General features: G+C 33.8%; 1 pseudogene; it reads left to right on the forward strand.

Moving 5' to 3' along the window:
• Window positions 1-29061: 29061 nt before the first annotated feature.
• On the forward strand, window positions 29062-30239 carry LOC143407577 (periphilin-1 pseudogene; annotated as a pseudogene).
• The last annotated feature ends 41850 nt before the right edge of the window (window positions 30240-72089 follow it).

The raw sequence follows: 72089 nt of genomic DNA on the forward strand, positions 1-72089 counted from the left end.
CTCTAGAAAAACTAGGGATAACAGGAACATACCTCAATATTGTAAAAGCAATCTATGCCAAGCCTCAGGCTAGCATCATTCTAAATGGAGAAAAACTGAAGGCATTCCCTCTAAAATCCGGAACAAGACAGGGATGCTCTCTCTCACCATTTCTGTTCAACATAGTTCTCGAAACACTGGTCAGAGCAATTAGACAGACGAAAAAAATTAAAGGCATAAAAACAGGAAAAAAAAACCTCAAATTATCACTATTTGCAGATGACATGATTCTATACCTAGCAGACCCAAAAGGGTCTACAAAGAAACTATTAGAGCTAATAAATGAATTCAGCAAAGTGGCAGGATATAAAATCAACAGGCATAAATCAGACATTCCTGTATATCAGTGACAAATCCTCTGAAATGGAAATGAGGACAACCACTCCATTCACAATATCCTCAAAAAAATAAAATACTTGGGAATCAACCTAACAAAAGAGCTGAAAGACTTATACAATGAAAAGTACAGAACCCTAAAGAGAGAAATAGAAGAAGATTTAGAAGATGGAAAAATATACCCTGTTCATGGATAGGCAGAACTAACATCATCAAAATGGCGATATTACCAAAAGTTCTCTATAGGTTTAATGCAATGCCAATCAAAATCCTAACGGCATTTCTTGTAGAAATAGAGAAAGCAATCATGAAATTCATATGGAAAAATAAAAGACCCAGAATAGCAAAAACAATGCTAAGCAGGAAGTGTGAATCAGGCGGTATAGCTATACCAGACTTCAAACTATACTACAGAGCAATAGTAACAAAAACAGCATGGTACTGGTACCAAAACAGGTGGGTGGACCAATGGTACAGAATAGAGGACACAGAAACCAATCCACAAAACTACAACTATCTTATATTCGATAAAGGGGCTAAAAGCATGCAATGGAAGAAGGATAGCATCTTCAACAAATGATGTTGGGAAAACTGGAAATCCATATGCAACAAAATGAAACTGAATCCCTTTCTCTCACCATGCACAAAAGTTAACTCAAAGTGGATCAAGGAACTTGATATCAAATCAGAGACATGGCGTCTGATAGAAGAAAAAGTTGGCTATGATCTACACACTGTGGGGTCGGGCTCCAAATTCCTCAATAGGACACCCATAGCACAACAGTTAATAACTAGAATCAACAAATGGGACTTACTGAAACTAAAAAGTTTTTTATCAGCAAAAGAAACAATAAGAGAGGTAAATAGGGAGCCTACATCCTGGGAACAAATCTTTACTCCTCACACTTCAGACAGAGCCTTAATATCCAGAGTATACAAAGAACTCAAAAAATTAGACAATAAGATAACAAATAACCCAATCAACAAATAGGCCAAGGACCTGAACAGACACTTCTCAGAGGAGGACATACAATCAATCAACAAGTACTTGAAAAAATGTTCACCATCTCTTACAGTCAGAGAAATGCAAATCAAAACCACCCTAAGATATCATCTCACTCCAGTAAGATTGGCAGCCATTATGAAGTCAAACAACAACAAGTGCTGGCGAGGATGTGGGGAAAGGGTACACTTGTACATCACTTTTGGGACTGCAAATTGGTGCGGCCAATTTGGAAAGCAGTATGGAGATTTCTTGGAAAGCTCGGAATGGAACCACCATTTGACCCAGCTATTCCCCTTCTCGGTCTATTCCCTAAAGACCTAAAAAGAGCATACTACAGGGACACTGCTACATCCATGTTCATAGCAGCACAATTCACAATAGCAAGACTGTGGAACCAACCTAGATGCCCTTCAATAGACGAATGGATAAAAAAAAATGTGGCATTTATACACAATGGAGTATTACTGTGCATTAAAGAATGACAAAATCATAGAATTTGCAGGGAAATGGATGGCATTAGAGCAGATTATGCTAAGTGAAGCTAGCCAATCCCTTAAAAAGAAATGCTAAATGTCTTCTTTGATATAAGGAGAGTAACTAAGAACAGAGTAGGGACGAAGAGCATGAGAAGAAGATGAACATTAAACAGGAATGATAGGTGGGAGGGGAAGGGAGAGAGAAGGGAAATTGCATGGAAATGGAAGGATACCCTCAGTGGTATACAAAATTACATACAAGAGAAAGTGAGGGGAAAGGGAAAAAAATACAAGGGGGAGAAATGAATTACAGTAGAGGGGGTAGAGAGAGAAGAGGGGACGGGAGGGGGGAGGAGGGATAGTAGAGGATAGGAAAGGCAGCAGAATACAACAGACACTAGTATGGCAATATGTAAATCAATGGATGTGTAACCGATGTGATTCTGCAATCTGTATACGGGGTAAAAATGGGAGACTATTATAGCTCCACAAACACTTCATCAACTATATAATCTTCTCTCAGTAAGTACACAACCAAAAAGCTCATTCTTTGCTCACTGGACATCTATTTGCTTTGTAATTAATAAAACAAGAAAGGATCCTTTTCTGAAAAAAATAAAAAATAAAAAAAAACAGCATACAAAGCAAGGCAACAGTATAGAGTGATTTTAAGAAACGTAAAGAAACTGAGTACACATTCAAGCTATTAATTCCAACTCTACTGTTCTTGGAGGAAAAAGAAAAAAAAAGAAAAAAGAAAAACTTGAACAAGAAGGACCTGATGCTGTTATGTGCCCTAACAGTTACTAGAACTCTGTCAAACCAAGAAATGACTGAGCAGAATTTGACCAAAGGATTTATATGAGAAATTAACATTTTAATTTTAGCACTAAGATGAGATTATCATAAAATACTAATAAACAAACATCCCATTCTCTGCCAAAGTAGAGACAATGTAACACAAAAGTGGGAGGGGACAATTTGGTTGAAAAAATTTGTTTGAACACAGACTTCCTTACCACATTTGGACCTGAGGCTTGCTGAGGCTATCACAATTATACTCATTTTGATACATTTTCTACTTCTTCCTCCTTTTGTTGTAAATATTCCAAGCGTGCTTTGTTCACTAATTGAAGAAAATAGAAATCATCAGGTATGAAAAGCCACACATTCTTGATTCTTCCCTCCACACTATATCTGTAAGTATGCCTTACAGATTGCTGTTCCTGCTAATGATTGTTCTTCCCATCTATGCTCTTGATAGATGCCTTAGAATTTTTTCAGGGACACTTGAATGAATTGCTCAGTGTCCACTATCCTAATTGTCATCAAATCTATCAAAATTTCTATTTAGGATTTATATTTCATCTTAGAATTGTAGAGCTTATTCATAAAACATACTGACAATATATTATGATCACCACATTTTAATGAATAATTCTTACTTCTTCCTGAAATCTACCAATGAATTTGTAGTATTATACTCCCAGATTTCTTAAATAAAGAGCTCAAATATCCAAAAAAAAAAAAAAAAAAAAAAGAATTAGCACTATCTATGTGCCTTCTAAGGCAGAAAATACTGAACTGCTTACCTCTCACACACTGAAAGAGTTGGGTCAGCAGTGTCTATATGAAGAATGCAAGATCTAATTCTTTTTCTTTTTGGCAGGGTGGGGTGGTACTAGGGATTGAACTCAGGGGCACTTGAGCACTGAGCCACATCCCCAGCCCTAGTTTGTATTTTATTTAGAGACAGGGTCTCACTGAGTTGCTTAATACCTTGCTTTTGGTAAGGCTGGCTTTGAACTTGTGATTCTCCTGTCTCAGCCTCCTGAGCTGCTGGCATTACAGGTGTGCACCAGTGTGCCCTGCTAAGATTAAGCTTTTAATAGCATACTTCTCTTTTCCTTCTCAGTTTGCATATTGTGTTGTCATGAGAGAGCAACAGGGCATATTCTACTGAATGTTATGTTTATACCCTAAAATCATTCAGATAAGGTTGCATCAGAAAGTGGTCTGTCTGCTAATTCCCTGGATAGACAGTTGCCCAGTGTGAGGAGTGAAGCCTCCCTGTTTTCAATCTTGTTGAACCAAGTGCTCCTATTTCTAATCCAAATAAATGTAACTGTAAGGGATTTTATGAGCTGTTAAGCTCTTCTTAAAAAAAGTGTTCACAATAAAGGCAGGAGTGATTTGTCAAAAGAGTTCAGAATTTAATGTATTTTGTGTATCTTCCTGTGTGTGTAAAACAGTTATAAACATTGGCTTCTGATTCTTCAAATTTATAGTTGAAGAAGCATAATTGTATACAATAGGAAATTCTGTAAAGTGGATAAAAATGAAAAAAACTAAAGCTTAATTTAATGCAGACATTTCCTTGATTGCTTCAAGTTCAATTTTATTTTGTTTGATTATGTTATCTGTTGGTTTTGGAGGTTGAGTTTTAATTGGTGATGAATCCAATCATCATTATCATTATTATTATTTTAATATTTCAGAAGAACTCAGACACAATTTGAGGAACATCAAAATTGACCTGAGTCCATATATTTATTTTTATAGCCTGATGTTTAAAATTGAACTTATTATGACATTCAATAAAAGTAGTGTTAATGCAGTAAAAATGATAATACTACATAAAAAGCATAAAGGCATTCTGACTTTTTATATTCAGTAAATGTCAGAAGAACTTAATAATAACTTGATGAATTCATATTCATGGCTCACGTGACTGCCATAAAACCATGTAAAGGACTATACCATTGTTAGAATAATTATTATTAAGGCTCTTGTGTTCAGACAAGGAATCTGAGGCATAAACCATTGGTAATTTTTTTCAAAGGGACAGATAAGAAAATGCTAAGCAGATAAATCTTGTAAGGTAAAACCTTCAGTAAATCCTAACCTTTTTAAAGTCAATTGCTTACGAAAGCACTTGTTTTTAGAAACAGTGTTTTTATCATCTGTGACCACTGCTTGTGGGTGCTGTTCTCCACTGTTCTTTCTTGCCATCTCATGGTGGAGATTCTATGGATTCATGACCTGAACATATACCTGGGATAATCATGGATATTTATTTCTTACATCTTTGTACTGGAATCGTTAGTTTAACATAACTAAAAATACCTATTCCTCTTAGTAGTGCCTAGTTTCAGAAGGCCAAGAAATCTAACATTACAAAAATGAAAAATCACTGAGAAAGTTTTCCTTATTTCTAAATCTAGAGACATGAAAAGAGAAGGGTTCGTTTTTTCTCTCTAGACATGGATGTACTTGTGTATTACACCTGGAAATTTGAAATCCATTATACAAATCTAGTTTTTAAGTCCAGCCTAAATGCAATGAGAATCAGAACTCAACTTTTACAAACTTCATATTGTGGGATATTAGTTTCCATTTGACCAAGCCATTTATACTGCACTGGTTTCACTGATAGATACTCAGCAATGCCAAATAAGGCTTACTTAGCTTTCTGTGTCATGGGATCTGTTTATATAATTACACAAAAATTACAGAAAATGAAAAAATTCAGCAGCTCAGTACATGATTTATTGTATATGTGTGAGCTTCAGTTTTCTTCCAGAAATATGATGCCAACTAGAAAAACTTAACTGGTGCAGAATGTGTTCAGATGCCTAACAGGTGGGCTCCATTTCTTCTTCAATAATCCTGCATATTCAACGAGTTAAATTGAGTTCAATCTCATCCCATGTTCTGGGAACCCCAATGGATTTCTTTTATGTACAGTTAGAAAACAATTTCTACATGAGAACTAAGCAAGGATAGAAAAAAAATATTGTCTGATGACAGCAACAACAACAAAAACCCATTGAACAATTTATAAAAGTTCATGAAAACTGATTTTACTACTGTTCAGATGTTACACCCATTATAGACATTCCTCCTTGTTTAGGAGTTTGACACAATTTCTGTGTTGGCAGATGTTTCATTTGGGATTTGTTCCAATCATGTCAGAGCTTGATTTAACTAAAATCTGTTGTAATGTGTGACTGGCAGTCAAATAGCAATTCCCCAGCAATGGGGCCATATATCTGAGCTGTTACAACTACCCATTGCCAATGCTCTCTGAGAATCTGCTTTTTGTTTTGGGGTTACTCCCTGGAGATCTTGCTTCATGAGCCAAAACAGTGGCAGCCAAAGCACAAGTCAATTCTGAAGAGGAATAATCTAGAAATTTACATAAATTTAATACATCTGGCAGATAATTATCTAGGTGGAGGGTCATTTTAAACAGGGAGACATAAACACGGTCTTAAAGCCTAGAGGAACAGGTGAATCCAGAGGGAAGAGTCTGTTTGATAGAAAGAAGGGAATGGGTCTTAGATCCAAATAGCTTTCGATGAAAAGCCCAGCTCTCTCATTTTCTCGCTCTTAACTTTGCCAATTTTATTTCACTATTCTGCATCTCAGGTTCTCCCATCTCTATCACTGAGAAAACAATATCTATCTCCAAAAGAAGCCATGTAGTAGAAAGGAGATTTAAGTCACTGCTATTTTTATGGTTATCTGTGAAGTTTCCAAAGGTAGGCAGAAGTAAAACAATTTGTTTCAATATCTCAGAAAATATGAAATATTAAAATCAAGGAAGAGGGTTTTGACTGCTGGCCCAAGAAAGTTGTCTGTAACTTCACAGCTCATTTATATGTCTGATAATACATGGGTACCAGAGGAAGTTAGTAAGTTATTATGGTATACTACTATTTATTTATTTATTTATTGGTACCAGATATTGGACCCAGGGATGCTTAACCACTGAGCTACATGCCTAGCCATTTTAAAATATTTTATATAGAGACATCATCTCTTTGAGTTGCTTAGAACCTTGCTAAATTGCTGAGGCTGGCTTTGAATTCAAGATCCTCCTGCCTCAACTTCCCGAGCCTCTGGGATTAGAGATGTGTAATCCCACCTCATGGCTCATAATTTTTATTCTAACAAGTAAAAAGGCCTATGTATATCTTTATTTTTGTAACTTGGTGATAGGGAGTCTGTCATTAAGAATTTAGTTGAAGCCAGGCATGGTGGCGCATACCTGTAATCCCAGTGACTTGGGAGGCTGAGGCAAGAAGATTGCATGTTCAAAGCCAGCCTCAGTGAATGGAAGGCAATAAGCAACTCAAGGAGAACTGTCTCTAAATAAAATACAAAATAGGGCTGGGGATGAGACTCAATGCAATGATAATGATATAAGGAGAAATAAACAAAGAGAACTGCCCTAGAACTTCAAGAGACAGTAAATCAACAATTAAGATATATGCATAATCCAATAACATATTATCTATCTACATAAGATATTTATCTTTGTCTACCTTTATATATACAAATGCATACGCTAAGATGACATTAAGACTGTAATTTGGCATAACTGTAATTAAAACTTTAATATAACTGTAATAAACTCTATATTTTTAGTGAACCTTGTTCTAATAATATGTAGTACAAGGCATAATTCAATATAAAATGCAATAGGTATTACGACTAAGAACACATTAACCTTGAGTCAGATATGTGAGGTGGAGAGAAAAGAAACTAACATATTTTGAATAAGTGCTGTAATCAAGGCACCCTGCTGGGTTCCTGAGAGATGCCCACACTTGACCTAGTTATTTCCTCAGTGACCCTATAAGATACTACCAGCATTTCATGTTACAGGAGATCAATGCTACAAACACAGACTGATGAATACAGAGTTGGGATTAGCACTCAGGTTGATCAAAACTTAAGAGCTTCCTGCTCCCTACGTAACTATTCATGCCTCACATGAAGGAAGCAGTTGGTTAAATTAGATGGGGATATTTTCTGGAATAGAGCCTAAATTTAACATGTTTTATGAGAGATTTAATTAAGAGACCATCCAGGGCTTGGTCTGAGTTGGTCTGCTGTAATGATAATCTGAGTTCAGAAATGAGAAATTAAGTTTGAGTGACAAAGACATGAAGATAAAAAGTGGAAAAGCACACTAATCAGATAATGATGTGTCTAAAGTAGACTTCCATGAATGTGTTTTTTTGTGATAGCATGCCCTAAATTTACTGGTAAAATATTCAAATCAGAGGAAATCAAAGCATACGGTTCTGATAACTGTAAAAATACCCCATCAGTAATATATTACAGAATTTGACACAATGTTATTCCTTTGTCAATCATTATCCACATATTTCAGAAAAGATCACATTGCCATTGGCTTGTTCAAGATTTCCAGTTCATTCTTACAATGTGTGGTTTCCATTTCTTTATTAGATTAGTAAGTAAATTATATTTAAAAAATTGGTGAGTTAAAAGTTATTTGCAAAGTTTTCTATAGCAAAATGTAATCATTTCCAAGTAAGGGGAACTTGGAAAGAAATAATGTCAGCTCAGTAATTTACATAACTTCTGCCTTACACTTTATCTTTGATCGACTCTGAGATGCTGAGAAAAGACAGAAAAGACAGCATGTGTGGAAAATAGGACCTCTGTAGAAAGCACCTTGATAAGGACTATTTTTTTTCAACATTTCTAATTTGAAAAGGAAATTGAAATTTTAGAAAGTCACAGAGTAATCTTATATATTTGCTTTTCATCTTTATAGCTATTGAAATTTAAGAATTGGAAGACAAATGGGCAAAACTCTCATAAAACTTACACCAGTTCAAAGAATGTTGCCTCCCATGTAGTCCTTGGAGTGTTTTTAAGGCTGTGGTGCAGCCTGCGGCCTAAATTCAACCAGCAAATATACTTTATTTGGTCAGAACAATTTTATTTTAATTTAATTATGTAAACTGGATTGAAATCCAAGTCCTTAAGAAAAAAAAATAGCTTATAATAAGCTTCTCTTATCTGAAAGGGATTAAAAAGAGAGTGTGATTATTTGAAAGAAGACAAGCCCAGCCAATATAGCTTAGTGCCAAAGAAGAGAAACACAAGATTGGAACATAACGATGTGACTTATTGAGTTTGAGGGTCAACATATGTTTTTCAAATTTGTGGCTTGCTAAAACAAACTAGTTTTCCAAACTAGTTAACCAGCTTCCCTCCATTACAGATCTGCATGTTCTTAGAATGTCAGAAAAAAAAATTGTTTCCAGCTTTAATTCGTATTTTCTCAGCCCAATTTTTCTTAAAATTTCTTTAAAAAGGTTCTATGGGAACAGAACTATCATAGAAACTCTGTACATATATCCAGGTTTGTCTTTAATATTAGGTAAGGATGATAACAGCTCCCCCCCACATGTCAAAATTCTAAAATCAGGAACCCATGAATTTGTTATTCTGCATAGCACATAGAGTGAAGATGAAAGTGATTATGGTAACACGACATTTAATTTAAAATGTGGAGACCCTTCTGGGTTATTCACATGGGTTCAATGAAATAAAAACAGCCATCAAATTTGAAGGGAGATAGATACCATAAGGAAAATGGAAGTGGCTAATGAAAATGTGGGAAGTGGGCCATGAGCCCACTTAGCCAAAGAAGTTAGCCAAAGAAGCCAAAAAGTGTCCAGGAAACAGATTCTTCCCTACAGCCTCCATAAAAGAAAATGGCCTTGAAAGGTCAGACTGCTGACTTAAAGAACTGTAAGATGATAAATTTTGTTTTGACATTAGCCACTAAATTCATGTTATTTTGGGGTTAAAGCGGCAATATAAATCCAATACAGATTTTCCTAATAGCAACAGAATGATGCTATAAGAAATACCTAAAAATGTGGCAGTGCTATTGAAATCTGGCACTGGAATGAGGCAGGAAAACTACCCTGATAGAAAAAGCCTATATTGACCTCATGTGTGTAGAAATATGGATATTAAAGGATATACTATTGAGAACTCAAAATAATAGAGAAAAATAAGAGACTCAGGAAACAAATTCTTCAAGCATATATAATCTTGAGGAAAGCCTAAATTGTCATGAACTTATTAATATTAAAAAGAGGTGCATTGAATGTACTACAGGTGAGGCTCAGAAGAAAATGAAGAACAAGTTATGAAGAAATTAGAGGAAATGTCACACTAGTTGTGTACTGGTAGAAAGCTTAGAATTGTGTGAAGCTGAATATGTAAGGGTGAAATTGGATGTTCAGCAGAGATTTCTAAGTCGAGTTATAATCTGGTTGCTTCTTGTAACTTAGAGCAAAATATGAGAAAATAATATGTTGATAAGACCTAATTAAGCTTAATGGAATCAGAAATTGTTGATTTAAGAAATTAGTAGATACTCAGATTGTAAAATTTATTAAAATTTGGAGGTTCACTTTCAGGAAGCATGTTCTGTGGAAAAAAACCCACAATATATGGTTACACAATCATTTGCTAATGCCACAGAAAAATAAAAAAGGTTAGAGCATTTAGTCACATAAAACTAACTGTGAAGAGAATAAGCACGTGACTCATGTATAAACTTAGCCATCTAAGAAGAATGTCAAAATTGAGATGGTGCTTTTCTGTGGAGAAGCTCCTTGTCCATTTGAGTCAAACTGAGGGACATACAAAGAAGATTCACAAATTTGTTGAGTTTTTTTTTTTTTTTTTAACATAGAAACAATGTGTCAGATTGGAGTTTATCCCACATTGTACAGGTGGACTCAATGTAATTACAAGATTCCTTTAAGTGGAAGAGGGAGGCAGATGGGAGACAACCAGATGGTAATGTGAGAAAAGCATGACCTGAAATTGTTGGCTTTAAATATGGAAAAAGAAGGATACATGAGCTAAGGTCTGTGGGTAGCTTCTAGAAATTAGAAAGGGCATAGAAACGGATTCTCAGCTAGAGCCTCTAGAAGGAATACAGCCCTTGATACCTTGACTCCCCAGAGATAGGTCTCTGGAGAAAACTATTAGACTCTGACCTATAATTCTCATTTTTATACAGTATCTCCCATAAAATAGGAGGGAATTTTTTCCAACTTACTGTATGGTATCAGTACTACTGTGATACCAAGCTAGACATCAATAACACGAAAGGAAACTTCAGGTAATTGTATCTCATGAAATTAAAAACAATAATCTTCAAAAAACATATCAGAAATACCAATTCAATTTTCTATAGAAATAATTACACTGAATAACAAAGTAATTTATTTCACCTATGTGTGACTGGCGCAATATTCAAAAACCAATCAATATAATTCACCATATCAACATAATAGAAGGAATATCAAATAACCCTATCAATTGAAGATGAAGGATCCATGTAAATTTTGTTGAAATCCAACATTCAACCATGACAAAAACTCTTACCAGTAGGCTAGAACTCCTCCCACTTGGGGATGATCACATACGAAAACAACCACCAACTGAAAAAACAAGCAATCTATAGCCAATATCATACTTGAGTACACATTTAAATGCTTTTGCTGGAAACAAATGAGAGTAGCCTTCCTCCCTAATGTTAATGCACAAAGTACTAAAATTCTACCCCATTCAATAAGGCCACAATAAAAGTTCTGCAAATTGTAAAGTAGGAAATAAAATTGCTTTTATTGCAGAAAACATGGGTATCTATGGAGGACATCTTAAAGAAATTATAAAAAAAACCCAAACACTTCTAAATAAACTAAGTAAGATCAGCAAGTCTACAAGATACACAATCAGCATGTAAGAATTGAATGCATTTCTATATATTAACAGTGAGCCTGCAGAACTTCTAGAAACCAAAGTTAAAAAAAAAATCAGAATACCATTTAAAAATACCTAAAAGTAAGTAAAATTATTGGGTATGTTTTTAAAATGCATTTACAGAAACTATATGCTGAAAATTACATATATGAATGAAAGAAATCAATGATGTAATTATCAGTTACTCTCTGACAGACAAGCACAACATCTCATAAATTAGAAAATATTACTGTGAAAATGTTAACATTCCACAAATTGATCTTTAAGTTTAAGCAATTCTTATCAAAACTTTCAATTGGATTTTATAGATACAGACAAATGTATTATAAAATTAATATTATAAGTTAGAGACTTAGAAAACAATAACAAAAACAAAGTGAAAAAATAATTCTCTTTAATGTTGAGACATATGTTAGACATCAAAAATCAAGACAGTGTAATATTTGTGGGGTAAAAAGAACACATGGATCAGCAGAACACAATACAGGAAACAGATGCAGTTTAATACAAATATTCCCAAGTAATATTTTGGAAAGGAACAAAAGAAAATCAAAGAAGGAAGTATTTACTCGCTGAGAGCCATTGCCGAGTAGGAATGATGCATGGCAATTTCTTTGTCAGCCTACCCCATGTTGCTTAAAGGAAGGACTCTCCCTAGTGGACCCAGGTCATTTGCAGTGACTTTGCATGAAAGGTGACCTTGCTCAAGGACCAGGGTGGATCCGGGTTTAGGGCGGATTGGGGTTTAGGGCGGTTCCAGGTTTAAGGTGATTCCTGCTGGGAATAGGGTGTATCCTGCTGCCTCAGGCGCCTTGAGTTCCCGCGTTCTCGCGGGATTCAGAGAGTATTTGGGATTCAGAGCCCGGTGAAGAGTGTGGATTTCCCCAGAACGTGCGTGTAGAGTGCCGGTGTGAGTTCGGGAATAAAGAATTGCTGTTTGAATCTACAAGGCTTTGAGTGACTCGTGATTTTGTGCCCAGCCAGACTGCGGCATTTACTTTTCAAAACATTGATGGTGAAGCAATTGAAAATCCTTGGGCAACCAGGCACAGTGGCACATTCCTGTAATCTGGCTAGTTTAGGAGGCTGAGACAGGGAATTGCGAATTCAAAGCCAACCTCAGTAACTGGGAGGCCCTAAGCAACTCAGTGAGATCCTTTCTCTATATAAACTGCAAAATAGGGCTGGGATGTGGCTATGTGGTCAAGTGCCCCTGAATTCAATTCCTGTTACCAAAAAAAAAAAAAAAAAAAAAAAAGAAAAAGAAAAAAAGAAAGAAAAAAGAAAAGAAAGAATCGAAAAAAAGAGAAAATATTTGGGCATAATTATCCATCTCAACCTAAGTCTTATATCTTATAAAAATTAAGTTAAAATGAATTTTATAGATTCATTTAAACAAAAGACTATGATAGTTCTTCTTTAAAATAGGAAATCTTTGAGATTGATTACCACACAAAACTTGACATCAAAAGCAACATCCAAAAATTAAATAATAAAAAAAGATATTGAATATCTCATGTAATTTATTGAGTACTCTGCTGGAAAAAAAAAAGAAAAAGAAAAGACCAGAATGGTTAAATGGGTATTATGAAGTCAAAAATTCCTAAGTTTAAATGACATAAGAAAACAAAAAGAAGAAAAACAAAATGGTAAGCACACAAAATAAGAAATAACAAAAACTAGAGCAGAAACAATGAAATTGAAGGCATAAAAATAAATAGACAATCAAAGAAACCCAAAGATAATTTGTTAAAAAAATTAATAAATTTGAAAAACTTTCAAACATGTTTAGAAAGAAAGAAAAACAAATTGCTAATACTGTTAATGAAAAAGAATCCATAATTCCATGATTCAATGAATTATGAAAGAAAAATAAATTAATATAATGAACAAATATGATAACTTAAATAAAATGGATTAATCCCTTAATAATATAAGTACTAACAACCACCAGCTGTCCTCATTTGCTTTGGCTTTTATAAATTTTAAGGGAAAACTTCTGTTGTATTTATTTGAGGTTTAACACCTGGATGATGTGCTTTGAGGATCAAGGTGTGTAAAGGGCATGAAGTCTACTGTTCCATACTAAAACATTAAATTAACAGCTATATTTTCTTGGGCATTTCCTAATTCCACATTCCATCCATCCTTCTAGCCTTTAGAGATTCCACAGGGAGACAGACCCTGCCACTTCCTAAATAAGTTGCAGATACGTCAAAGTGGCCACTTTCTATGTATCAAGTCACTTCTCAAAGTATTTTCTTCTTCAGTTTTTCATGGTCATTCTCTTTTTTGCATGGAGATTCTATTTCCATTGGTGCTTTTGTTTTTGTTTGTTTTTAAGCAATTTATTTTTATATTAAAATACATATTTTGGGGAGAATAGGAAACAATGTATTGTACACTTGGAATAAAAAATATTAATAATTTTGGATAGAAGTATGTAAATTATAACTTTAGCATTTGTTACTCCTCTAATCCCTCACCACAACCCTGAGCCATCCTGAATTTACATTTTCCTCAATTTGGACATCTAATATTGATGGAATTTTATAACACGTGGTCTGACCTTTTTCATTAAACTTGAAGATTTTTAGCTTGACGCTTTACAGCTTTGAGATTCATCCATGTTGGAGATGTATCAGTTTGTCATTCTTTTCCAATGAATGGATAAACCAAATTTGGTTTGTGAATTCTCCAGTTCACACATATTTGGAATATCTCTACTTTTTGAATATTGTTAATATTTTGGGTATATATACTTATGTAAAAATTTTATGTGAAGATATGTTCTCATTTCTGTTGTTTACATATCTACGCATAGGATTCTTTAGTCCTAATATAATTTTATGTTGGTTCATTTGATGAACCGATAGACTGTTTTACAATCTGGCCACAACATTTGCCATTCCCACAGTGTATAGAGGCTTTAACCTTATACTTACCAGGACTTAACAGTCTGCTTTGTTGGTGGTAGTAATGCTGTTTTAATTAATTTATTTATTTATTTTTGTTCATTTTGCTTTTACCTTTCAAGTAGTATATTTCTTAGTATTTTTGATTAGTATTTCCTGGATAAGTAGATGATGAGCACTTCTTTATGATCTTATTGACCAATTGACAAATCATATATCTTCCTTGGAGAAATGTTCAGATCCATTACCTGTGCCCCATTGGGTTATTTATCTTTGCATTATTGAGCTATAAGGGTTCTTTATATTTTCTAGATACAAATTTCATATCAGATGCATGGCTTGTCAATATTTTTTTTTATTCCATGAGTGATTTTTTTTTCTTTTGAATAACGTGTGTCTCTTCTGGGCTCCTTGTAATTACATACATATTTTAGAATTGCCTTGGCCATTTCTATGAAGAATTCAGCTGGGATTCTGATGGAGATTTCATTTAATGTATAGATCTATTAGAGAGGTGCTGCCATCTTAACATGATCATTTTCATGCACTATTTTCCATTTATTTACATCTTTTTAAGTTTTTCAACAAAACTTCATAGCTCAGAGAGTATAAATTTTGTACTTTGATGTTAATTATTTTCCTAAATATTTAATTTATTTATTTCCTAAATATTTAATTTATTTATTTATTTATTGTGGCATTGGTGATTGAACCTAGGGCTTTATGTATGCAAGGGAAGCACTCTACCAACTGAGCTATATCCCCAGCCCAGTATTTTATTCTTTTTGATGATTTAAACAGAAAAGTATTATTAACTTCATTTTTTAATTGTTCATTTAAATTGTGTAGGAATCAATTGAGTTTTTTTTTTTTTTTTTTTTTTTTTGTACTGGGGATTAAACTCAGGGCACTCAATCATTGAGTGACATTCACAGCCCTATTCTGTGTTTTCTTTAGAGTCAGGGTCCCACTGAGTTGCTTAGTGCTTGGTCATTGCTGAGGCTGGCTTTGAACTCGCTATCCTCCTATCTCAGCCTCCCAAGATGCTGGAATTATAGGTATGCGCTACCACACCTGGCAGGAATCAATTGATTTTTGCATATATATCTTAGATCCCGAAATTTTGCTTAGTTTCCTTATTACTTCTAGTAAATCTTTTGTGGACCTGTAGGATTTCTTATATATAAATAATGACCTCTGTACAATACATAAAATTTTGGTCCTTCCTTTTTAATTTGAACACCCCCCCTTTTTTTTTGAATGCATTACAATTCTTATTACACATATAGAGCATAATTTTTCATATCTCTGTATATAAAGTATGTTCATGCCAATTCATGCTTTTATAAATGTACTTTGTTTTTTTTGCATTATAATTCTTAATACACATATATACCACAATTTTTTCATATCTCTGTGTATAAAGTATGTTGACACCCAGTTCAAGTCTTCATACATATACTTTGTATAATGATGTCCATCACATTCCACCATCCTTGGATGCCTTTTATTTTGCTGTGTGTGTGTGTGTGTGTGTGTGTGTGTGTTCCTAATTGTTCTTTCTATTTCCCACTCTCATATTCACCCACAGAGATAGGAGAGAAATCCAAGGACATACTCTGGACAGATTGTAGATTTCTTTTCAGTGGAGGGAGTTTTTCTTCTTTAAAATCAACCAGGGAGATTTTGCATGCTGTTTACTACTAAAAGGCCTGATTTGGGAACCAAATGTTTTTCACTGTCTGAAAATAAATATCTTATTCCATGTAGTTATGTATTAGTTCTTGGAAGCTTAAGGTAGCTAGGGTTGGGAAATGTCATTTTGTAGGACTCTGGGATCTAGGCCCTATTAAACCATAGTCTATAAAACTCTCATTGAGGGTCTCGGTTACTGCTTGCTGCTCATTACACCAACTGAAATGAATGAATAGTATGTCTATTTGTAAAATAAATGATATGTTTTTTACTAATTAGTATGTGATTTTCATTTCTTTAAAGTAAGTATCTAAGTGTGATTTTTTTTTTGTTTTATAAGTTTACTGTCAAATTTCTGTAAAATTCAAAACTTAAGAAACCAATATTTCATCCAGACAAAATTGCTTTATGCTATTTTTAAAATTTTGTGAAGTTAGGTGTTAAGAGTAGTTTATTTACATTAATATTTTGAAGCAATAAATTAATTACTCTTAAGCAATTAAGAGTAGTCTATGTACAATAATATTTTGATGCAATAGAACATCAAAGACACATATATACTCCCCTAACTATTGATGGATTTACTTAAGTGAGATGTATTAAATTTTGGAGCACTTTTACTTACAAATGTGAACTCCTATATGTTAATCTAAACATGTCTCTATATAAAAATAGCTTGAATTCTTTTATAGAAAAAGAGAAACAGAGATTGATTTCTACTTATCGTAACCATTATATTTGTCCCTCCCATCTGTCACTGATCTCTGAAAATAGTATGAGCATTTCATCTTTATACTATATCATTCCCGAAACTGTAAGTTCTTGAAGAGCTCTATATTTACTTTAAGATTTGACTAAACTTTACTCTCTGTTTCTGAAATTGGTCATATTCCAACTCAATGTCCCTGGATCAATGCCAATCATTCCCTCTTTTAAATACCCATTCATTCAGTCATATACTATGCGTGAAGTAGTGTGTTTCTTCACTCATACTATAATGCAACTGTTGTATAATGTGATTAAATAAATGCATTTCAAATGTTATTAAACTTCAATGTAAATGTTTTAAACATGAAAAAATGTGTGTGTGTGTGTGTGTGTGTGTGTGTATATATATATATATATATATATATATATATATATATATATACTATTCATAATGAACAATAAAGTTATACTTGATATTTTGATAAGGCCATGTTATAAATGTTGCTTTTTCATGGAGTAGAAAGGTCTATATTGAAATTGTATTACAAAAATAAACCAGTCATGAGGGGCTCTATCCAGTCTTATCAACTCATGTTACCCCTTGTTATACCACTTTTTTTTTCTTCATTTTTTAAAGGAGTACTACACTGAGCCACATCTTTTTAGTTTTTATTTTGTGACAGCATCTCACCAAGTTGCAGGCTCACCTTGAATTTACGATCCTCTTGCCTCAGCATCCTGAGTGTCCAACATTACAGGTCAAGACCCCAGAACTGACTGGTCATGTCACTTCCGAGTGAACATGGCTAAGAATTTCGGGAAGCCTAAGCAAAATTTGGACTATTTAATGACAAATTCAATGATCACAAAGAAGGCATTATGTGTAGCGCCCCAGAGAAATACAAAGACAGTTATGTGAAAACTGGAATTTCACTGACTTTTCTAATAAGAAACAACTAAAGGCACACTCAGACACATCCATCATGACAAATTTAATGTCATCTTTTACAGGCTTTCTTTATCAAATCTTAATCTGATGATTGTTATGAAGTAATATGAGGAGGCTGGTGAAATGCAGTTTGGAGCCCCCTTTCTCAGGTGTGATATAAGAGCAATCTCCCAAAATGTCAGAAGTAGATAACTTAATGTTGACTCCAGTCCATAATTCTTCTACAATAAGGAACTCTGATTGACCCCTTTCAACTCAATGTCTTTCATAAACACAAAATCTAATTTAGGACTGAAATGCAATGTAGGGTGCAGAAGATACTTTGGAATGGGTTATAAAATTCTAGTCAAAAAAAGTTTGAAATAGCAGAGAAAAACATGAAGGTCAGACCCTGGATTATGATATAAAGTGAGGGAGGAGGTTTGATGTCATTAAGTCATAAAATTTCACATCTGCCAGACTTTATTTGTACATGTGGAGCAGAGATGATAATTTGTGTTAATTTTTTTCTCCTCTAAATTCTTCGTGGCTGGAATATCTAAGAATTGACACCTATTTAGGGAAAAATTGTTTCTCAGTAATCATTCATCATCACAGTTTTCTTTAATAAGAGATTTTTAGTATTTGACTAATTTGTTAAAGGGACAAAGTCAAGTCAAATCGAGTCAATTTATGACTGAGTTAATGTTTTCCGAATAGGCCCTAGTATTTGTGTAATAAAATTTGGAGAGAGAGCAAGTTTCTGGCTATAGTTTTTCTCACTCAATTTCAATAAAACAGCAAAAGGATCCCAATGAACTTCACATAAAAGAGGTAAGGGCTGAGATGTCAGACATTCTTAGAGCATATTTACATTGTTGACAGTTGGATCTCAATAGTATAACTCTTAAAATTTTTAAGATTTTCTTGTTTAAATAAAATCATGGGGAAAAAATTAAAAAGCCATTCTTCTGGCTATTCCAGTTTGTTATTTCGTTTATCTTTCTCCTCTTTTCTAATTTCTTTTCCTTATCTCCTTCAATTTTTATGGTGTTATGCTTTAAAAATAGTGCTATGAATTGATTTGAGCAAAATGGCCAAATAAGAAGCTCTGCGTACAGAAACCAACAATAAATAAAGAAAACTGTGAAATAGCAAAAGGAAGAAGAAAGAAAACACACAGAGAAACTGAAACAACTTTATTGGAGCTCTGAAAAATAATCGAGTTTTTCAGAAACCAAGCCAAAGCCCAATCAGCAATTCATCTTTGAAATGATAGGAAACTTGAATTTTTGAGGTAAAGACTACTTCCCTGTGAGGTGAAGTCTTGGTTTTAAGCAAAATGTAGACATCATCATTATTCCTGTCTTCTCAATGAGTAAATTGTGGCAGAGTCTTCTGATAGCTGGCCCAAGGTCATACAGCTAGTGAACAGCATCCAGGACACACCTCTGTTGTTGGCCTCTAAAACCTGTACTTTCCATCAGTGTGCTGTAGAACTCCTTTGTTACCTAATTGTAAGAATGATTAGAAACACAGCCTTTATTTAAGAAAGTGACTCGTTACAGACAATTGGAAAATAATCACAGTTCTCATAACCCTACCATCAACACATTTGCTATTCATCATTTTATAAACTCAACTTGTAAAATATTTAAATTTGCAATAAGATAATATTTCTTCCAGTAACGTCTTTGATTTAAATATAATTTTAGGAATCACTCTATACCATGTATTTAATTCTCTTAAATGACTGTTTTTTTTTATCATTTGAGTTCATTTGCCTTGCTTTTTTGATCTTAGATTTTCACAATCATTTATTTAATTAAACCATTTTGAAACGTGAAATATGTACCAAATAAAATGTTAAGGTATTAAAATGATTTTGGTTTGTTATTTCTGACAATAGAGAGTGAGAACTAATAAGTAAATGGTACCCTTACTGTACGCACTTTAATTGTAGCAACTCATTAAATAACAATGAAAACAGAGTGAGGTTATTTAATTTGCCATAATTAACAAGCTTAGTAAGCAGAGGTTAAGATTCAAGTGTAGAATGGCAAGGTCCAAAGCCTCCTTTCTTTTTCTAAGCTTTTATTGGTGCATAATAATCACACATAATAGTGAGATTCATTGTGACACATTTTTAGGTGAACATACTATATTAATCATTTTAGTCCACCACTACCTCCCTTGTCCCTTCCCTCCTCCTGCCACTGGCTCACTTCTTCTACCCTCCAAGTTTCCCTTCTATTATCAGAAATCCCTTTTTACCTCCAGCTTCCACACCTGGGATTGAAAACATAAGACCCGTACCTTTCAGAGTCTGGTTCATTTTGCTTAACATATATTTTCCTGAAAATGACATAATTTTGTTTATTATCAAAGCCTTCACTCTTAAACCTATGCATTACTGCTTGAATAATCAGATTGTTATTATTTTTTTTCAAATCCTCTGACAGTGAAGGATGAACTTGAGAAGAACGAGGGTGTAAGCTATGAGGTCAAGCCAGAATTCATGTATGGCTTTAGCCAAGTTAAGGGGGACAAGATATTAAGCAAAGAACATAGTCACAGTAATAAAGAGGCATATTTTGAAGGAAAAAAAAATAGAACTAGTTAGGGATTGGATGTAAGAGATGAAGAAGACAGAAAATTTAAGAACTCCAAGGTTTTTTATTCAAATGACTAAGTGGATGTTAGAAAACTTGAGTGAAATGAAGAGTATAGAAGACGTGCTCATATTCTTCTGACTCTGACTCTCTCTCTCTCTCTCTCTCTCTCTCTCTCTCTCTCTCTCTCACACACACACACACACACACACACACACAAATTAACAGTTGATCAACATCCACATTTTTAAGAAAATTGAGAAAAGCATACCAATTTCAAATCCATAAACTTTCTTTAGAAATCTTTGTGATATGGTTGGTTAAGGGTAATCATGTAAACCTTGGTCTGAAGTTGTTTAAAATATCTTACATTCTTTTAATCTGAATCTATTCATCCATAATTTGCTTGATTCATGTATTAGTCAAGTATCATCCTCCTAGACAAAACTCAAGCTTGTTGGCCTCAATCTCCACTTTTATCTTTGAGGAGAAGTATTCAGAGGTGTCAAAACAAAGCATCATAATAACAATTGGAACAAATTTTAGAAGTAAATAAAATTAACAAAGGAAAGTATTTTATGGTACGCTTTACAGATAGTAACATAAAGAATTTTGCCTAGAATTTGATCATTTTGACAAATGTGGACAAGTCATATCCCCTTGAAAACAGAAAATTTCGATAACCCCAGAAAAATTCCTTTTTCATCTTCATAGCAAAACACCTGCTATTCAAACAACTACCATTCTGATAAAAGTCATAATTGATCAATGTTGTGTGTTTCAGAACTTCATGCACTTAAACATTATGTATTTTGGGGGTCAGACTTCTTTCACTAAATATAATGTTTTTCTCAAGTTCTTCTGTATTTTGCATGTATAAGTCATCTGCTTTCATTTTTCTAGAAATAAATTTACCCAGTATAGAGATCATTGTGTTATTAACAAACAACTTTGAATATTTCCAATAAAGTTGTTATTAACATTCTTATGCAGGGAGTTTTGTGGACATATTTTTGTGATGTCCTATGACTATAATCCTGAGCATAATCAACAAGTCTGAAGGCAGATACTTCTTTAATTTTTGAGAAAAACTTGCAAATAATTTTCTATGGTAGTGGTGCTATTTTAGAGCTCTACAAGTAATATATGAGAATTTCGACTGTTTTATAACCTCATCAACATTTTATACTGACACATTTTGAAATTTATTTATTCTGTTATTCTATTATTATTATTTATTTATTTTGTGGTATTGGTGATTGGAGCCATGAGTGCTTTATCGCTGAACTACATCCTAAAGCCCTTTTTTATTTTTATTTTGATACAGGGTCTTGCTAAATTGCCAATGCTATTTTTTTTTATATTGAGATAGCTCTTACTAAATTTGGACCCTCCTGAAATGCTAGGATTACAGGCATGCACCACCATGCTAAGCAGAATTTTTATCTATTTTTATAGGTGTGTCATGGTTTCTCATCGTGGCTTTAACTTGTATTCACTTGGAATTATTTTAGAGATATTAGTCATCTAATCCACCAACATGCTATTTCTTTCCTTTTACTTAGATTCTCATTGATTATGTTAGCGAAGTTGTACAATGCTCAGTATTGTAGGATTGCACTATTTTGTCAAAATGTTCCAAAGTTTTCTTTGATAATTGGTTCTATTCCAAGTGTTATGCTTATTCATATTAATTTTTCAATTGCTTTATATCTAATAAAGATAAATATCTTGGATTTTGTATATCAATTTTTATCCTGTGGATTACTAATTTCATTCATTTGATTCATTACTTTACTTCCAGATAATTTAGGATGTTCTATATACAAAAATAATAATAATGGGGACAAATTTGACACTGATCTTTATTGTGTTATTTTTTATATATTTGTATAGACTAGAACTTACAGTAAAAGTGTAAAAACTGGTAAGAGGGGACATCCTTCTTTTTTAGATTTCTTTAATCAGAGAGAAATTGCAAAATTTTATCATTAGTTATGATTTGTGTATTGAAGTTTTACTAGATGCCCTTTATCTTTTTTTGAGGATTTTCTAATATTAATTGGCTGAGAGGTTTTTTTTTGTTTTTCATGTATAAATGCTGAACTGCATCAAGTTTTCAGAATGTGTTGAAAGAGCTGGCAGTATTTTTTTCTCTTTATTTTGACTAACCTTATTAAATATACTGATGTTTTAAAAATTAACCAAAATTTCTTTCTTTAAACATCAATTAGTTATGAGTTATATATTTTTAATATATTGATATGTTCATGATATATACTTGTGTCTTTAAAATCCACAATGAAGATGCACATTTCCTAGTTATTTTCAATTTTTTGTAGTGAGGTGAAATTCACAGGGTATAAAATTACCTATGTTACTATGTATAGTTAAGTGATATTATCACATAGTTCTGTAATATTCACAATTTATTATATTCATGATCTGTTACAATCATCAGCCCTCCTTATTTTCCTTTCCTCTTAAAACATCCCCTGCCCAGTAAGTAATAACTAACTATTCCCCCCTCCAACTATGCTTGGGTAATGTGTAATAGGATTTGCCTATTTTGAATTTATCATCTAAATATAATAATTAAAACAAAGATATGTATCCACACAATATTTGTATCTTAAAACTTTGTGTCTGGTTTCGTTTACTTAGCATAACATTTTGAGGTTCATTGAACATGCATCTGTACCTTCTAATGACTGAATAAATGGCACTGCATATATGTTCCTTAAACTGTTTATTCATTCATCTTTTGATGGCTGTTTAGGTTGTTTCCACTGGGACAATAATGAACAATGCTGTTTTAAATACCTATGTATAAGTATTGGTGTGAATGTCTTTTCCTTTCTCTTGGGGCCATAACTAGGAGTGGAAATGTTGGGCTATACAGGAATCCTATGGTAAACTCTCTGAGGAGCCACCAAAATGTTTTCCACAGTGGCTCCATTTTACTTTTATTTTCACCAGGAATATACAAGTGATCTTCTAAATTCTTATAAAAAACATTTTCTATTTTCCTTATTAAAACCATAATTATATATGACCATATTAATTTTGACTTTTGTATTTCCTATGAAAAAACTATGTAAGTTTTTGTGTTACTAAGCCATTTGCATTTGTTCTTTAAATAAATGCCTACTCAGTACTCTGCCTATTCAAATAATCTAGTGTTTTGTCTTTTTATTGTTAAATTATAAGATTTCCTCATATATTCTGGATATGACAACCTTAAACAAAGCTACATACTATGGTGCATTCCTTTTATCGTAATGATTTAGGAGGCTGAGGTAGGAGGATTATATGTTTGAGGCCAGCCTGGAAAACTGAGACCCTAAGCAGCTTAGCAAAACTTATTTTGAAATAAAAAATAAAAAGGGCTGTGGAAGTAGCTCAGTAATAGAGCACCCCTGAGTTTAATCTCATGAAACAACAACAACAACAACAAAAATCTCTTATCAAAAGTAATATACAATTTTTAAATATTTTCTCCTATTCTCAGTGTTATATTTTCATTTTTTGATAGTTATTTATTGAAAAGTTTTATTATTTTATGAATTTTAATTAGTCTATTTTATCCTTGTTCATGTATGTAATGTCAACTATCCATTGTCAAATCTGAGATCATGAATATTTGCTTCTCTTTTCTTCTAAGATTTCTAATGTTAACCCTTAATGTAGGATGTTGATACAGCTTGAATTAATATTTATATAGCAGGGATCTGCGTTTACTCTTTCCCATATACTAACAAAGAATCTGCTGAGAAAGATATCAGAAAAATAATTTCATTCACAATATACTCTTTTAAAAAAAAGCCTACGAATAAATTGAACCAAGGAGATGAAAAACCTCTATCATGAAAAGTGTAGGACATTGAAGAAAGAAATTGAAGAAGACCTCAGTATATGGAAAGACGTCCCATGCTCATGGATAGGCAGAAGTAATATTGTTAAAATGGCCATAGTATCAGAAACAATATGAAGATTCAATGCAATACCCATCAAAATACCAATGACATGCTCCTCGGAACTAACTAGAAAAAACAGTCCTGAAATTCATTTGGAATATAAAGAACCCAGAATATCCAAAGTCACTTTAAGACAAAAAGCAAAGCTGGAGGCATCATGATGCCTGACTTCAAATTATACCATAGAATTATAGTAAGAAAACAAATAAACAAACAAAGCTGCATGGTACAGGCATGAAAGCAGACACATAGACCAATGGAACAGAAGAGAAATATTCCTCTGTTTATGAGAAAAGCCAGTTGTTCTAGCACCATTAAAAAATAAACATTTTTTTTCCTGATCAAATGGGGAACTTTTCTTCTCAGTATTATAAAAAGGATTTGGCCATAGATTTTTTTTAAATGTATTTTCAGTTTTATTTCATCAGTCCATATGATTATTCTCATGCCAAAATTACAGATTTGACAACTAGTTCAAATAGTGTAGAAGAAGTCTTGAAATTGGGAACTATAAATCTCTCTATTTATTTTTTTATTTTTTAAAATATATATCCTATTTTATCCATTTTTTAAAATAGTTTTTATTCTATTTTTTATGTATGACAGCAGAATGTATTACAATTTATATTATACATATAGAGCACATTTTTTATATATATATATATTTCTGGTTGTACACAAAGTAGAGTCACACCATTTGTATCTTTATACATGTACTTAGGGTAATGATGTTCATTTCATTCCACTATCCCCCTGACCTCTCCCTTCCTCTACTTCATCTTTGCTCTATCTAGAATTTGTCTAATCTTCCCATGCTCCCTGCCCAACCCCATTATGAATCAGCACCCTTATATCAAAGGAAATAATCAGCATTTGTTTGGGATTGGCTAAATTCACTAGCATCATATTCTCCAACTCCATCCACTTACCTGCAAATGCATGATTTCATTCTCTTTTAATGCTGAAGAGTATTCCATTGTGTATAAATACCACATTTTCTTTTTACATTCATCAACTGAAGGGCATCTAGGTTGGTTCCACAGTTTAGTTATTGTGAATTGTGCTGCTATAAACATTGATGTGGCTGTGTCCCTGTAGTATGCCATTTTTAAGTCCTTTGTGTATAGACCAAGGCGTGTGATAGCTGGGTCAAATGGTGGTTCCATTCCAAGCTTTCCAGGGAATCTCCATACTGCTTTCCATATTGGCTGCACCAATTTACACTCCCACCAGCAATGTATGAGTGTGCCTTTTTCCCCACATTCTCACCAACACTTATTGTTGTTTGTATTCTTAATAGCTGCCATTCTGACTAGAGTGTGATGAAATCTTAGTTTTGATTTGCGTTTCTGTAATTGTTAAAGATGTTGAACATTTTTTCATATATTTGTTGATTGATTGTATATCATCTTCTGAGAAGTGTCTCTTCCATTCCTTTGCCCATTTATTGATTGGTTATTTGTTTTTTAGTTGTTAAGATTTTTGAGTTTTTTTATATATCCTATAGATTAGTGCTCTACCTGAATGGGTAAAAATGTGCTCCCATTCTGTAGGCTCTCTATTTACCTCACTGATTGTTTCTTTTGCTGAGAAGAAGCTTTTTAGTTCGAATCCATCCCTTTTATTGATTGTTCATTTTAATTCTTGTGCTATTGGTGTCTTATTAAGCAAGTTGGGGCCTAATCTGACATGACAGAGATTGGGGCCTACTTTTTCTTCTAATAGGCACAATGTTGTTGGTTTTACCAGGTATTTAACACAGGGTACTTATCCACTGATCCACATCTCAATCATTCTCTATGTTTTATTTTGTAGACAGGGTCTTGCCAACTTTCTTTGGGCCTTGGTATGTTGCTAAGGCTGAATTTGAACATTTGATCTTTCTTCCTCAGCCTCCTGAGTTCAATATTGTTTTCACTATTTTGGACTCTTGCAATTTTATTTAAATTTAATCCCAAAATAATTTCTGATTTTTGTGATTATGTTTTTACCCACTAGCAACTTAAAAATGTATGAGTGGGGCTCAGTGGAAGAGCACTTGCCTCACACAAGTATGGTACTTGGTTCAATCCTCAGTATCACATAAAAATAAATGACCAAAATAAAGATATTATGTCCATTTTTTTAGTTAATTTTTTTAAAAAAATATAATTGAATTTTCTTATATTTGCAAATATTTTGCTTTCAATTGCTATTAATTTCTAGCTTTACTTTATTGTGGTTGAGGAAAAATCTTTGCATGCTGGGAATGGCCTTATCAATGAACAACATCCCCACCCAAGAATTGATTTAAGAAGAATCTATATTGTTTAATAAGTGTTCCATGAACAATGGATATGGATTCATGTTCTGCTGTTTAGTGCAATAGGTTTACTTCATTTTTAGCATTGTACAAGTGTTCGGTTTTCTTAGATCATTTCTTTCTTGCTGCTTTATTCATTATTGAAAACAGATTATTGAAGTCTCTATTATTGGATAATTTTCCTTCCTTCAATTATGTTAATGATTTCATTTTGTATCTTGGTGATCTGAAGTAGGCCATACATAAATACATAATTATTTTATGTTTTTGATAAATTCACTCTTTTATTAATAAAATATTTATCTTTTAAAAAATCAATAATATTTTTTGTCTGATGCTAGTATTTCCAGAATAATTTTTGTGGTTACTATTTACATGTAATATTGTTCCCTTTTTTTTTTCATTTTAAGCCTATTAGTGTCTAAATTTAAAATTAATCTCTTGTAAGAAAAATAGAATTAGAACATGATCTCTTAAATCCAGTTTTATGAATCATTTTTTTTAATTGGTGGATATAATCCATTTATATTTAATGTGATTACTAAATATGAAAGGCTTACTTCTGTTGTTGTTCATATATAAGTCCTATTTAAAAGAAAAAAGAAAGATTAAAGATGTAAAAAAAAAAAACACCCTAACTTTTTACCTCAAGTAATTTAAAAATAAAAATAAATAAAGCCCAAATAAATACAAGGACAAAAATGCCAAACACCATAGCAGAAATAATTAAAATAAAGAATAAAAAAATAACAACCACCACAACAAAATAAGTTGCTTTTTTTAAAGAATGAGAAAAATGAAAAAAAATCTAGCAAAACTAAAAAAATAAATTTGATTAAATATGAAACATTTAAATTGATGCTAAAGAAATAAAAAAAAATTCAGAAAGACTACTATGAACAAATGAACCCAAATCAGATGATCTCAAAGAAGTGGATAAATTCCTAGAAATATACAATCTACCAAGCATGGATCGTGAATAAGTAGTAAGCCCGAATACAAACCAAAAACTACTAAGAAGATTAAATGAGTAATCAAAAATTTCTCAACAAAGAACTTCCAAGTTCATGTAACTTCTGTGTTAACTTTCTGTTACCATGACAAAATACCTGAGATGATCAACTAATAAAAAACAGGTTGATTTTAACTCTTGTTTCAGTCCATGATCACTTTGCTGTGTTGACTTTGTGTCTATGGTTGCTCAGTATATCATGGTAAGAAGTGTGTGGCAGAGGAAGCTGCTCACCTTTCACCTCATGACAACCAGGAGGCAAAGATAGAACACTTAGATACAACGCTAACATCCTTTCTAAGGGTATGTTCCCAGCCACCCAACTTCTCAACTGAGTCCCACTTCCTAAAGGTTACCTCTCAGTAGAGCCTCAGCCTGAGAACAAGCCTTTAATACATGGGATTTCAAGGGACATTTGAGATCTAAACTTTAATACCTTTACTAGTGAACTCTTCCAAACACTTAAAAATGAATCAGCACCAATCCTCAAAGTCTTCTAATTTATTGAGGAGGATGGAATCTTTCCAAACTTTCTGTATGAAACTAGCATTATTCTAAAACTAAACCAGACAAAGACACTAAAGGAAAACTGTAAGCCAATAACACTGGTGTATATAAATACAAAAATCCTCCAGAAATACCAGCATGTTAAAATTATCATACAACATGACCAACTGGGTTTTTTTTTTCAAGAATAAAAATTTGCTTCAATATATGAACATAATCATCTTTATGCAATGTGTGCTGCATCTATTAAAATTGCATTGACTACAAAAATAGCAAACTTTATTTTTAGGTTAATAACAAGACTTTTATTTTTCAGAACTTTAATCCCCCTAAAATTGTGGATGGGTCATATCTAGGATTTGGAACATTAAGTTGGAAAATGAATACAGTTAATGGTCTATTATCACAGGACACCTATTTGGTTCAGAGAGGTCACTTTGGAGGCCAGTTCTTTATTTCTTTCTCTATTTTCCTTTAGCATCCTTGACTGATCATTAGCTTACAAGTATAAAAAAGAAGTCTGGGACAGAGTTATCTACCCACTGTCCTTCAGAAAACATTCCACAATAAATACAGAAACCAGAATAAAATAAAGAAGAAACAAGCCCACAGTGGACAGGGTAAGCTGTATACCTTAAGGAGCAACATTTCTTAAAGTCTCCCCCACTTAACATTTATCACTAATATATGAGCTACTGTCAGAACAATAGCATATTCAAAAAGAATGAAGCTAAGCAGAATAGGCATTTTTCTTTTGCTAGAGGTGATGAGACACATGAGCTGCCTCTTATGCCTGGGGGAGCTGGAGGGTGGTTTCCAAGGAGGAACCTGGAGTCTCCAGCTGCATTTGAGTCATGCGACAGTTCTGCCCTCGCAACTGAGGCTGGAGTGACACAGTGGATTCTAGAACAAAGTGACTTACAGAGAGATAAAATGTGGTCTGAGGAACGATATGACTATGAAAGACTTCCAAGAGAACAAGTACCTCCTAGAGTCACCCCAGTTATGGCTTCCATAATTAATATTGTGACAAAAGTCACCACGGCTAGACAGACCTGGTGAAGGAAGCTACGGTTGATATTGCCGTCATGTTGATCACCAAGACTATGATGAAGGCCACCATTTTTCTCATGATCAAAGAAATGGTCCACTGCACAGAGGAGATGGATCTGGCTATAGATGGATAAGAGATAATTATCATGCAAACTGACAGTCTGAGTACAGGGACATAAGAGATGCCTTCAGAAAAGAAAGTTTCTACTCATTATGTGAGAGATCCATCTCTCCATAAAAGGGATGCTCCTTTCTTCAGAGAAGCCCCTGTAGGTCAAAAGGACTCTCCACACAGCAGATCTGGCTCTAGTGTCAGTAGTAGAAGCCACTCTCCAGAACAAAGCAGAACATCTTCTTCCCATCAGTCTCAACATAGAGAGCCCTCGTGTGTTGGCGCCTCATACAATCGGCAACATGAGGGAAAGCCAGAAAGAGATAAACAAAGACATGGACAGTCTTTGAAAACATCAAGAGACACTTCACCCTCAAGTTCATAAGCAATTCCATCATGAAAGGTGGTAGACAAACCCAGTTGTCTAACTGAAAAGGAACTAGCTGAGGCTGCTGAAAAGCTTGAGAATTCAGATAAAATTAATTTGCCTAAATTTTTTGAGTTTGAGGCAGGGTCCACACCATATTATTCATTGACCAGCCATAAGCATCCGCGTCAAATACAACAGAGGGCAAAGAATTATTTGAAGACAGTCAAGTTACCAGTTGGTCTCAAACAGTAATATCAAAACCAAAGAGATTGAATAGGTTTACCAACAGGACTGTGAAATGTTTGTGATGGTGGTGAAAATGCTGATTGAAAAAGATCCTGCCATAGAAGACAGAATTTGCCTGAAATAGGTGAGCAGTGTGTTGAAGAACTCAGGCATTTTATTGCAGAGTATATGTCTATTCAAGATTTTAGGCATCATGATTACATTTTTAAAGCAGTGATCTTATTGCAAGTTGTCAGATGTATGTACCAAAAGATGTATGACTTTCACCCATTAATTCTCTACCTCTCTTTCTATAAGAAGGTGTTTATATGTCAATCTCTCATTCCTTGATAATAAACTGAAAGTTCCATCGGGGGTAACAATAAAGAAGAAAACTCCATCTATCAATGAAGATGCAAAATTATTTTCATTTGTAAAAAGCCAAGAGACTGAGAGATAAAATACCAAATGTTATGCAGATTCTTTTCTAAGAATAATTTTAATGAAATATTGAAATCATATATTCTTATCATATAGTGATACAAGTAACCGAAGTAACGTACATAATAATTTTCAGTTTATGTTATCTATTGAGTTTTTTACCCTGATGATTATGTTACCAGGGAAGAAAGAAGAAAATAAGACATTTTGGGGGAATATTATCTGTAATTCTTTGGTTACAAGTGAAAGGAACCCAATTGCACTAGTTTGGTAGTTAAGCAGCATTTGTTGCTTTTTATGTTTAAATAATTAAATTATTTTATTATCTGATAATTTCATTATTATTATGGAATTATTAAATAATATAATAATTCTAGTAGTTTTCAATAATTAAACCTTGAAAAAAGAGAGGATTCCACTTTCCCCCTTAGAATAAGCTGGTTCAGGCCTACGATTTTCCTGGAGCTCCTTTTCCAGGCTCTATCTTTGCTTCTTTATGCTACCAGTTGTACTTTCTCATTCTATGGACCCACTCCCCAACAAACCCGGTCTTGCTACTAGAAGGAATAGAGCTCTTTAACCCCAAGGTACCCATCATCAGAAAACAGTTAACTATCCCACTTCCTGATAAAATATTTCTGAGGAGCATGCTGATTTTGGCATATATTGAGCTATTTGTCCTGCTCTGAATCCATAGTTTGAAGATGTCACATAGGAAAATGGTTTTCCTATGGAGATTGAGTCATCAGACTTGAGTACACATGTGTCTTAGACAGTAGAATGAATTGTTCATAACTTTTCTACATTCATATGTGAATAGACAACCAGTGAAACTCAACATCATGTACAACCACAAGAATGGAATCCTAATTAAAATAAGTTATATTCCATGTGTGTATAATATGTCAAAATACACTACTGTCATTTATATTTAAAAAATAACAATAAGAAAAACAAAACAAAATAGGAGTATAACTCCCAGGAAAAATAAGGCCCCATAGTCAAATACAAATAATTTTTTTAAAGGAAACTTGGCACAAATAGTTCTAATTTGTGGACAATGTATTAGGGAGAAAGGTTTAGAAAAGGAAACTTTCCAAAATGTAAGAAATATTATTCATACTAATAAAATATTATTTTATGTAAGTATATTCATATTCATATATTACACATTTAGGCAAGTAGAATATTTGATGTTTCTCAAACAAATATTGCTCTTCACTATTTGAAGCTTGTTAGAATGGTGTTTTCCACGTGTCTCTTAATTATCCACCACAATGTATTCCCCTGGGTACACAATGAGGACAGATAGAGCACATTTGTGTTTTTTATAATAATACCTTGCCCAAGGCCTAGTAGAATATAATGCCCAATGAATGTGTATTATCTAATGTCTGATTAACCAACTGGCACAGTTGTAATTTACTGATCAGTTACACTTCAGCATATAGAATAGCATAGTGCATTGAACATAGTAGAAACACAATGAATTTATTGACTTTACTACAAAAGAAAATTAGAAAAATATATAGACAGATACATTTATGTGACTTATTGGATGAGGTATTTCTTCCTTATAAGTTTAGGGAAAATTGAAGCACATTCATTAAAAACCCTGAGGCACGATGTGAAAAATTGCTTCTACTTTTGAAGGAATTATAGACATTGGTCACTGAGTGTCCCACGTACCCTTTAACCTTCTCAATGATGGCAACTTTACACTGATGTGAACTGGGAAGATCCTTCGTATGCCTCGGATGCCCAGTACTACTAGAGCTTATCATAATAAAGGCATCTCAGGACTAACCAGTGTGAAGTTCCCATAGAGAGAACTCTGGAATACACAGTTGCTTCTGGGATATTCTGGCTCAACTTCAGTGTTATTCACAACATTTAAAAGTCTTCTGTTTACACTTGAACCTACAGCCTGTCTCTACTTGAGCCATCAAGCCAACCGAGAGGAGTTATGTAGTGGAAACATTTCAAATGAGAGTTTCGCTTACATTAAAAAAGTCATATTACTGTGCTTCCTCTGCTTAGCCTTGGGAAAAGAAAATAATCATATTTCAATATCTAAGTGCTGCAAAAGCAAACCATGCACTTTTTTCTTTAACTGGTTCATAAAACTGAATTTCTGTCTATAGAACAGAAGTTAAATGCGAACTCATTCTTTAAGAGCAGGGGGGACGAATTTTCTTTTTAGTGTTCCATATGGCTGAATTTCACATAAAATGCCTCACATGACTAGGACTAAGGCAATTTCTTAATGTATCACCAAATATAAAAAAGACTTAAAAACGTGAAAATACATTTCGGCTCAGATCAAGAAGTCAACTTGCTCTCTCTTTAATAAAATTAAGTATCTAATGTGTTAAGGGTTTCGAGTTGTACAAAGCAAGACAAAAGTCCAGTCCTTGGAAAAATTACCCAAATAATTTGGAAGACAGCATCAACAAGTGAAAAAAAATAGCGATACGTAGGACATAAAATATGATATAAATATGTCTAAATTTGATAATCTCATCCAAGGTAAAATATATGCTTAAACTTTAACTGTATCTTTCTAAATGGTACATATCCAAATAGACATAGTTTTCTCTCATTCCACCAACTACTATTTATAATCACTGCTTGTTTCATGTTAAGAACAATCACTATTCATCTACCAAGAATCAGTAAAGTGCTCTTTTAGCACTTGCCAGCATTTAAATATTTTTGTATGCAATCTCTTTCTGCGATTATAGCTTAGCCTGGGTCATTCAATCAATGTTTAATAACTCTAGGCCCAAAACAGAACTATACTTCATAATAACAGTGAGATTTGATCAGCCAGTAACAGACCTTGGGTTTTCTTAGAACACAATGGTAGCTCTCATCAAATCTTGAAGATTCTCTCTCTACCCAGAGTAAAGCCCACGGACATTGTTCAAAGAGTATTGATGCCTCTTAGTATTATCGGGGTGTTATGTGAATCAACCTGAAGAACCAAAATTCTCTCTGCCAGGACAATTTGGCCTCTCAGTAAATGATTATCCCTGACATGTTCTATGAAAGTTTCCTATAGTGTGAATTGAATGTTGGGGGACTCTATAAAATATTTCATTCCAAATCTTTATGTAGTCACAAGAGTATTACTTATTGCTTCATTTAATATCCTCTACAAAAAAAGATGAAAAAAAGAAAAAAAGTAATCTTAATATCAAATAACTACATATGTGCCAAGAAAATATCTATTCCTCTGAAAAATTTGTTATGGATTTTCTTTTAGAACTTGTGAATCATGTAACTCACTGTTTCTATGTTTCTCTTTGGCCTCCCAAATATCAGAGTTAAATTTTGATTCAGTTTGAAAAAGCTATGAATATATCTGCAGACTGAATATTATTGTAAATTAGAGTTCTAACCCCAATTTCAAAGCAGATTTGATATTCTGTTTCATCAACATTTCTCTGATCTTTTCCTTTAACTAATATTTTCTGCTTCATGTTAGATTACCCAAATCCTCTGATAAAGAATATGAACAAGTCATGAATTAATAATAAGAAATTCAATTATTTGGACTTTTAATGATTATTTGATATAGCAAAATAAATCAGCTATAAGGATCTGAACTTTTCTCAAGGACTTTGCCTTGCCTATCAAATAATTTAGAGTTTTAAAACCTAGATTTTTGAGGGAGATAGTTGAAGTAGAAGGTCAGTACTGCTTAGTTATAATTATTTTGAATATGAGTTTGATTTTAGAACCTGGTTCAATTGCTCAATTATATTTTTCTTCTCTTTTTATTGCTTAAAATCATTTTCATGCTTTTTGGATTGACTATCTATAAAAGAGTACTTGGCAAAATAAAAAATACATGTATGATAAATTGAACACAATCAGTTCTCCATTTCATTGCTGTTTTGAAATGAAAGTGATATAGTTTCATCATTGGAAAAAGTGACAGGGCAGACAGAGGCTTATTAAAAATATATTATCTTTACAACTTTACATATATTAAATATTTCAACCCTTTTCCAATTCTTTTACTTTTTCAGCCTGAAACAGAAGGGGATTCAACAGGGGAACATCTCCAGTGCCAGGATTTGGATGAGTTATTACATTTCCCAATCCAAAAAGCAGATTTCATTATTCTATGCAAAGATAAATCTTGTTAAGTGTCTGTGATAGTTTTTTTTCTCAAAAGGGAGAGCATCCTCTTTTCTAATATTGCTTGGCAATGATGAAAGCGTAATATAACTGTTTTTTTAAATATATTTCCTGCAAACTCTGTTTGTTCAAAAGCAAAGTGTCAGTTTCACAATGAAAAAGTCCATGTGAGATGACAAATCTGAATTCCAGAGCCCACGTGGCTTTTGGGCTTTATATGTAGGGAAACGATACCATTAAAAGGTTTCTGAGGTCCTCGTTCTACTTGGGCTGCTATTATTAAGACTGTCTCCCACTGAATGCACACTTCCCTATCAGGGAACCAACATCTGACTACTGTATCCCTCAGACTCACTGTGCTCACTATAGACATCCCTTTCTCCCAGCCAGATTTTCCCCAGATCTTATTATTTATGGGAACCAGTTAAGAACTTAACACTCTTCTCATAGTCAATTTAAGTTTTTACAAGAAAACGTAGTTAAATATTAACAGAGGGATTTTCAGGAAGGCAAAGTAGGTTGTAGAAAGTTTTTTAAAAAGTGAGGTAGCTAAAAGCATGCTTCATAGCAAGCCATCTCATATTCACTCAGTTCAAAGTGACCACAGATTACAAATATGAGCACAGGTATCCTTTGCTGATGAAAGAGTCATTATGTATTCTTTATACTGGCAATTACCAGGACTGGATTAATATTTTGTGAGAGGAAAATGTATCTTCATAGCAGGGAAAATGTTTTAACAATCTAAATCCCTAAATAGTTAAATGTTATACTCAACAAATACCAACCAGATAACCATTCAAAGAGATACTGTAAAAAAAAAAAAAAGTGTGATGATATGGGAAACACATGTACAAGATATATTATTAAGGAGTAATATAAGGTGAAAATATGCTTAAATATATTTTCAAAATTTTTGAAAAGCAATAATCTCACATGGGAAAAGTAATAATCTCACATGGGAAAAATATTACAGCCCAAACATCTTAATTTTCTTTATTCGTATGTGTGTGTATATATATATATATATATATATATACACACACACACACACACATGAGCATATATATGCTCATACGTATATATATATGAACAAAAAAGATGATTTATTTTTTCCTTGAAACAATGTTTTTCCATGGAAATATATTCCTTTCTCTTTTTTTTTGAGTCTTGAATTACATTTGAAGAATAATTCTAATTCAGAGCCCCAATATTTTTTGAGAAATTCTGTATTATTTTTCTTATTAAAATCTAAGATATATAGGTCTCATCAGAGTACCTAAAGCCCATGGCAGTGGATATCACACATAAAAGTATTACACATTACAGGTACTTTGACCATCAGTCTCTACTACAGAAACTTACACATGCTGATTGCAGATAAATTATGAACATTCTCATGATTTGAATGTGAGATGTGCCCTAAAAAGCTCATGTGTTAGGTAATGCAGGAATGTTCACAGGTGAAATCAATAGATTATTATAAGAGCTGTGACCTCAACTGTGGGTCAGTTAATGTGGTAGACTAATAATGTGAAGTTCTGGTTTGTAAATGTGAGTGGTGAGGTATAGCTAAAGGAAGTAGATCATCGGCGTAGGGACGGGATTATACTTTGCCCCTGACTCTTCTCTCTCTTTTTGTCTGTCTCTCTTTGATTCTTATCTGACATGAACAGAGTAGCTTTCTTCCACCCTACCCTTCCACCATGATGTTCTGCCTCATTTTAGGCCCAGAGCAATGAACTAAGTATCCATGGAGAAAAATCTCTGAAACCATGAGCCTGAATAAAACTTTTTTTCTCTAAGTTTTCTTGAGTTATATTTGGTAATAGTGATGAAAAACTAACAAACACAGATAATAAATCTCTGATAGGTTATCAAAAACTTACAAAAAAGGGGCTGGGGATGTGGCTCAAGTGGTAGCGCAATCGCCTGGCATGCGTGCCGCCCGGGTTCGATTCTCAGCACCACATACAAACAAATATGTTGTGTCCGCCGATAACTAAAAAATAAATATTAAAAAATTCTCTCTCTCTCTCTCTCTCCTCTCTCACTCTCTCTTTAAAAAAAAAAAACAAAAAAACAAAAAACTTACCAAAAAAAGCAGTCTTGCTTTAGAATTTCTGTCATAGTGATGGGTTATTGATGCAATGAGAGACACTGATATGATGAAGGACAACAATTGTCAAGTGAAAATGAATTTTTTTCTAGATTCTTGAAAATATCTAACATGCCCAAGTCCTCGATATATACATTTTTCCATGAAATAAATCTTGGACAGGCAGATGACGCCCTAGGATGAGACAATACCACCACTAAGAAGACTGTCTTAGGTCTGTCTCCACAGACCTGGTGGGAGCCCAGGCCCAGAGTAGGCCAGGATTCAACCTGCCTACAGATACCCTCAGGAGCTCAGACCCCAGACCCACAATAGGCCTGGGACCAACCTGCCTACAGACAGTCGTAGGAGCTCAGACCCCAGCTCAGGACTGCCTTCTCTGACTTCCAGGATCCCAGGCCCAGGGTAGGCCCAGGTCCCCCCCCTCCACTTGGGAGCCCAGGCCTAACCCACTTCCATCTCAGGTCACCGCAGCCATCACCATAGCCTTCCCCAGACAGTAGCTTCTATCTTGAAACTATAGACAAGGCCTAGAAGCAACTGCATCTAGGAGCAGGCATCCCAAAGCCAGTATAATCCCACCCCTCAGCCCCACCTCTGAAAGACATTGAATCCATCTTGGGGCACTTCTGCTGCTATCTCAAGTTACCTTTGCTATTGCTGCCACCACCTTTAGTTGCAGTAGCGTCCATTGAAGGACACCAACAGGGTCTGGAAGCCCAACACCAAGGTGAGGTACAGATAATCTGCATGGACACTAAAAGAATATAGGGTAGAGACTGTAATACCTCAGATCTGCACTGCAAAAAAGGAAGACACATAAACAACTTGAAAAAAAACAAGGGAGGAAATTTCCCCAAAGAAACCAAGATACTACAATAACAGAATCCAAGGACAGCACAGTTGATGAAATGTCAGAGAAGGAGTTCAGAATGTTTACAATTAAAATTATCTCTGAATTAGCAAATGACGTTTAAGAGCAACTATAGGTAAAAATTGACCATTCAAAAAAGAGATACGATAGCAAATACAGGCAACTATTGCTGACACCAATAAAGAGACAAGAGAGAAAAGATTACTTCAAAAAAGAGAGATTTTGAAAATAAACAATCAGAAACCCTTGAAATGAAGGAAACAATAAATCAAATAAAATTTCAATAGACAGCATCACCAACAAACTAGATCACTTGGAAGAAAGAACATCAGATAATAAAGACAAAGTATATGATCTGGAAAATAAAGTTGACCACACAGTGAAGATGGTAAGAAACCATGATCATAACATTAAAGAATTATGGGACAGCATCAAAAGACCAAATCTAAGAGATATTGGGATAGAGGAAGGAACAGAGTTTCAAAGCAAGGGAATGCACAATCTCTTCAATGAGATAATATCAGAAACTTTCTCAAACATGAAGAATGAATTGGAAAATCAAATACAAGAGGCCTATAGGACACAAAATGTACAGAATTACAACAGATATACACTAAGGAAGATTATAATGAAAATGTCTAGCATCAGAATAAGGATAGCATCTTAAAGGTGGAAAAAGAGAAATCAGATCACATATTGGGGGAGACAAATTCATATATCAGCATATTTTTTAACCCCCCCCCCTCAAAGCCAGGATATCCTGGAACAACATATACCAAGCTCTGAAAGAAAATGGTTGCCAACCCAGAATCTTATACTCAGCAAAATTAAGCTTTAGATTTGATGATGAAATAAAAGATTTCCATGATAAACAAAAGTTAAAAGAATTTATAACTAGAAAGCCTGAACTTCAGAATAACCTCAACAAAATGTTCCATGAAGAGGAAATGAAAAGCAACAATAAAAATAAAGAGAAGGCAGTATTACACTAAAGGAAAAATTAATCAAAGGAGAAACCAAGTCAAGTTAAATACCCAAAATAAACAAAGATGTCTGGGAATACAAATTCTGTCTCAAAAATAACCTGAATATTAATGGCCTAAACTTGCTGATCAAAAGACATAGGCTGGCAGATGGGATTAAAAAAATGCAACAATATGCTGCCTCCAAGAGACTCATAGGAAAAGACATCTCAGACTGAAGGTGAAGGGTTGGGAAAAATTATACCATTCGCATGGACTGTGGAAGCAAGCAGAGGTTTTCATCCTTGTATTAAACAGAGTAGATTTTAAGTTAAAGTTAACCAAGGGGATAAAGAAGGACATTTCACACTGCTAAGGAAGCCACACACCAACAATACATAACAGTTATAAATATATATGTCCCAGACAATGGAGCAACTATGTTCATCAAACGGACTCTTCTCAAGTTCAAAAGTCAAATTGATGACAATGCAATAATTTTGGGTGACTTTAACACAATCCTTTCACCACTGAAGAGATCTACCAAACAAAAGCTGAACAAAGAAACTATAGAATGCAATAAGATAATCAATAACTTAGACTTAACTGACATATAAAAATATTTCATCCTTCAATGAGAGAGTATACTTTCTTCTCAGCAGCACATGGGGTCCTTCTCTCAAATATACCATATATTAAGTCACAAAGCAATTCTAAGCAAATACAAAAAAGTAGAGATACTACCCGGAATTCTATTAGATCATAATGGAATGAAATTAGAAATCAATGATAAGATAAAAAAATAAAAATTACTTCAATATTTGGAGACTAAATAATATGCTACTGAATGAAAAATGGGTTGCAGAAGACATCAATCAGGAGATTAAAAATTCTTAGAGGTAAATGAGAACACTGATACTATGTATCAAAATTTCTGAGACACTATGAAGATGATACTAAGAGGAAAGTTCATTACATGGAGTTCATTCTTTAAAAGAAGAAAAAGTCAACAAATAAATGACTTCACATTACATCTCAAAGCCCTAGATGAAGAAGGACAAATCTACACCAAAAGCAGTAGATGATAGGAAATAATTAAAATCAGAGCTGAAATCAATGCAATTGAAACAAAAGAATCAATTGAAAAAAATTGAGAAAAACAAAAAGTTGGTTTTAAAAAAATAAATAAATTTGGCAAACCTTTAGCCATGCTAATGTAGGGAAGGAGAGAGAAAAATCAAATTACTAATATACATGATGAAAAAGAAAATATCACAACAGACACTACAGAAATACAAAGGATAATTAGAAATTATTTTGAAAACTTTTTATCCAGTAAAATAGGAAATATTGAAGGCATTGGAAATTTCTAGAGTAATATGATTTGCCCAAATTGAATCAGGATGATATACACAATTTAAACAGAGAAATTTCAAGCAATGAAATAGAAGACATCATCAGAAGCCTACTAACAAAGAAAGTCCCAGGACTGGATGGATACACAGCCAAGTTCTATACGACCTTTAAAGATAAACTAATACCAATACTTTTGAAATTATTTCAAGAAATAGAAAAAGAGGGAACAATTCCAAACTCATTCTATGAGGCCAATATTACCCTGATTCCAAAACCAGGCAGACACATCAAAGAAAGAAAACTTCAGACCAATATCTCTAATGAACATATATGCAAAAATTATCAAAAAATTATGGCAAATCGAATACAAAAACATATCAAAAAGATTGTGCACCACGATCAAGTGGGGTTCATTCCAGGGATACAAGTTTGATTCAACATATAGAAATGAGTAAATGTAATTCATCACATCGATAGACTTAAAGGTAAGAATCATGTGATCATCTCAATAGATGAAGAAAAAGCATTTGACAAAATATAGCAACCTGCATGTTCAAAACACTACAAAGACTAGGGATAACAGGAACATATCTCAACATTGAAAAGCTATCTATGCTAAGCCCCAGGCCCACATCATTCTAAAAGGAGAAAAATTGAAGACACGCCTTCTAATAACTGGAACAGGACAAAGATTTCCTCTTTCACCACTGTTTTTGAAACATAGCTCTTCAAACACTGGCCAGAGCAATTAGACAGACAAAAGAAATTAAAAGGTTATAAATAAAAAAAGAACTCAAATTAGCACTATTTGCCAACAATATGATTCTATACCTAGACACAAAAAAAAATTCTACCAGAAAACTTCTAAAACTAGTACATAAATTCAGCAAATTAGCAGGATATAAAATCAACACTCATAAATGAAAGACATTTCTGTATATCAGTGACAAATCTTCTGAAAGAGAAACTAGGAAAACTATCCCATTTATAGTAGCCTTAAAAATATATATATATATATTTTTTTGGGGGTGGGGGACGATTAGATGAACTCTTGGTAATCAACTTAACAACAGTGGTGAAAGACCCCTATCTCTCACCATGCACAAAACTCAACTCAAAGTGGATCAAGGACCAAGGAATTAAACCAGAGACACTGGGCCTAAATGAAGAAAAATTAGGCCCAAATCTCCATCATGTCAGATTATGTCCCAATTTCCTTAATAACACTCCTATAGCTCAAGAATTAAAATCAGGAATCAATAAATGGATGGATTCAAACTAAAAAGCTTCTTCTCAGCAAAGCAAATAATCAGTGAAGTGAATAGAGAGCCTACATCTTGGGAGCAAATTTTTACCACAATCACATCAGATAGGGCACTAATCTATAGGATATATAAAGCACTCAAAAATCTTAACACCAGAAAAATAAATAACACAATCAATAAATGGGCAAAGGAATGGAACAGATTCTTCTCAGAAGATGATATACAATCAATCAACAAATATATGAAAAAATGTTCAACATCTCTAGTAATTACAGAAATGCACAATTCACAATATCTAAACATTGAAACCAACCTAGATGCCCTTCAGTAGATGAATGGATAAAGAAAATGTGGTATAGATACACAATGGAATATTAACTCAGTAATAAAAGAGAATAAAGTCATTGCATTTGCAGTAAATAGATGGAATTTTGCTAAGTGAAGTTATTCAATCCCAAAATAACAAATGCTGAATGTTTTCTCTGATTTAAGAGTGCTGATTCATATTGGGATTGGGGGTGAGGACGATTAGATGAACTCTTGATAGGGCAAAGAGGAGGGCAGGGAAGGGAGCGGGAATGGGGGTAGAAATGATGGTGGAATGAGATGGACATCATTACCCTTAGTACATATATGAAGACACGGATGGCTTGACTCTACTTTTCAGAGATATGAAAAATTGTGCTCATTATGTGTAAGTGAATTGTAAATGCATTCTACTCATATAAAACCAATTAAAATTTTAAAAATAAAACAAAATATAAAGACTATCATGCTGGGTATACTGGTGCATACCTGTAATTCCAGTGGCTTGGGAGGCTGGGGCAGGAGGATCACAAGTTCAAAGCCAGCCTCAGCAACTTAGCAGGGCCCTAGAAACTCAGAGAGACTTGTCTCAAAAGAAAATACAAAAAAGGGCTGGTTTGTGACTCAGTGGTTAAGTGCCCTGGGTTCAATCCCTGGCACAAAATAAGCAAACAAAAAGCCTGTCTTATATTTAAGAGACAGTGCAGACCATGTTATAACCATCATTGAATCCTTGCTTAGTTTCCATGACTAGATTCATTTTGAAGTGAGTTAATTAATGAAATGGGACTCCTATAGGTTGACTTTTAAGTGCATGTTACACCATGATGGCATAAACAGTAGTTAACATCATGGCCTAGAGTTATGTCTGTTTGGTTGGCTAGCTAATATGTGCCATGTCTTTGGATATGTTTTATCTGCATAATAATCCCTCAGTATGGCTGCTACCGTCTTCATTTTGTAGGTGCAGAAGATGAGACTCAAAAGGGTTCTTTGATTTCTTAGAAAGAGGTAGAATTTTGATGCAGAATGTATATCACAGTGTCTTGGGGTGAAGGGAACATTTTCTGAGACCATAAAACACTGCCAACATCTTCAAAGAATTCCTAGAGTTTTCGGATTTTGAGTTTCTATCAATTTTAAGTAGCACATGATAATATTGACTTATTTCTGAATGTAACAGTCATCATGAAGTCCTACGTCCACTGTCAAAGAACGCCAGTGTCCTTCTTTCCCTACCAGTTTTATCTCATTTCCAGAATCTCCATGGTCTTGCTTTGTATCTGTTTATTCACACTACCACTTACTAGATCTGAATTGCTTCCATTATCTCGTTAAGTGGTGTAAGTATTTGCTCACACAATTTTAAATGAGCTAATGTCTTTTGAAATGTATATCCAGAATTTAGCCCACCCTCACTAGTCTCCCTCATCTTAACTCTAATCTGCTCTTTACTTGTAAAAGTAAAGAATATATAAAAAAACACCAACTGTATTTTCAATGTTTACTGTTAATATACACCAGAGAAGTTAGTTAATGCTGTAAGATATCATTTCTTGTACTAGCCACAAAATTGCTAAGAAATTTCTATTTTATACTTTTTTAAAAAGTTTAGGAAATAGAGGCTCAGTGAGATTTCATAAACAGGTTACGTGCTAGTACATCATGATGGGGGAAACATATTTTGTGAATTAAATTTGAAGAGAAATCACAACACTAAAGAATAAAAGATGCCTGGGAACGAACTTCAAAGTCACCCAGAACTATGATTTTCCCACTGTATCTGCAGCAACCTCCAATGATCCTTGGTATTACTTTATTTATGGACAAGTAGGGGTAGAGCTCCAGGACAGGAAGTCCCTCTCCCTGGTCACTTAAAACAGTTTCAATCTGTTTTATGTTGGTACATATACAAGATGTCATTTAACCAAAATATTATAAACTGAGGAATGTTGAAAAGGGGTAATCCAATCTCAGAGCGAACTGCAACGTCAAGCTCACGAGTTGTTCAATTGATGTTCACATCCCAATTCTTCCCATCATCAGCTGAAGTCCAGCTTTCATGTCTATTAAATGAGAAAATTATTCTTATTTCCATCAATTTTTAAAACAGACAAAAAATGTATGGAAATTAAAAAATATGTGAAAAGGACCTAGAAATTAATCGTCAAGTGGTTTGAATTCCCACTCCCCTGTTCTCTTTATCCTCCCCAGTTTATCCCATCAACCAACATTGCCGCTGTATGTCAATGTGCTTAGAGGTAATTCATTATCTACCTTGGGGAAATTGATTTCTATCTTTGAATAATACAGACTACTAACACTATTGATGACAGTGAAAATTCTTGCACAAATATCAGTAAATGTCATTGCTTCCATCACAATCTAGTTTGGGCTAATTTCTGAGACTTCTTTTCCAGTTCCCAGTTTGTCATTCTCCCTCATGTCTTGGGCTTTGCACAACATTGTGTGACTGTACGATGCCTTTGATGAACTGCTATCTGAAGTCTAAAGTTATCAGAAGTTAGTACATCCTTCACTAGATTTCAAATTTACCTTGTGACATTTTCTTTCAAGTTTTGTTTATCCTGTATTCTATTGAGGGAATTTGTAATAAACTTGAAGCATCTTTTCAGCACATTTATGTTTTATAGTAACAAACTAAGGTGGTTCCATGGCAGCAAAAACAAATAGGCTCATTCAAACTCAGAGCTCAGCAAGAAAGTGGGGAGGAATACAGCATCTCCTCCTCTATCCTCCTCATATCCTAGCTGTTCTAAATGAAAAATGGTGGCTGCAAAATAACACTTAAAATATTCTGCATTTTAAACAAATATTTTCTGAGCCCTAAATAATAGAAACTATTTTTAAAAGATTTCTAAAAATTTTAAAACAAATGTAAAAATCTAGCAGAGATATACTAAAAGTTAAACCAATTTTCTATAATTGTACAATCCAGATATAAACATGATCAATGTTTTTTCAACTATCTAGACTTATCTTGAGATTATGCTACATAAATTAAATCAATTTTTCCTGCATAATTAAAAACTCTAGCTAACATCCTTAAAAGCTTAAATACAACAAATATATAAAAATTAGTTAGCTGGAAGTTCATTTGATTTCCTCCTAAATACCTGCCATGTACATTAATTTTGAGGTATTGATTAAATTTTGAATTCTGAAAAATTTTGATTGGATGAAATCTCTCTCTTCCTCAATTCTGACAATAGAGTATATAAAGATTATTTTCTATCAAACAAACTAGCAGGTTAATGCCAGGAAGGTTTGTGATGTTATCTATTATTGGACCCTTATTTTAAAGGTAATCCTAAGTGTTCAGCCCCAGAAAGATGAACAATTTTATACATGGACATATGGATTACTAGAAAGAAAGCTAACATTAGGTCCCAGGACTTTTGATTCTTCAATCATTTATATGAAATGAAAAATACATTTATACATTGGCTCTATTTAACATCCTACTCTTTTATTCATCTATTCCTCTTTATAAATTTTCTATTTTTCAAACTTAGACCTCTCCTTTCTATATTTTTTAAAAATTCTGGGAAAGATATTGAATTATTCTAATGTCACTCATCATATATCTGAACAACTAACAGTTTATACAAAGGAAAAGAGTCAATTCTCACATAGGACAATTTCAGAGCTGAGGAAAATTTCACAGACCTCCAAGGACTTTCCTGTCTACTTTTCTAATGCATATTTTTGACCCACACTTTTTCTTACCCAATATTTTTGTAGGAAAAATAATTTGTGCCTATTCTTAGAAGGCTAATTACATTTAATGCTTTGAAGTATTCCACAAAATTTCTCACTGCCAAACTTAGCATTTAAAATTCGATCCTCTTATTTATTACCGAATCTTTTTATTCCTACTTCATCTGTAGCTTAACTTAAACTAATTCTACAGAGCACACCCAGAAGAAAGCACCAATTGTTACATAAGCAGAATCGCATTTTTGAAATGGAGAATGTTCAGGAGGAGAGGAACCCCAAACTGGCTGTGGAAATTCAGTTCTTCTCCTGATTTGTTAACATGGCCCAGAGTTGCTAATTTACCTCTGTAAGATTTATGTTTTATTTTCTATCAAAGTTAAACATTTACTGCAGAAAGAAAAAAAGAAAAGAAAAGAAGAAAGAAAAAAGAAAAGAAAAGAAGAAAGAAAAAAAAGAAAAGAAAAGGTTTACTGTCTTAAATTTCATGTGTATAATGAACCCATCTTAAGTTAGGGAACCAGGTGGTCAGAATGGACTCATTTTAAATCACCTACCAGGAATCCAGTAACAACTGTTGCCCCTTTCTGGGCCCTTCCCAATTTTAAATTAGCTAGTCGTGTACCCTGTGCCCTGAACTCTTCCCATGGGAGCAAGGAACAGTGCTTTTTAAGGAATAAAAACTGTGGATAGCCCCGCCCAGTATGGTTGCTAGCAGGATTCCTATGGGGACACACCCTTCTGCAGAAGAATATTTTTACTACCTTGCCAACACACTTCCAAGCACACGTTTGATTTCTTGCAACACCTCACTATTTATAACACATCTACACAAGTTTTGGCTCATTCCAAACCCTAAGGCCAGAAATCTTTTATTTTCTAACTCGTCTATTTTGGGGGAGGTACCAGGGATTGAACTCAGAGGCACTCGACCACTGAGCCACATCCCCGGCCCTATTTTGTGTTTTATATAGAGATAGGATTTCACTGAGTTAAGGTTAGTGCCTCACTGTTGCTGAGGCTCACTTTGAAGTTGCAATGCTTCAGCCTCAGCCTCCAGAGCCATTGGGATTACAGGCATGTGCCCATGCTCCCAGCTTAGTGTGCCTTCTTAATTAAAGCTTCAGGTGTTACCTAGTCACTTCAAAGTTCACTTTTGTTTCATCTAAAAATATAAAGTCAGAAGGTAGGACATTCCTCTAATAAGCTCATTTTAATTTATACCAGCTCCTTTATTCCTGACATGAGCAGAGATGAGAACTTCTGGAGTTGTGCACCATCTTCAGTGCCTTGGTATCTCACTTCTTATTTAATGACTAAGTCTGTGTCATTTGTCTCCAATGGAAATATAGTTTATTCATTCAATCAACAAATTCTTAGTGTAACTACTCAGAGATACTTGTATCACTGTTATAAAACACAACTGTCTTGTAACAGTGATACAAAGACACTGGCTTTGAAGGAACATATGGTTTGGTGAAGTCAGTGAATTAACAAGTATAATTGAGACAGGGTCAGAGGATCTATAAGCAAGGATGGTACTAACTTTCTACTAGGAGTAACTAATTTTAGCAGAAGAGTAATTATGTGAGAAGAGGAATCTTTGGAGCAGAGAGAATTGCACTGAGGGGTTATATATTTAAAAATTTCAGATGCTCATTAGAAAATTTTGATTTGTTGGAATAGGGAGAATGGCCAAGGAATTATCAAGTCCTATGGGCTGAATATTTGTGTCTCTTCAAAATACGGATGTTAAAGTACCAAACTCCATGGTATGTTAGGAGAAGGGGCCCTTGGGGGGGTGCTTTAGGTTTAGATGAAGTCATGAGGATGGACCCCTCATGATGGTGACTGTACCATGAGACCTGGATTCAGCTAAACATAACTCAACCATCTTAAATCTCCAAACATCACCCCTGAGTAATCCTGGTCAGTTTTCCCGCCTAGTTTTCCAGCATATACTATGAATAGAAAAATCTGTTAGAGTGGTGTATGAAGCTTTACAACTGGACCTGCCACTGGGAATGTTCTTGATACCTTGATATTAGCTTAAGATAAACCAGGTGCATCTTGACTTGAATGAAGTTACTTTTGCCTTGACCTATATCTACACGCTGCCTTCTGATCCAAATTACAGGGATACACTTGGTTTTGTTGCTGGCCAGGACCACACGGTTATCAATAAGTTCTCCCCAGAATTACATTTTGTACAGTCCTGGATATATTCACCTCTTCAGTCTTATTTGAGGCTTGTTTTTATACACTGGAAAGGGGTATTAATAATGTAAGGTATTCCGGAATACCTTCTAGGGAAAGGTACAAGAAAACACACACTGTCTCTCTCACATCCTCTCTTTTCCTACTCTCTCCATCCCCAACTCTCTCATGTTTTCCATCACATAACAATATAAGGAGAATGCAAACTTGGAAGCTCATCAGACACCAAGTCTTCCTGCAGCTTGATCTTCAACATCCAACCTCCAGAAGCACAATGAATAAACATTTGTTGTTTAAACCACCTAGTCATTGGTTTTGTGCTGTAGTAACCCAAATAGACTAAGATAATAGTAATTACTATTTTAAGAAATAAACCAGATGAGTTTTATGTTCTAGTAGTTGGAGAATCTGTCTTTCAAAAAATTCTAAAAGTTTCAGCTGCATATATCCATTCTCTCTTATAGTCTCATTTTCTGTTCTCTATATTCTTTTCCTTTTTTTTCTTAGCATCCAAGTATGCTAAATCTTCTAAGAGAAGGATCTTATCACAACCTCTACCTGAGACAACAATGGCTATGAAATATTTCATTAGTAAATAGCAAATGTGACAAGAAGTTTATGAATTTATTATGTAACAGAAGATGAAATTAATACGCAATAGATGTAGGTGAAAATTGAGTTATGTGATTATTGAATAAAATCATCTATTGCTAAGGTAGGGGGATATAGTTATAAATGAAACTTAATAAAAGGAGTTAACATTTGAATTAACCTTGCCCTTGTGCAATGAAAGAAATCATGGAATTCTGAGGGATTGAGCTGTGTTTTACACTCATTTAATAAGCAGTATTATTAATTACTTAGTTTCAAGAAAAATAAGGATTAAATTGCTAAATGGTCAACTGTTGCAAAAGAGGAATGTTGCTGACCTAGAGATATAACTTAATGCTAGAACTCATGATTAGCACCCAGAGTTCAGTCCCCAATTACCAGCCCCTCCAAAAAGGGACAATGTTAATACTGATAATCGCCATATTAACATTTAATCTTAATTATATTTAATAAGTAGCATGTACAGGGAGTTTACTATATGCAAATCATTGTGATACATTTTTATCTGCTTACCTCATTCAATTCTCACTATAATCCCTGAAAGATACTATTATTTTTTGTACTATTCTACAGATTATGAGTTTTTGAGGTTTGAAAATTGGTACAGGTACTAAAAATCAGTAAATGCTTCCAGTGAACAAGCATATTTTAAATCATTGTTGTAATATTATTCTGCCTGACTATATACCTTTGTCATTAGAAGATGATTTTAAAATAAGTGTTCTTGAGCTGGGGCTATAGCTCAGTGGCAGAGTGCTTGCCTAGCATGTGTGAGGCACTGAGTTCAATCCTTAGCATTACATAAAAATAAAGAAATTAAGGCATTGTGTCCATCTTCAGCTACAAAAAAATGTTTAAAAAATAAGTGTTTTTCGCATAAATCAAAGGCATTCCTGTATATCAGCGACAAATCTTCTCAAATGGAAATGAGGACAACCACCCCATTCACAATGTCCTCAAAATAAATAAAATACTTGGGAATCAACCTAACAAAAGAGGTGAAAGATTTATACAATGAAAACTACAGAACCCTAAAGAGAGAAATAGAAGAAAACCTTAGAAGATGGAAAAATATACCCTGTTCATGGATAGGAAGAACTAACATCATCAAAATGGCAATATTACCAAAAGTTCTCTATAGGTTTAATGTAATGCCAATCAAAATCCCAACGGCATTTCTTGTAGAAATAGATAAAGCAATCATGAAATTCATATGGAAAAACAAAAGACCCAGAATAGAAAAAGCAATTCTAAGCAGGAAGTGTGAATTTGGAGGTATAGCGATACCAGATTTCAAACTGTACTACAGAGCAATAGTAACAAAAACAGCATGGTACTGGTACCAAAACAGGCTGGTGGACCAATGGTACAGAATAAAGGACATAGACATCAAACCACAAAATTACAACTATCTTATATTTGATAAAGGGGCTAAAAGCATGCAATGGAGGAAGGATAGCATCTTCAACAAATGGTGCTGGGAAAACTGGAAATCCATATGCAACAAAATGAAACTGAATCCCTTTCTCTTGCCATGCACAAAAGTTAACTCAAAATGGATCAAAAAGCTTGATATCAAATCAGAGACTCTGCGCCTGATAGAAGAAAAAGTTGGCCCCGATCTCCATATTGTGGGATCGGGCTCCAAATTCCTTAATAGGACACCCATAGCATAAGAGTTAATAACTAGAATCAACAAATGGGACTTACTCAAACTAAAAAGTTTTTTTTCTCAGCAAGAGAAACAATAAGAGAGGTAAATAGGGAGCCTACATCCTGGGAACAAATTTTTACTCCTCACACTTCAGATAGAGCCCTAATATCCAGAGTATACAAAGAACTCAAAAAATTAAACAATAAGATAATAAATAACCCAATCAACAAATGGGCCAAAGACCTGAACAGACACTTCTCAGAGGACGACATACAATCAATCAACAAGTACATGAAAAAATGCTCACCATCTCTAGCAGTCAGAGAAATGCAAATCAAAACCACCCTAAGATACCATCTCACTCCAGTAAGATTAGCCGCCATTATGAAGGCAAACAACAACAAGTGCTGGCGAGGATGTGGGGAAAAGGGTACTCTTGTACATTGCTGGTGGGACTGCAAATTGGTGCGGCCAATTTGGAAAGCAGTATGGAGATTCTTGGGAAAGCTGGGAATGGAACCACCACTTGACCCAGTTATTGCCCTTGTAGAACTATTCCCTGAAGACCTTAAAAGAGTGTACTACAGGGATACTGCCACATTGATGTTCATAGCAGCACAATTCACAATAGCTAGACTGTGGAACGAACCCAGATGCCCTTCAATAGATGAAAGGATAAAAAAAAATGTGGCATTTATACACAATGGAGTATTACGCAGCACTAAAAAATGACAAAATCATGGAATTTGCAGGGAAATGGATGGCATTAGAGCAGTTATGCTAAGTGAAGCTAGCCAATCCCTAAAAAAACAAATGCCAAATGTCTTCTTTGATATAATGAGAGCAACTAAGAATAGAGCAGGGAGGAAGAGCAGGAGGAAAAGATCAACTTTAAACAGAGACATGAGGTGGGAGAATAAGGGAGAGAAAAGTTAAATTGCATGGAAATGGAAGGAGACCCTCATTGATATACAAAATTACATATAAGAGAATTTGAAGGGGAAGGGAAAAAAACAAGAGAAAGAATTAAATTACAACAGATGGGGTAGAGAGAGAAGATGGGAGGGGAGGTGAGGGGGGGATAGTAGAGGATAGGAAACGTAGCAGAATACAACAGTTACTAATATGACATTATGTAAAAATGTGGATGTGTAACTGATGTGATTCTGAAATCTGTATTTGGGGTAAAAATGGGAGTTCATAAACCACTTGAATCAAATGTATGAAATATGATACGTCAAGAGTTTCATAATGTTTTGAATAACCAATAAAAATAAGTGTTTTTAAGAAAAAAAATAATATAACATTTTTATCCTAAATGTACTTGTGCACTGGCTTGATTTATGTATTTGTGTATTACAGAGTGATAGCAAGAACAATAATACAGTTCACAAACTAAAAATAGATCCTTCAATTGAACAAGTAGGCTTTCTCCATTAGAGCTAAAAGTCATGAATTCTAGAGTGGATCCTATAAATTAGAATTTCAGTTCACTATAGTTCATCAATGTTGGAGACCAATACAACAAGTAACAAGAATCAATGACTCAGCTACTTGTATTGAAATTAGTTGATTAATGGTAGACTACATTATCTGACTTTTTAAATTTTTTAGGTTTTGTTTGCTCCTTGTGAATCCTGTTAATTAGGAAAAATCCACATGCTCATTGGAAATTTGACATCAATTCACTTGCCTCCTGAATATGTGGACCTCAAAGAGAAATAATTTTATCTTTTAAAAAACACACACATTTTAGAATTGACTCTTCTTAATGAGGTTTCAAAAAAATGATCCTGAACAGGCTAACTTTTGCTCTAAGTTTTCAATCACTAACACAAAAGCCACACTTAGTTAAATGGGAGAAAACCATACTTTAAACATTTTCTGTCTAATTTACATTACAAACTTACATCTTTTTTTTTTCATAGTTGACTTTTTGCACTTAGGTCAATGAATTTCAATTTTTACATATTACAAAAAAGAATAAGAACAGAGTTACAGATCTATTTATTTTATTCTAATTTAAATTGATACTCCACCATCTAAATCTTACAGATTTATGCTGTAGAGTTAAAATCTATTTCATATACATTCAACACAATATTCCAGCATGTTTAGTATATACAGAGAAGTAAGCAAGTGGCAGTCATTTCGAATAGTATATTTAATGTGACGTAAGAATTCAAACTATAGATTTATAAAATCTTCCAGTTGAAATTGTCTGAAAGTCTTCTATTAAGATCATTCATAATAGAAGTGGAATTCATTACTATTTCCTTTTTTAATTTAGAAACTTTGAGCAGAGATGACCCTTATCTGAAAGAAATTATTTGGTGATAGCAGTTTAAAAGGTCATTTATTCTGTAAGTATTTATTGAAACTGGATATCAGACTCAGTTCTTGAGATGAATCTTGAAGAAGATTGGCACAGTTCTTTTTTTTTATCATTGTGCAATCAAGGATTAAGCAGACATACAAAAATTAAAGAAGCAGTCACTATGCAATGTAGCAAGTTCTTTTCAAAGTTGAATGTGTTATAGAAACTTGCTTAGAGGATCCATAACTCGGTCTCGGGGATTCAGAAAAAATATTTGGCACACATAATGTTTGAGATGAAGGGGAGTGGTAAGACAGGGTTAGGGTGGTGAAAGATGAGAGTGTTCCAGGCAAATAGATACGGTGCCACTTTCTGTAGATGGGAAATGAGTTCTACAAGTGTGAGAAAAAGGAGACAAACTGAATATAGCTGCATTTTAATGTGCTAAGGCAGACATTATGAAAATGACACTAGAAAGAGAGAGATCCAGCAGTATTTTACCTTAATCGTCATCCTGCAACCATGGGGAACTACCACAAATTTAAGTTAAGTTGGTTTGTATTTTCATCTAGGTGAGACAAGAAGACCAGAAACACAATATGATCACTGGTTCCAGATATTTCCTAAGCCATAGTTGCCCATCAATAAATGTATGATAAATATTAAAAATAAAATTTCTGATGCACTACAGGAAGGCTGGAGCTATGCTGACTTCCCTCTTCATTATCCTATTTCCTCTAATGTCTGCATCACAGTTTGTCTTTTGTGAGTGAAGCTCAATCTAGCTTTTTGAAATTTTACCAATATAAAATATTAATCTTCTTAGCTGGATTATGAGATTTTGTGGGGAGCATATTAATCTGTACCATAGAACAAAATAAAATGTAAACCATAAATTAGAATAAATATGGGAAAATACAAGTCTCAAAAAAGATAATTATTAATGTAGAAAGTTCATAAATTTATTTCAATAATGTATTTGAAAATACATTTCAAGGAAAAGAATTGAAAAATGTCTAATGCAAATGTAATAATACAATTATCTACCTTACTGGAACTTGAATAAAGGCAAAATAATAATAATATTATGAAGTATCTACTTCATTTAAATTCCTTGTAAGTGTGTGTGTGTGTGTGTGTGTGTGTGTGTACATGCCTGGATGTTATTATTGGTCATAGATGTGTGTGTGTAGAAATGGTAAACCATAAGAAAGTTTTTAACATATTCACATATTTTCCATTGATTCTATATATAAGCTCACAACCCAAGAAAAATTCAGAAATTTGAATGAATGTTGATAGAGTAATACTTATTACAGCATAATTTATAGTAGGGAAAAAGTAAATACAATCTAAATGTTCCTAAATAAGAAAATACATAACTGAATAATAACTTTATCATAATCTAAAGCCAGGACGTTTTACAAAATGAGAATCTTGAAGATGATTTTATTAACCTGACTAAATATTTACTCTGAGTTCCTATTTAAAAAAAAAACAGAATATACATTGTGAAAATTAATACTCTTGGGATTTTATGATTATGAATAATTCATTTTTTAATTTTAACTTTTCTTATTTCTATGTTTTTTTTGAAAATATGATTTATTACCTTCAGCTATCCATGCATACATCTAGGGGTGCTGTATTCAGTAAGACATCTCATATTGATCTCATACAGACAGAGAACATACTCTTCCACATAGTCATGAATCCTTTTATTATGAATATATCATCTGGACATCCTGTTCTGATACCATTAACCAACTAATCTCACTTTGAGCTCACCATTCTAACAACTACAATCCATCTCCCAGTATAGATCCACATGTGGGAAGATATTGCTGGTTTATGTTTCACATCTTTTGATATATTGTCTCATATAAATGGTTGTCATTTGGGGTTTATATATCTTCAATTATTATCTAAAGGAATGTGGGATATCCTTGGAAAGCAGATCCATTTTGTTGGACTGATTGGAAAAAGGTTTCTCATAAGTTTCTAGAAGTTCCTAGAATTTGTAAATTCACTAATATAAATAAATGCCTTTTATGAAGCCTCTGAAAGCCAGGTATCCGTCATTTTCAGAGAATATCCTCTTCCATTAAATTCCAAATGCAGTATAAGTTATTCTGTTGTAGATGCTCTGAAGCATGCCTCTTAGGCTTGCACCTGGACCAATTACCAGAAGTAAATTAATTAACTTCTAAATTATGGTTCAGTTTTCTAGTATAGAAGTGAAAATTTTGGTATACTTATGGTATTGTATAAAGAATGTGTTACCATGTGTGATGTTCTTAGAATAAAAATTTACTGATTTTTAATTAATAAATAATTTAATTAATAATGTAGACCAAGTGTAAAGTTGTCTGTACTATTATATTCCCTTTCCAGTACTATATTCCCTTCCCTCAAATTATTCTCTTTGGCAATATTTTGTATATTTCAGTTTTTTCCATTGTTGTTCAATTTCTTTCTTTGTACACACATCACCACAATTTTATACCTCCTATCAGTCTCTTTGTTTTTTCTATTCAATGATCTGCACATATTAGGCACTTGGTATATATCTACAAAATGATGTACAAACGTTTTCATTGACTATATATTAAGTAATATACAACAGGCTCCTAATAATAATTATTTAAAAACTAGAGAGAAACGTTTGTTTTTGAATCTAGTGTTAATCTAGAACTGTGTTAAAGTCTTCTCAAATAAATTATTATATTTTATGAAGATCTATTATTATCAGTATTATTAATTTCCATGTGTGTAATCAGTGAATTATACGTCTGCTCTTCTCATTAAAAACTTGCAAAAAGGTATGATTATTTGTGCATCTAATGATGATGGAGACACTTTGTGCTAATTATAAAAGATCATGAATAGGAAATTTTCCCAATAAGAGCAAGTTATGGTTAAAAAGACTAAGTTTCAGTCAGACCATGTATGTAAGAGACACTGTAAAAACAACAACAACAACAAAACTATTCTTCTGGATGACTAGCTTGTATTCTGTCAAGTATAATTTTTAAAATTTTTTTACTCTAATTTGTTATATATGACAGCAGAATTCACTACCATTCATATTATACATATAGAACACAATTTTTCACATCTCTGGTTGTACACACTGTAGAGTCACACCATTTGTGCCTTCATACATGTACTTAGGGTAATGATATCCATCTCATTCCACCATCTTCCCTATCTCCTTCCACCTTCCTTTCCCCTCCGACCCCTTTGCCCTATCTAGAGTTGCCCTATCTAGAGTTGCTCCCCCTTCCAACCCCACATTTTTTAGGAAGAAACAATGTAAAATTTTCTTTCTTTTTTTTTTTTTTTAAATAAAAAGAGTCCCACAACATGTATTTCCATCTGGTTATAACAGAAGAGTCATCAAAACAATGTGAACAAACGTTTTAGAACTATATTCCCAGCAAAGGACACCTAAATTAAGAAAAAACAAACAAACAAAAAATTGTAGCTTTCTCTGTAATTTCTCACTTCATTGATCATTTCTAATTGGAGACACTTTGTAGCAGAGTAATATTATCTCCTTTTAGCATGATAAAACTCGGCTGTTTTCTTGACTTTGTTTTAGAATGGATCTCTTCTGCATCATCTGATACAAAGTTCACATAGTCATAGAAACCAATAATACAGCCCTCTATCCGCATATTCACTTGGTCATAGAGCCACGCCTGAACCTGGAATCTGTTTTGCAAGTATCTGAAGATGAGGTTTTCTGCACCACAGTGGTTAAGGAAGAAATCCCTCCACAGCACAGGCTCTGCTCCCTGAAACTGAGGATAGACCCAATCCTCTTCGTTTTCTGAAGGCGAGCTCTAGTGCCTACTGCAAGAAGGGTCAAACTGGGCATTCACTGGCGGGGGTGGGGGGTGGGGAGAGGGGATTTGGAGGCACCTTCTATACTCCGAAGGAAATTCCACTCTCTCATCCTCCTGGAATCCCCTTGTTGCTGACACCTTCCTCCTGCCCTAGACTTTGAACTCCTGCTTTCTCTCCATATCCACCTAAACATTGTGTCTCCTCCTCTCACCCTGCCATTCCTGTAATTTTCCCACAAGGGCTGCCCAAGCCCACCTCCCTCAAGTAGAATTTTTATTCTTTTTTTTTAAATCTTTTTTTTTAATTGGTTGTTCAAAACATTACAAAGCTCTTGACATATTTCATACATTAGATTCAAGTGGGTTATGAACTCCCATTTTTACCCCAAATACAGATTGCAGAATCACATCGGTTACACATCCACATTTTTACATAATGCCCTATTAGTAACTGTTGTATTCTGCTGCCTTTCCTATCCTCTACTATCCCCCCTCCCCTCCCCTCCCATCTTCTCTCTCTACCCCATCTACTGTAATTCATTTCTCACCTTGTTTATTTTCCCTTTCCCCTCACATCCTCTTATATGTAATTTAGAATAACAATGAGGGTCTCCCTCCGTTTCCATGCAATTCCCCTTTTCTCTCCCTTTCCCTCCCACCTCATGTCTCTGTTTAATGTTAATCTTTTCCTCCTGCTCTTCTTCCTGGCTCTGTTCTTAGTTGCTCTCATTATATCAAAGAAGACATTTGGCATTTTTATTCTTTAATGTTACCCCCATGTAATGTAATCTCAATTCTGCTTATTTATTAGGATAACCCCCAAGCCACTAAAAGGTGATAAAAAATTTCTGAATTTTTAAAGAAATGCCCTGTTATTAAATGGGTTGCTTTCATTTTTTAGCATGTTCAGAGTCTTACGTTACCGGAAGTCTTTGAAAACATATCTGTATATGAAAGAAATATTGTTGATTAGCCAAAATTGTTTGTATACAATTTGTGTTGGTAACAGAGTTGACTAAGCACAGTCTAATGGCTTTAGACCAACTATGACTAGTGGTTTACATTTTCAAAGGCAGCAAAAGTGTAATCTACCAGAACTGAAAATTTCAACTATACAAATAGACATGAAAGGGAAGTATAAATTACTCTGACCAATCTGAACTTTCAGAAAATTATATTACCATACAAACAATTCTACTTATCTCACTCAAGGCAAATACATTTTACAGAATATGCTAAATCTGAAATTCGAGTTGTTTTTGTAAATCTCAATTAAAATAGACTGCCTTTTAGCCATCACATTTCATTATCTCCAATTCTCAGATTTTCTTTCTTCTTTGATTGAGAATTTCTATTTTAACTTAGATACATTCCTGTCATTTGCATCATAATCATGTTTTCTGAAATGTCCCCTTAATAAATAACATATTACTCAGTTGGATTCTGATTAAAATTATTATGTAGAATTAACTCCTCCCATAGTGACCTAGAAATAACAATAGAAAAATAAGCAAATGCAGTGTTTCTGTGTTCAATTATTCCCTGTTTCTGTTGGACACCAAATGCCATTTTAATGAATAAAATGTCCCTTGATCAAGTCGTTTTGAAAGACAGTAAGTTGAATAAAACATACAGGTTTCTTTTCCATTCTTTGGCTCAGAGGCTTATATTTGTAATTTCACTGAAAGTTTATAAAATGGGATGGAGTCTGCATTTCTTTTTAAACAGGTTAACCATGGAATAATATATCATATAGAGATGGTTTACATTAAAGAATGCCTGGGGGAAAATGCTGAGCTTGAGGGAGTTGGATTTGGGGAGGAAGCAAACTTTGCTCCAGTATTTCCTCAGGAATGCTTTGTTATCGAAAAAAAGAAAAATTCTTGGCCAAAGAGTTTGAAGGTTGGGAGTGCTGTGTTGGCTCTGCCCATTCTTCCTTTTGTGTGCTAAGGTACTTCATATTCTTTCACCCCACTTTTTCTCCCTTCGTATTTCAAGCTTGAAATTAAATTTTCTTTTCCTAATTGTGTCTCTTCTTTGGAAAGAAATTAAAATTTATCTCATATTTCTAAACCAACTTTACTATGAAACTTTGCTCTTGCACTTACTTTGATAACAAATCAATGGAAGAGCGTGAACTTCAGAATTTGATAGATCAAGGTTCAAGTTCTTGTGCTTTCCAGTCCTGGCTAAGTATTCCATAGTTTAAGATCCCCGTTCTCTCTCTCTCTCTCTCTCTCTCTCTCTCTCTCTCTCTCTCTCTCTCTCTCTCTCTCTCTCTCCCCCTGAGCCCTCCTGTTTCCACTGAGCCCTTACTCCAATGTGTCAGGAAGTACTTCTGTGCTCAAGCCATCAAGATCCTACATAGCCCAATCAGTTTCAATCAGTCAGAACTTGAGATGGTTTGATTTTCATATTCTGAGAAAATTACTACTTTAAAAAATCAATCATGGACACATTAAATTTTTCTTTACATTTCTTGTATGTTTTAAGGATTAATGCTACTGTATTTTGAATTCACTATCGGGAAGTGTTCCGTTAAATTGTCAAAATTACAAGCAGTCCAAATATGGTTTTTGGAGGTACGCTTATCTTTAAAGTGGAACTAAAGTTCCATGACTGCTATATTTCTTCCTCTCGATTATTTTGATAAGAAGAGGACATCTCTATTTCTTATTTTTGCTGAATCTCAATCTATTTTAAGAATATTCTCCAAACATTACAAAACTGTTCTGTAGGGCATCAGGGTGGAAATAAATACTTTGGCAATGAAAAAAGAAAGAAGCTGCTAGGATAAAATAAGTACAAACACAAATTAGTTAACAATTAGAAGATTATACACTACCCTTAGTTTTCTTTGACTACACATAGGAGCCATTGGAAGCACCCCCTTGCTATCTGTGCTTGAGCATCTGTCTTTAGGTATAAATGCCCTGAGGTCAGCAGCAGCAGGTGCAGCAGATGCAGAACTAATTGTGTGATTTCTAGCAGATCATCACACTCAATAGAAGCTAATTAAGTCATGAGGTAACAAGGATGATAAATACAGAATGATTAAGTTAAATGCATATTTATTTTCCTAATGGCTCTTACATCACAGGTCTATCTCAGCAGATCAAATGGTTTGTATTTTAAGACTGTGAAGAACTTGGCAAGCTTCTGAAACACATGCCCATGTTATTAAGGGTTTTGATCATCATTATAATGTCACCAATGCCTTAAAAGATACAAAAGTGTTTAGCATCAGAATATTTGTATGATTATTACAATGTCAAGTTTGGAGGAAAATTTTAAGGGTAATATAGTCCAATTCCTGCATTTTCTATAGAGATTTTTGTTGAGATGTCATGAATGGAACAAAGTGTATTGGGTGATATTGTGTTTCATTTTAGGTAGAGAAACCAAGCTATTGTTGCTTGATCAAATAAAGATTTATTTTTTATTATATTATATAACAGTTATTCTAGAATAGCCAGCCTAAGACCAGTAGGGCATCATTACTAGAGGACATTATGCAAGACCTAGACTATTTTCTTCCTCCTCAATGCCATGCTTGTCTGTGACTGTTACCCTGGTGGATCTAATATGCCTGGTGCTCCCTTAGGAATCTGTCCACTCCCAAGAGGTTGGAATTCTGTCCATGTTCAAGAGGTTGGAAATGTCAAGTTTGAAAATAAAGACAAAAAGAAAAGAAAAATTTGTTCACCATTGCCAGAGATTTCCCAAACTGGCCATGTATTAAAGTGGTACCGGCAGCTTTTGATGAGTAATATTCTTGCAATAGAGAAGAGGGTCCTCTGTGAACTGTCTCCTGGTTTTACTGAACTCAGCTTTGAAATGCAAAGAGGTGACTGGGTGATTTAACTAAGGGTATAGTGAAGGGGGATCTGTGGGTGCATAAAGCAGAATCTTAGACGTGGACAGCTATGGCTTCAAACTAAAACAGTTCTTCCCAGAAAAAGAAACAATCAGAACATGAAGGGAGAGCCCACAGAATGAGAGAAAATATTTGCCACCTACACCTCGGATAGAGCATTAATTTTCAAAATGTATAAATAAGTAAAAAAAGTTAACACCAAAAAAAATTAAATAACCCAATCAATAAATGGGCAAAAGGAATCGAACAAATACTTCTCAAAAGAAAACATGAAATATCTACAAATATATGAAAAAATGGCAACATCTTTACAATTTGAGAAATTCAAATATTTTCTAGAATAGAAATGCAAATGAAAACTACACTGAAATTTCATCTCACTCCAGTCAGAATGGTAATTATCAAGAAAATTACTATTATATACAATATCAAGGAAAATGTGATATATATATATATATATATATATATATATACACACATATATATAATGGAATATTACTCAGCTGTAAAAAAAAGAATGACTTTATGACTTTACAGATGGATCTAGAGAGTATCCTGGTAAGTGAGATAAGCCAGTCCCCCAAAATATCAAAGGTTGAATGTTCTCTTTGACATGTGGGTGCTAACACACACACAAGTGGGAGAGGAGGGGAAGAATAGAAGTTCAGAATACTAGATGAAGGAGAATGAAGGGAATGGAGGTGAGTTAGAAATAGGAAAGACAGTTGCATGAACTAGACATAACTTTCCTATGTTCTTGTATGAATACATCACAAGTGAAACTCCACATCATGTACAACCACAAGAATGGGACTATAATTAGAATAAAGTTAGAGTATTTCCCAGTAAATAAATAGATGGATCTGGAGGCTATCATGCTAAGTGAATAAGTGAGACCCAAAGAGCTAAAGGTCAAGTGTTTTCTTTCATATGTGGAAGCCAAACCACAATATTGGCAGAGAGGGGAAGACTAGATATTCAGTAGATTAGACAAAGGAAATGAATGGAAGGAAGCAGGGATAAGTAAAGGAAAGGTAGGAGTTCAATGGATCTGACATAATTATCCTATTTAGATATATGAATACATCACAGTGAATCCCACCATCATGTACATCAGTAGGAGTGGGATCCTAATTAGAATAAAATGCAGTCCATTCTTGTATAATTATGTCAAAACGAATTCTACCACCATGTATAACTAAAAATAAAAAATAAAAAATGAGTTAAAAATTTAAAAGAAAAAAGTGAGACATCTATGAAAATGAGAAGGTGTATTGGTCTATGGGAAACTCATCTGGGTTTTTTGACTGGCACCTATCAAAGTTAGGCTGGAAGAGAGTGTCCAAACCTCAGGTGTTTCCTGGAACAAGCAGAAAATCTGTTGGCAGTGTTAAGCCTTCCAAAATGGTAGTATATAGAGACTGCAGTCTTTATCCTGCTAATGTTAGTGCTAGAAGCTATGCTTGTGTTCGCCTCTAAAGGGGGTGGTGGAGGAAGGTATATATCTGCTCTAGGGAGTCTTGTCTTACTGCTCATTTCCTACTGAAATTCTGTAGTTTTTAATGATCAAGGATGAAATCTAGTGGAGAAGAGGGCTTAAAGGGGCTTGACTAGGAGTGTGTGTCAAAGAGAGTCAGTCTTTGACACCATATTTGGTCATTTCATTACAATAGGGATGGCACATGCTATGCTTCTAACATGTGAGACTCATCTTTCCATCTCATGTCTTGGAAACATAGTACATGGCCATTCCTATTATTGTCAAATGGCATTTCCCTAGGTGTGTAAAGGTCATGAATATTTATGCAATTGATATTTTTCCAATTTGAATTTTTTTTTATGTTTTTCTTTTGGCTTCTCTTTTTATTTTTATGACTTTTTATTAGCCATAGAATTGTGTTCTTCATGTATGATCTAGATTCCAGTTTTTGAGTGTTTCAAATATTTACTCCACTCTGACAATCTGAATTTCAGCTCATCTTTCAAATATAGTCATATCTTTCTTTTCATGTGTATAAAACAAGTCTTCCACACATTTTTGCACTTAATGAGAGATTTTATATTTTCTCACATTTATTTAACATGACACCATGCCATTCATCATATTCACTTAACTTCTGAGTTACAAATGAATATGGCAAAGATTTATATTATGAGAAAGAATGACCACACTTTTTGAATAGAGAACTATATATCTAGCCATAATGTGCACATCTAATTATTAATAAGTCATCAATAACAGGATAAAAAGTGATCAAAGCACTGGAGCAAGTATCAAACTTCCACATTATTATTACTTTATTATTTATCCAACAGTAGTAAGCTGCATATTTTAGTAGATGCTCATAATATACCATTTTAAAATCAAAACGCCTCAAATTTAATTGCATAAGACATAGGAAAACTTTTCTCTTTATTAAATTCCATTTTCTCCCCTTGTCTTAGATGTAGAACACCCATAAAAACATATACTATATACTACATAGTTGTATTACATAATAATTATGATATATTAGTGCATAATAATATTTATTAATATTATATATAATATTTATTAATATAATACATGTGAGCTCTAGGTTATGATTTCCAACGTAATTTAATGCATCTATGTCAATTTTGTTGAAATATTTGCAGAATTTAAAACTTAGGACTTAATGATTAACTTTTTATAAGCTATTAAAAACCCAAGATGAAAACCAGAGTTTTGGACAAATTTTTGAAAGGATAAATCAAGTCTGAAATAACTTACTTTTGCCTTAAATGACTGTGTGTTCCATATTTAAATTATTCAAAGATATTCTTTTTTCTCTAATTGTTAAAATGTGTAGAAACCCTATTTGAAAGCAATTTATTTGTATTCTATTAAGATCTCAGGATTTTTTTAAAAAAAACAGACTTATATTTTAAAGGCAATTATTAGGTTCCAAATTAATTTTTTCATATAGCTTTCTATCTGAAAACACTTTCTTCTCTGTTTTTAAGGGAAAATTTGGAACATATGAAAAAATAGAGAAAATAATAAAATGGAGTCTTATCTCTCTATTGCCTGATATTGTATTTTCCAGGTACATATATATAATATATATTAAATATAATATTATATATAAATATAATATTAAATATATACTCTCTCTCTCTCTCTCTCTCTCTCTCTATATATATATATATATATATATATATATATATATATATATATATCACTTGTGTATTATTTACTCTCTCTCTTTCCATAGTCTGATAGGGCTAACACCTTCAATTTCTTTCTCTGGTGGAACTGAGCACCCATGAATGCTATCAATGATTTAAACTTAATGATGTTGTAAATATGTATGCACACACATATCCCTTAAAATAATGAAAATAGTATCATACATACATATTCTTTTGCAAATGTTTATTTTTCTTCAGCATCATCCTTTGGGGATTTATCTATTCATTTATTTATATATAATCTATTCAGTAAGTGCTTTGTAGTGTTTCTATCCAATGTGTAAAAATCAGTATATTTTCCCAGTTCCCTAATTTCAGGAAGTTAATGTTTTTTTTTTCTGTATTTTCTCTACTATAAAAATTATTCATTGCATTGAATTTTCTCAGGAGTAGACTTCCCAAAGTGAATTTCTCATTCTGCATATCGACATATGTGTTTGTGAATATTTATACTCCTTGATTTACACCATCCTCCACACCACTCCCAATGCTGTTTCCAACTTAGAGAAACAAACAAAATTGTCTATCTTGTGGGTCAGAACCAGTAACTTAGGGTTTTGCTTTCAAGCAGCATTTCCTTGATTACCATTTGAACATATTGTGGTATTTTATTTGACCTGGGCTCTTAATATCCCCACGGTGCGTCTCCCACATCTGGTAGAAGCAAACAATCTAATGTAGAGGATCAAACCCTCCCCCAGTAGACATGTTCATAAAGTTTCTGTAAAAAATATACTAAAATGTAAACACAAAAATACATGGAAAAATAACTTGACCTGGGGGAATTTCCTGAGGAAGGGAAAGAAGAAGACAAGGAGGAATGGAGGAGAGCAAGAAGGAAAGGAAAGAAAGTAGAAAGAGAGAGGGGAGAGAAAAGAGGGAAGGAAGGAGAGATAAAAGTGAACACCTAATCTCAACAGAAAATGTTGACTATAATGAAAATAAATGGGAAATATTAAAAATAGACTTTAAATAAATAAGAATGATCAGCATGATCAAAACTCCCAGGAAAGCTATAAAAGAACCAAATGGAGAATATTGACAGCTTTATGGAAACACAGTTCATATGCCATAGTAGTATTAACTTATTTAATGTGTGCCGTCTAATGGCTTTTAGTGAGTTCAGAGAGAAGTGAACCATCACTGCGGTCGTATTTAGAACATGTCATCGTCTCAGAATCTTTGTACACTTTAGCTCACACTCTCCTAAGTCCATACAACCCCAGGAAGACTTTAAGATTTCTCTATATAGAGATTTTCCTTTTCTGAATGCTTCATGTGAATGGATTCATACTACATGTGGTCCTTCATTACTGGCTTCTTCCAGCTAGCCTCATTCTTCGAGGTTCACATGTGTTTAATGTGTATCACACTGCTGTAGGCCGGCTGACTACAAAATAACCGGGGCTGAGGAGCAACTTGTGTAGATTGATACAGCAGGAATGGAAGCGGTTTATTGTAGGACCGGAGCAATATTTATACATTCCACACAGCTTATCTAATTAGCATAAACTAGATACATCAGTCAACCAATAAGGAATCTCCACACTTAATGGCTCGCTGTTGTTACTTCACAAACCACTCCCTCTGGCATTTTGCCAGGCACCATGCAGACTTGTTTACAGATTCTAACATTTTTCTGGCAAAATGCCAGGCGCCATCCTGACTTGTTTACAGACTCTAACATCACACTGTTTTGCTACTTTTATACAGCTGAAGACCATCCCTTTAATAAAATACTACACTAGTTTTCTTCATTTATCAGTAACTGGACAATTTAGTTAATTTCACCTTTTGGCTACTATGAATAATGCTGTAAAAATCATTTTACTACAAGTTTTTGTATGAATATGTTTTGATTTGTGTTAGAAATGTAACTAGAATCGGAATTAGCAGTTACATAGAGGCTCCATATTCCCTTTTATTTATGGGAGGTTACTAAAGATTTCTCATGATTAATTCTAGCAATTTGAATCTCCTTTTGTTATGTAGCTTAATCTAGCTAATCTATATTGTCAATTTTGCTTATCTGTTCAAGGAAGAAATATTGGGTAATGTTGTTTATTTCTTCTTTATTTTACAAAGCATTTATTTTCTCTAATCTTTATCTTTTTCTTTGGCTTTTTTTTTTGCTTTAGGTATAATTTGTTCTTTTTAAGTGCTTTGATTTGAGTTTTTTTTCATTTTCTGACATAGGAATTGATAATCATAAATATTTTTGTAATCACTACTTAGCTGGAACCTATAAGTTTAGATATGCTGAGTCTTCATTTTTGCCCATCTCAAAGTATGATCTGTTTTTCTCTTGATTTCTTTGATTCATTGGTTATTTAGAAGTGAGTGACCTCATTTCAACATACGTATAAGGTCTTGCAATCTTTTGCTGAAGTTGATATCTAATTGAACACACTGGGATCAGAGAACATGCTGTTCATTGTTTCTGTGGTCTGAAGTTTATTGAAGTTTTTCACCTCATACATAGTCTACCTTAGAGAAGGCTCCATGGATACTTGAAAAGAATGTATATTCTGTTGTGCAATAAAGTGTTTTATAGATGTTTGTTGGGCCTAACTAGTTTATAGTGTTTTTCAAGTCTTTTATTATACTGTTGATCATTCTAATTTTTGTATACATTGTTGAAAGTGGAGTACTGATGTCTCCAACTATTATTATTAAATTGTCTATTTCCCTATTTGTTTCTGTCAGTTCTTGCTTCATGTGCTCTGTTATTTGGAGCATATTTGTTTATCATTGTTACATATTTTGGATTAATTTAACATTTTTTTTATTATTATAGAATTCCATTTTAATCTCTAATGACATGTGAGTTTAAAGTCTTATTTTAGGACTACCAAAAATATTACCAAACACTAGATGACTTAAAAAGCAGAAATTTGTTTTCTCGTAGTTCTTGAGTCTATAAGTTCAAAGTCAAATATCAAAAAGAATGACATAACCTCAACTTAAAGAAACAATGAACAAATAATTCCCTGCACCATTGTATCTAAAACTAAAATAAATAGTTTTTAAAATTTTTTTAAATTAGTTATACATGACAGTAGAATCCGTTTTGACAAACTACACAAATGGAGCACAACTTCTCATTCCTCTGGATGTACATGGTGTAGAGTCCCATCAGTAGTGCAGTCACACATGTATATAGGGTAATAATGTCCATTTAATTCCACTGTCCTTTCCACACTCACATTCCCTCCCACCCCTCACTCCCCTCTGCTCAATCCAAAGTTTCTTTATTCTTTCCTATCCCTCCCATTATGGATAACCATCTGCTTATTAAAAACAAAACAAAAAAAATGTTAGGGCTTTTTTTTTGGATTTGGCTTATTTTGATTAGCTTCATCCATTTACTTGCAAATGCAATAATTACATTCTTCTTTAAGACTGACTAATATTCCATTGTGTATATATACTACATTTTCTTTATCTGTTCATCTGTTGAAGGACATATAGGCTGGTTGCATAGTTTAACTAGTGTTGTTTGAGCTACTGTAAACATCGATGTTGCTTTGTAACTGTAGTATGCTGATTTCAAGTCTTTTGGATGTAAACAGAGGAGTGGGAGAGCTGGGTCAAATGGTGGTTCCATTAAAAGTTTTCTGAGGAATCTCCATACTGCTTTTCATACTGGTTGCACCAATTTACAGTCCCACCAGCAATGTATGAGAGTACCTTTTTCTCCACATCCTCATCAACATTTATTGTTGCTTGTATTCTTGATGATTGCCATTCTGACTGGTATGAGATGCAATCTTGGAGTAGTTTTGATTTGCATTTCTCTAATTGCTAGAGATGATGAAAATTTTTTCATGTTTGTTGATTGATTGTATTTCATCTGTAAATTGTCTGTTCAGTTCCATAGCCCATTTATTGATTGGGTTATTTAGGGTTTTTTGGTGCTGTTTTTTTAGTTCTTTATATATTTTGGAGATCAGTGCTGTATCTGATGTATGTGTGGTAAGTATTTTCTCCCATTCTGTAGGCTCTCTCTTCGTGTTATTAATTTTTTTCCCTGCTGAGAAGAAGCTTTTTAGTTTGAGTCCATACTATTTATTCATTCTTGATTTTACTTCTTGTGCTTTAAGGAATCTTGTTAAGGAAGTCGGTTCCTAAGCTGACATGATGAAGATTTGGGCCTGTTTTTTTCCTTCTATTAGGCGCAGGGTCTCTGTTCTAGTGCCTAAATTTTGGATTCACTTTGAGTTGATTTTTGGGTAGGGTGAGAGTTAGAGGTTTAGTTTCATTTTGCTACACATGAATTTCCTGTTTTCCCAGCATTTTTTTCTTGAATAGAATATTTTTTCTACTCAAGAAAAAATATAACTCCAATGTATTTTTTAGTGCCTTTGTCTAGTCTGAGATAACAATAATTATGTGTTTTTGTCTCTGTGTCTTCTATTCTAAAAAGAGGTATTTTTAAGCCATATATATTTTTAAATCTAACAAAATAATAAATGGCCAATACAATAGAAAGGTATAAATAGTAAATAAGTATTCATCTAAAAATATGGCTTAAGAGAGCCGCCACCCGCACCTGCAAGGTAGGCAGACCTGCGACCGACTGGCAGAACAGGCCGAGCGGCCCGCCAGCGTGGTAGGCACATTGCCCCAATTGGGGGAGGAGCAGAGCCGCTGCCCGTGCCTGCGAGGGAGACTTTGCAACTATACAAGAGCAATATAATATATAGGGGGAAAATTCAATAACACAAAAGTTTCACCAAGCAGAAAGAAACATGAGCACTATGAAAAGACAAGGAAAGAAAGGACCACAAGCAATGCAGGTCAACTCAACTTTAGAAGAGGTAATAGCTGCAGCAGATGGAATGTCAGATAAAGAATTCAGGATATACATGCTACAGATGATCTGGAGTCTCAAGGAAGACATTAGACAGCAAAATCAGACAATGAAAGATCACTTCGACAATGAATTACATAAACAAATTCAAGAAGCAAAAGATCAACTATACAGGGAGACAGAGGTTATAAAAAACAAACAAACAGAAATCCTGGAAATGCAGGAAGCAATAAACCAACTTAAAAACTCAAATGAGAATACTACCAGCAGAGTAGAACACTTAGAAGATAGAACATCAGACAATGAAGACAAAGTATTTCAACTTGAAAAGAACACAGACAGCTCAGCAAGACTCTTAAGAAACCATGAGCAGAACATCCAAGAAATATGGGATAACATAAAGAGACCAAACTTAAGAGTCATTGGGATACAGGAAGGTATAGAGGTCCAAACCAACGAATGAGCAATCCGTTCAACGAAATAATAGGAGAAAATTTCCAAGACTTGAAGAATGACACAGAATCCCAAATCCTAGAAGCCTACAGGATGCTGAATGTGCAAAATCATAAGAGATCCACACCTAGACACATTATAATGAAGATGCCCAACATACAAAATAAGGAGAGAATTTTAAAAGCTACAAGAGAAAGGAAGCAGATTACATTTAGGGGTAAACCAATCAGGATAACAGCTGATCTTTCAACACAGACTCTGAAAGCTAGAAGATCCTTGAATAACATATTTCAAATGCTGAAAAGAAAATGGGTTCCAACCAAGAATTGTGTATCCAGCAAAATTAAGCTTCAGGATGGAAGATGAAATTAAAACCTTCCATGATAAACAAAAGTTAAAAGAATTTGCAACTAGAAAACCATCTCTTCAAAACATCCTCAGCAAAAATTACAGGGAGAGAAAATGGAAAATAACAATGAAAACCAACAGTGGGAGGTAGTACATTAAAGGGGAAAAAATAATCAAAAAGGAAAACAAACCATGTTTAGTAACATAAATAAACAAATATGGCTGGAAGAACAACCCATATCTCAATAATAACCCTAAATGTTAATGGCTTAAACTCACCAATTAAGGGACACAGGCTAATAGAATGGATCAAAAAAAAAAAAAAAAAAAAGACCCAACATTATGCTGCCTACAGGAGACGCATTTGATAGGAAAAGACATACATAGACTTAAGGTGAATGGTTGGGAAAAATCATATCACTCATATGGATTTCGGAAACAAGCAGGAGGGTCCATACTCATATCAAATAAAATAGATTTCAAGCCAAAGTTAATCAAAAGGGACAAAGAGGGACACTACATATTGCTCAAGGGAACCATACACCAACAAGACATAACAATCATAAATATATATGCCCCAAACAATGGTGCAGCTATGTTCATCAAACAAACTCTTCTCAAGTTCAGGAGTCTAATAGGCCACCATACAATAATTATGGGAGACTTCAACACACCTTTGTCACCACTGGACAGATCTTCCAAACAAAAGTTGAATAAAGAAACTATAGAACTCAATAACACAATTAATAACCTAGACTTAATTGACATATATAGAATATACCACTGAACATCAAGCAGTTACACTTTTTTCTCAGCAGCACATGGATCCTTCTCAAAAATAGATCATATATTATGTCACAGGGCAACTCTTAGACAATATACAGGAGTAGAAATAATACCATGCATCTTATCTGATCATAATGGAATGAAACTGGAAATCAACAATAAAAGAAGGAAGGAAAAATCATGCATCACTTGGAGAATGAACAAGATGTTACTGAATGATCAATGGTTTATAGAAGACATCAAGGAGGAAATTAAAAAATTCTTAGAGATAAATGAAAACAGAGACACAACATATCGATATCTATGGGACACATTGAAAGCAGTTCTAAGAGGAAAATTCATTGCTTGAAGTTCATTCCTTAAAAAAAAAAACCAACAAATAAATGATCTAATACTTCATCTCAAAATCCTAGAAAAAGAAGAGCAAAACAACAGCAAAAGAAGTAGAAGACAAGAAATAATTAAAATCAGAGCTGAAATTAATGAAATCGAAACAAGAAACAATTGAAAAAATTGACAAAACTAAAAGATGGATCTTTGAAAAAATAAATAAGATCAACAGACCCTTAGCCATGCTAATGAAGAGAAGAAGAGAGAGAACTCAAATTACTAGCATACAGGATGAAAAAGGCAATATCACAACAGACAATTCAGAAATACAGAAGATAATCAGAAATTATTGTGAATCCTTATACTCCAATAAAATAGAAGATAGTGAAGGCATCGATAAATTTCTTAAGTCAAATGGTCTGCCCAGATTGAGTCAGGAGGATATAGACAACCTAAACAGACCAATATCAATTGAGGAAATAGAAGAAACCATCAAAAGACAACCAACTAAGAAAAGCCCGGACCGGATGGGTATACAGCAGAGTTTTACAAAACCTTTAAAGAAGAACTAATACCAATACTTTTCAAGCTATTTCAGGAAATAGAAAAAGAGGGAGAACTTCCAAATTCATTCTACGAGGCCAACATCACCCTGATTCCTAAACCAGACAAAGACACTTCAAAGAAAGAAAAGTACAGACCAATATCTCTAATGAACCTAGATGCAAAAATCCTCAATAAAATTGTGGTGAATCTGATACAAAAACATATCAAAAAAATTGTGCACCATGATCAAGTAGGATTCATCCCTTGGATGCAAGTCTTGTTCAATATACGGAAATCAATAAATGTTATTCACCACATCTATAGACTTAAAGATAAGAACCATATGATCATCTCGATAGATGCAGAAAAAGCATTTGACAAAGTATAGCATCGCTTTATGTTCAAAACTCTAGGAAAACTAGGGATAACAGGAACATACCTCAATATTATAAAAACAATCTGTGCTAAGCTTCAGGCTAGCATCATTCTGAACGGAGAAAAATGGAAGGCATTCCCTCTAAAATCTGGAACAAGATAGGGATGCCCTCTCTCACCACTTCTGTTCAACATAGTTCTCGAAACACTGGCCAGAGCAATTAGACAGACGAAAGAAATTAAGGGCATAAAAATAGGAAAAGATCTTAAATTATCACTGTTCGCAGATGACATGATTCTATACCTAGCAGACCCAAAAGGGTTTACAAAGAAACTATTACAGCTAATAAATGAATTCAGCAAAGTGGCAGGATATAAAATCAACATGCATAAATGAAAGGCATTCCTGTATATCAGTGACAAATCCTCTGAAATAGAAATGAGGACAACCACTCCATTCACAATATCCTCAAAAAAAATAAATTACTTGGGAATCAACCTAACAAAAGAGGTGAAAGATTTATACAATGAAAACTACAGAACCCTAAAGAGAGAAATAGAAGAAGATTTAGAAGATGGAAAAATATACCTGATCATGGATAGGCAGAACTAACATCATCAAAATGGTGATATTACCAAAAGTTCTCTATAGGTTTAATGCAATACCAATCAAAATCCCAATGGCATTTCTTGTAGAAATAGATGAAGCAATCATGAAATTCATATGGAAAAATAAAAGACCCAGAATAGCAAAAACAACTCTAAGCAGGAAGTGTGAATCAGGTGGTATAGCAATACCAGACCTCAAACTATACTACAGAGCAATAGTAACAAAAACAGCATGGTACTGGTACCAAAACAGGCGGGTGGACCAATGGTACAGAATAGAGGACACAGAAACCAATCCACAAAACTACAACTATCTTATATTTGATAAAGGGGCTAAAAGCATGCAATGGAGGGAGGATAGCATCTTCAACAAATGGTGCTCGGAAAACTGGAAATCCATATGCAACAAAATAAAACTGAATTCCTTTCTCTCGCCATGCACAAAAGTTAACTCAAAATGGATCAAGGAGCTTGATATCAAATCAGAGACACTGTGTTTGATAGAAGAAAAAGTTGGCTACGATCTACATACTGTGGGGTTGGGCTCCAAATTCCTCAATAGGAGACCCATAGCACAAGAGTTAATAACTAGAATCAACAAGTGGCACTTACTCAAACTAAAAAGTTTTTTCACAGCAAGAGAAACAATAAGAGAGGTAAATAGAGAGCCTACATCCTGGGAACAAATCTTTACTCCTCACACTTCAGATAGAGCCCTAATATCCAGAGTATACAAAGAACTCAAAAAATTAAACAATAAGAAAACAAATAACCCAATCAACAAATGGGCCAAGGACCTGAACAGACACTTCTCAGAGGAGGACATACAATCAATCAACAATTACATGAAAAAATGCTCACCATCTCTAGCAGTCAGAGAAATGCAAATCAAAACCACCCTAAGATACCATCTCACTCCAGTAAGTTTAGCCGCCATTATGAAGGCAAACAACAACAAGTGCTGGCGAGGATGTGGGGAAAAGGGTACTC

This window comes from Callospermophilus lateralis, chromosome 9 (assembly GCF_048772815.1).
Source record: "Callospermophilus lateralis isolate mCalLat2 chromosome 9, mCalLat2.hap1, whole genome shotgun sequence".
NCBI classification, from domain to species: Eukaryota; Metazoa; Chordata; class Mammalia; order Rodentia; family Sciuridae; genus Callospermophilus; species Callospermophilus lateralis.